Genomic DNA, 60,948 nt, shown 5'->3' on the forward strand with positions numbered 1-60,948 from the left:
TTTTTCAATTGAACACGATCACGTTCTTTAAAAATATGAATGGCGTTAATTTCGTTGTTCATTTAATTTATTTTATTATATTTTTACATATCGTTTAAACATGAATACAAAATCGTGGAAATCATAATATTATTGTTGTTTTATGTCCAGGCTGGCCTACTGGAATTTCATGTATTTTATTTTTATAATTTGTAATATATTATATATCATAAATCATAATAGTACTATCAATCAATATTTATTAAATAATTAATAAATTTGAACGTCTTAAAAATTGTTCAAATTCATTAAATATATGAATATCGTTCACATTCACATTCTATTTTTAAAAAAACGAGTGACGTTCACTAAATATGAACGTGAACGAGCGTTCATGAATAACGTTCTTTCCAAACACTGGATTGTGGATGTATAAAAATTGTATTATGTTATTACTGAAGTGGAAAATCAGTCATTATGGATCATTCTATATCCAAAACAATCATCCTGATGACCAGTCATTACTACAGAACCTAATTAAAGCAGTCAGAGTTGAAAATACCTATTTATTGACTACGCATTATTAAGATAAACTATAATTTAAATATTGTGAAAATTGTATTAAAAACCGAGGAAGTCACTCTGCATCAAAGCAGGTGTCGAGTTCTCAGAGTGTACCTTGTTATTGAGTAGGTCACAGTAATGGATGTATTAAATTTGAATTTGAAAATGATTCTGAGCAGAAATGGTCTGTCAACCTATATTTCTTATGATTTTATTATATATTTATTTTATTATTAGTAACACACTAATTCAGTAAGTTAAACCAATTTTTAGCAAAAACAAATTGCATATAATATTATATCACTTAAATAGTAAAGTAATTATTATATTGTAACTAGCTATTATTAACTTATAAGTCAATACCAACATACAACAAAATGGTATGAAAATTGAATCAGTTTATGGTATAAATAGCTTAAAACTAATCTAAATGTTTTTGATAATTTAATTGTGTATAGTAAATAATAATATAAAAATTATATCAGTCTGGTTTGTCAGTCTGGATATTTTATATTGTGAATATTTATTATAGCCTGTAAGTTGAATTAATATTATAATATTATTATTTTTTATTTGTTTCTAAAGTGATAAAAATTAGGTTAGAAATTAAAATCCCGGATAAAGAAAAAAATAAAATAAATTAACACCATTGTTTAAACCACCAATTTAAACTTGTATAAAAAAAATAATTGTTAATAATTATTTTTGATATTTTAACTTACGAAGAACTTTATATTAAAGTTTCATGCTCTTTTTTATGAACAAATAAAATTGTTAGCACTAAAGACCAGATTTATATGTTTTTACATATCATTACTGCGTCTATGTAGTTTTATGAGAGTAAAAAATGTGGACGATTTGTTCAATTCTGAGTTTGTAGAAAAAAGTTTTATTTGAATATTTGAGAATATTTCATAGGTTAGGGAATATTTAACCCATTTAGCATATTTTGGAATATTTTGTAAATTGTGAAAAATATTCATTTATTAATAATTTTAACATTATGGACCCGGAAATTTTTTTTTATTATTTTGATAAAAAGAAAACAAGCAGTTATAGTATTACAATCACCATGCAAATTAAAAAAAATCAGTAAATTTTAAAAACTTATTAACACAATGGATAGAACCATTCAACAAAAACGAAATTGTTTTAACAGTGGCTGAAAATAAAATTTAAAAAAATCCATATTGAAGCATATTATGTTTGTTGATTATCTTTGCATATTTTTGAATATTTTTGCATAGTTTTTAAATTTTTAAGAAAATATAATGAGAATATTTGAAGGTTTTTTAGAGAATATTAGCATCATATGTATAGTGTTTTAAGAGAATATAAATCCGGTCTTTAGTATTCAAACATAAATTTCAAAAAAACAATAAAAAATAACAATATTACAAAAAAGCCAAAAAAAAAAATGAAATTAATATCTAGGAAATACTTATATAAATATCTAATCAAAGCTTCAATTCAAGTTAGTTATTTTTGAATTACAAAAAAGAATTAAGAAATAAAATTGTTTTGTCAAAATCATGTTTAGCGTAAAAATTATCATTTAATTGGTAAATTCCAATAATTTGATTATTTTAAGTTCTGCTCATTTTTTTTATCCTCAAAATATTAATTAAATACAATTTTCCGCCATAAAACCACTCGAAAAGTTGAAGATTGGAGCAATTTTATTGCTTAAAAAGGTGGTGAAAGAACAAAAAAAAAACACATATCTAAATCTAAAAGTACTGGAACTAATGTTGTCAATCAAATTCTTGGATTACTAATAAGCATTTTTAAGTTTATTAAAACTATTTATGATAAGATTGGTGAACTATAATGAATAATTTACCTTAAAATGTTTTACAATGAAGTATATCCATGCTTCGGCACATGCCATAAACTTTTCGGAATCTTTAACTTTATTCACCATTTTCCATGCTTCTCTAAAAACATTTTGTGCATTTGGTACCAAATGACCCCTTAAACTCATACCAAGATTTTGTATGACTAAAGTTTGTGGAAACACTAAACACAACATTTATAAAAATAAAATATGGTATAGTTGGTATGCAAAAATAGGCAAAATTCATACTAAATTAGATAAGATACAATTAAAAAAATGAAACAAACCATCATATTCCCATTTGCTTATAACATTGATAAGATATTCTGCTTTCATTGAAAGGTAATTCCCGGGAAATGAAATTACTATAGTGTTGATTAGAAGGCCACTGAAAATAAAGATACACTATTCAAAACATTATGTTCTTGAAAACAATCACTAAAGTATATATATTACAGAGGCAGTCAAATAGTGGTGGGTGTGAAGGATAGATCCCCACATGACCATTTTTCAATATTCATAATAATATAAATTAAAAATTATAATTTTTAAGATGAACTAGTGAATGCTAAAAAGTTATTTAAAAAGATATATTATATAAATTTAAAAAAAACTTACTGTAGGTTTTGTAAAGTACACCATCTAACAATCTCATCGAGACTATGTGGATCTTTACCAGCACTCAATCCCTTTAATATCCACTCTAATGCCGGACACAAAAGTTGAAGAAATTTTTCCATGTTCATATTTTGAGTTTGAATCTCTTTGCACACAAATCTGTTATTTAACTTTGAAAAAAAAAACACATTCAATTAGTAATAGTAAAATTTAACAAATTGACCTAATAAAAATAATGATAATTTACCTGCTTATATGTCAGTAAGATATCTTTGAAACTTTCCTCAAAATAATTTACACTTAGATTTGTCGAAACACCAATTCTGCACAAATAACATCGTGCATACCATGCAACTAATGGATTACCAATACCTCTAACCATTTTTATAAGTCTTAATAGAGCAGCATTTTGTTCACTGTTAAAAATAAAATCATTACAACAAGTTTGTGATAAACAGCGTAACACTAACTAACGCTGGTTTAATGAAACGATAACTGCGTAAAATAGCTGCTTCGATATACAGTCTAGGTATAAGCTCACGGATGGATGCAATTTTATAAAACCAATTTTGACAAGTTTCTTTGGCAGCATCTGGCACCATATCGGGGGTGAATTTATCCGGAAGCCTTGTAACACAACCACTAAAATAACAAATTAAAATAAATAATTTGTTTTTTATACTATAGCTATGTAGGTATACATGACAACACTTATCACACTCATCACCCATTTTTTTCTTTAATAATGAATTTATTAAACTTCTGACTTTTGGAATTTTTAAGTATACTTAATGGCCATTTTTTTAATTGTTTAATTTTTTTTGTGTTGTTGGGGTAACCTTCTTTTTTCAAATAATAACCAACCTTTTTTATTGTAAAGTGTCATACAAATAGTTTTTTTTAAATTTCTGATAATATTTTTTTGAGTTAAACAGATTTACATTCTATATAGTATACTATGATCCTTAAAAATTGTTTTACAAAAATATAAGATAGATGGAATCTTGAATATAATATTTATTATACTTTGAGAATTTTTACAAATACAAAATATTAATGGATTAGGTAATGTTTAAATCAAGACCTCGTATTATCCTCTATACCCATTACTATTGTCTTGTTATCTTTAGCACACTAAGTTAAATAATTAAAAAAAAACTATCAGAACATTTTCAACAAAGTTATCAGATTAACAATTTATAGGAAAAAGGGTAAATTTCACCTGAAAAAAATAAGTTGGTATTGCCCCAAGAGATTTCTTAAAGTATATTGAAAATTTAAATATTTAAAAATATGATCCTTAAGTATACAAAAATTTTCAAAAATTAAAGGAAAAAATTATGGTGAGTATACTTGATGAATCACTCTGTATATCTTATATATTTGTATGTATCATACTCAATCATTTCTGATTTTGATTGAAGCCTCTTGAATACTAGATCTCCAAATAAGTCTAACAGATCTGTTACTAGAACAAATTTACTTGGATAAAATTGCAATGGTGAAGTGTAGCTCAAAATTTTTGTACACTGAAAAACATTTTCCCACGTGTAGACTAGTTAAAAATTTATTGAATACAACTAAAACTAATAATAAATACCTGTATGACAATTTTTAATGCTTTCACTCTTTGTTCATTATTCCATGCCTCTTTAATTTCTTTACCTAGGTTGTCCATGTGTGTCACAAATTCTTGTTGCGTTAGGTCGTATAGTTCTTTTTCTGAATACTCCATCTGGTCATCAAATTCTTCCAGTTCTTCTAGACGTGATCGTATTGTAGCACTCTGCAGACTTTTTGAAACTGAAATAATGATAATATTTATGATGATGATAAAATAGTAGTATTTTGATGTATCAACAAATTTAATTTATTTACTCACATGAATGAAATGAAAGCTTTTCAGAAGTCGTATAACTGTTTAATATACTCTGTTTAAAATGAGACCAAGGTTGAATGTCATCAATACAACCATTATCTGTATCATCAAAATCAGTGGGAATTAACTGGGCAGGTCGACTGAGTGGATCATCCCCATAAGTAATAGTGGATGATAAGGGATCATTAACAAGAACATTTTTACTGGTTACCTAAAAAATATCAAAATGTTTATAATAATTAATGGTTAAAAATGTAAAAAAATATATTTTTGCATCGTAAACATGAGTAGAAAAATAAAAATGAACAGTTGTTATATATTGAATAATGAGTAAGAATAATCATGAATTATAAAAGTTATCTATTTGAATCTAAAGATATTTCTTAATTAATATAATAAAATTAAGGATTACAAATTTGTTTTATTAATTTTTAATTTAATTTAATAATTCCTTAATTAGGTAGTCGAAATTCAAAACTTAAAGATAAGATAATATAAGATCCATTACTTTGTTGCATTTATTGATTCATAAATGTATTTATAAATAAAAAAAAAAAAACCACTAATGCTATTCCAATACATCTGTACATACATTTAATTGAAATAGACATAGAACTCTGATTTCAGCCAAAAATAAATAATACAATTATATTGTTTTTAAATCGTAAATGAGTACAAATATTAAATATGTAACGACATAGAATTACATACTTCAGTTAAACTTTTCAGTGGATGATTTACTCCACATTTTTCTAGAATGCATTTTTGCTTACGCTTGTAGTTAATAATTGGTTTACTGTACCTGTTGAGTTAACAAAATAAAGAAAATAACAAAATATGTATTGATTCATATTGGGTTTGATAACATCACAGCCTATGGTCAACCGACACTCACCAATTCCACTCATATGTACGGGCCGAAGACGACGACATATTAGCAATCTAAACTGTTCAACTATGACAGCATATTAGTTCAACAATCACAACATCCAGCAAACGACAGTATACTCATTGTGATCCGTAAAATAAGTAAAAATCTTAACCGTATTTAAAATATTATTTTGCAAAATACGTACTTAAATAAAAATTGTGTTTATACCAACTAAATTTTTTGAAAATTTAAGAAGTTTTGTTAGGAATCTGTTTAATGTTAATCTATCATTATATCACACGTCGTAGAGTCCTAAGTTATGTATAGCCACCGGCGTCCACCGATTAATATTATGAATTTATGAAAAGTTGTCTGCAGTCTGATAGGTGTCCATATCACATGTCCTTATCAGTATACCGGTTGTTACTAATTGTTATCATTTAAAAAATTGGGCAAGTCATATGCATGGATAATATATTATTATATTCTCTATGCAAGTAGGACGGTCATAAAGTAATATTATATTATTACTCTATGAGGATAGTAGGGCCGGTTTTTCAATCGTCTTTAAGTTGAACGTATATGTTTGACTGTTTCAGTTAAACTGCTTATCAAAGCTGTTTAATAAGTTTATACTAATTTTAACTTATTTTTAGCAAGCAATTTACAATCTAGGTCTTCCAGTTTTAAACTGTTCTACAATTCTACCTACTTATAGTTCTAATCAGCCAGAGTTAGAAAGTCCTTTATTGAATAAAAATTGTAATGACATTATTTATTTGGTCAATAATTGAGAGATGAGAGATAGTCGATAGACCAAGGATCCTGAAGTCATCCTGAAGTCTGAATTAACAGTATTTTAAATAAATATAATATAATGGTCAGAAAAATCATGCTAAAATAGTCAAATAATTTAATTTTCTTACCCAACATAAGTAATCTATTACCGACGGACATAGTATAAGGAATAATTTTTCTTATACTATGCCGACGGGTAATACTATAACCCAGGACGGGACGAGACCGATTCCATTCCAACTGTGATAACAAAAATCGTGTTGCCTGAACATGCCCAGCGAAAAAAATACTTTCTAATTACCACTAATATTATATTTAATCCTAAATGTATTTAGGAAAACAAAAAAATTTAGAAAAAATAACTAAAGAATGCAAATTACAATCTCAAGATTTCAAACAGAAAAAGCTATTCACAATAATTAGCTCATTAAATAATTATAATTCAGAGATTACCAGGTCATCAATGTTGAAAATATTTATACTAAAAAATCAATTGAGTTAAATTTATGAAAAAAAAAATTGAAAGGGGATCGGGGCACCTGCAGGGATTGAAGGCGGTGATTTAATAAGGGGTCGCGTATAGGCAATTCGATGTGTTATACTCGTTACGCAGTGTGGTTGTGTGCGAAGTAAATGATCATTTAAATTTTAAAGTGTGCGTAGATACGTTCGGAATCCGCCATGTGCCACTCTCGCACGCACACGCACATGTCAATAAATCGAGAAAAACGAAATATATTCTTCTATGCATCACCTATAAAAACTTCAAAAAGCGGTAGTAAATTAGACATACTTCCTGAAGTTTGATTGTAATTTCGAAAAAAGGGTTGAATTTGTTTAAAATTTATTTAACTCATTGATTTTTTTGTAAAGATATTTTAGACTGTGATAACCTGGTACCCTCTGTATTATTATTCTTTAATGAGCTACTTATTGTGAATAGTTTTTTCTGTATAAGAATCTGGAGATTGTAGTTTGCTTTTTTAAATGTGAGTTCCTACTGTATAATTGTTGTTGAAAGCTGACTATTTTTAAGGGGTCAGAATTAGGCAATATTATCTAACCCTCGTGAGTGAACATGACGTATGACTTGAGTACAGCGACTGATCATTAGTTGCGTGAGGTACGCTTTGTGTGATTAAAGATAAACTACGACTAAGATTCTTGGAAATCCAAAATGTACATACGCGCAGTCAAATGTCATAATTGCGATCAAAAAAGTTTCAACATGAAAGTCGAAAAAAGTGGAAAAAAAATTCACCCATTTTAATATTGAAAACATATTTGAATTCCTTATTCTTTTTTCTAGGTTATGCGTAGGAAATAGATTTTCTATTTTTTCTATGTTTTATTAGTATAGTACTAATTTTTTTCAAAATTCACCTATACTTAGTTAGTGTTACTAAAAAAAAAAAAAAAATCGAAAATACATTTCCCACATAAACTAGATGCAGAATAAAGAGTTCAAATATTTTTTTTTTTCAAAATTAAAATTTGACTTCTGGGGGTAAATATTTTTTCTCCGCTTATCGGTCTAAATGCACGAAAAAACGATCCGCTGTCAACTCCCCTAGAAAAACAACCACGTGGTTGGAATTCAAACCGCGCATCTCTAGACACGTACATAGAAATCATATCTTTCGGCTGTGACGCAGCCGATCCGGGTTCGATTCTCGGCCAGAAACGGCATTTTTCTTCGGGCAAGTCACGGTGTCCGGAGAATCAAGTGCCGCCGTCCCCCACCCGGGCATGGCAGATACCTACGGGTGCCCAATCAAAAATCTGCCAAACCCAACACACACGTGTTCCTCCCCCTACCGACAACACTAAAAGTACAAAAACCCAACCAGGCTAATAACCTCAGCTGTTGAAGCCTTACTCTTAATAAAAAAAAAAAATCATATCTTAGTAAAACAATAAAATATGATCACACAGCTAAACGACAACGCGGCGGTTTGTGTCGGCAATTTAACTACACCTCTGTTTGTTAATTTTTCAGTATTTCATGTCCCTTTCGTGACTTGTAGTTCTTATTTAGTTTATCAATTTGACTCCCTATGTCAGTGCTTTTATTTACAAAAGTCGAATGATAGTATTTATTTTTTCCAAATTTATGTTCACTTTATTTTTATAGACATCTTCGATTCAAATATTATTTCGATTACATCAGAAAAACAGCGAACGCTGATATACGTTTTGAATTTTCATACTACCGTCATTGAATCTGTAAGATTGTGTTTCGACCTCTTTTTTTAAAGAATATTTTATGAATTATTTATTTTACTTAATAATTAAGTACATTGGAAGATTAACACATATATTATATTATTAGTTACTGAATTAGGTACTATAATATTATTAATATTGACTATTGAGAGTAATCAGTAAATAGTATTTACTATGATATTAAACTGATGTAACAATAATTTATTTAGGAGGATTATTGTATACAATTGTCAAGATTTTTGACAAAAATAAATAAATATTAAAATAGTTCATGTACCTATCGGCTATCAACATAAATTATTGAAAAGAACCATTTACTCGGTAATTTTGACTCTGAATCTCATAAAAAATCAATAGTCTTTGTATAAAATATTAAACATTTTTTTACATGTGCAGCAATGTGGGTCTCAAATAGTCAAATGTACCTACGTGTTGTATCTAAATAAGGGCTAGCCATATGAACCTACGCAATGCAATGAATGCCATTTTTTGTTTTTTACTTTTGCCTTATTATTTTTAAGTTTATGATATTTCATGTTTTTTTATACACCGATACACCTATGACTGTCACTTGACAAGTTTTTTTCTTTCAAATAACTTCTTAATTTCAAAAATATCCCCTAAATAATAGTTATACAGATATGCCCACAGACAAGGGTTGAAAAAAAACCGTTTAAAACGCTTGTTTTAATTTTTAAACGTATTTTTGTGTTTTGTTGCTTTAATCTTTAAATGAAGCCCTATAAATTATAATAGACCATTATGTCATTGTGTTATCATTATTTTATAAATTATTAGGTCTTCCTTTTTTAAGACTTATTTTTTATTCATACTTACCTATGCACTTTTTGACTCTGAGAAGTGAGAACGTTGGTACAATCAAATCATGTGGGGGTCGTGCTTATTTTCAGTTATGGTGCTTCGTCAAAAACAATTGGCCCAATTTTTTTGGATGCCTTCGTTTTTAATTTTTAAACAAAAAAAATCATTAAAAATAGTATCTCGCAGAGTAGAAAAAATCCATATATTATTTTAATTTAAAATTTACTAAAAAATTGTTTTAAGCACACATTTTTTATTGATGTTTGAAACAGATTCAATATTTTGTTTTATTTATATTTTAAACGTGTGTTAAACACTTAAACATAACAACTCTGCCACTCATAAAATTATTTTATATCTGCTACAATATTCCATAGTTTAAGACAAATTTGCTGGCTACTGCGTCTACTGGGCAGATTGTATTAAGATAATCGATTGTGTCATTGTCAGTTACATATTAATTTATGAAATAGAGCGCTAAATTGTTTTTTTTAGTGTCCCTAAAAATTCTAAATTTTTCAAATCAACTTCCAAAGTTGCAAAATTAAATGTTCAATTTTGCTATGAATGCTCTAATATAATTCGTAAAAATTTAACACCCAACAGCAATGGCGTATCCATAATTTTTTTTATGGGGGGGATTAAATAAATAGTTGACAAATTTTATCTGAAAACGATTAATTAATGAAAATGTTGTTATTAAATATTATTTAAAAATTTTTCGGAATCCGGGAGAGTGTTACAAAGCCCTACCACCTGGCACCTACCCCCCCCCCCCCCCCACTAGATACGCCACTGCCCAACGGGAAAAAGGCTATTCCATATTCATGGTGGATTTATTCACAAAATAAATAGAGAACATGTTGAAAAGGTTATACATGGAGAATTGGAGACGCAAAGAAATTAAATATATCCAGGACGTGTAAGAATGTAAGATAAAGTTATTTTTATTTCTTAAAAATTTTTTTTTTTAATTTAAGTATTTCACATATATTTTGAGATTGGTATTTAGTTCTTTTTAAATTGCAACAAAAAAGTGATTGAGCATAGGGCATAAACGGATGTATATTTAAAGATTTTTCAGGTCTTTAGTCCCACGTTGGTGGGCCGATACATTTTATACATCGCGGTATTTCGATTTTCAAAATTATGATTTAATAAATTTAAATTTTTAACGATTTTTCTTTGTAAATAATGCTTTTCTGCATTTTGACTCCGTAATAACCTTTTTCCAAAGTTTAAATTTCCTAGTCTTGCAATGCGTAAGCGTAATGCGTCCGTTTATTAAACTGTGAAGTCCGCGATTATACGCAACCGATTATTATTAATTATTACATGTGTTGAGAATACATAATTATATTTGATTTTAGAGAAAACAGTCGCCGGCAATATTATTAAAAATTGGAATTTCGCTAATTATGTGTCGGTACGGAAACAGATGAACAAAAATACGTAAATGCGCTTGTAAAATGTAAATTTAAACTCATTTACATAATATCGTCAAGGCGACTGCGATTGCGGCGGTGGCAGGTCAATGCCGTGGTATGGTCGGGGGGCCAGGAGGGGTTGATATTATGGAAGTGTGTACGGCGCGCGAGTACGAGTTCAAATGTCGGTCGACCAACTGCCATTGACCCAATACAATAAACAACACGTCGCGACTCAGGTCTTAGACCCCAAGATGCGAATTTTGGTGGAGCGAACGACCGACCACGGACCTACAGAGACTGATAACGATAAATAATAATATAATATTGTAATCATAATTATTATCACGGTACAATTGAGTATTACCACAGAACAAAAGAAAATTTTCATATAATCTGTGGTATTACCGTATTGGATAATATGACGAATGACGACCATAGACAATTAAATAACGACGGTGTTGCGTGTGATAGCCGATAGGGATATGATTGAGAGACTGAAAATAATCATCAGGATATATAAAACAGAATGTATTTGTATTTTATGACCAGTGATATGTTCTGCGGTATGACCATATTATATTTACAAGAAACTCGGCGGCCCAAACAGGTGGGGAAAAAAGCGTACCGGGTTGTTACTTGTTAGTGCCACGAAATTATGGTTCAATACCCCAGTGCTTTATTTTTCATACTGACTTGGGCCAACGAATTTAAAGATGTCATACAACGACTGGCTACCTATAGCCTTCTTGTTGTTATCATTAAAGTTAACTTATAGCTGATATTAGCCCATACGTAGACTTGTATAATATTACACTATTATACATTATATATTAATTTATATTACACATCAAAGTACCTATATGGTATATAAATCTGTGCCACCATAGGGACATTTTCCAAGTAGGCAATGTTTACTCATAGATATATACATGGATAAATGTAAATATAGATTTATACAAAACGTAAACATTGTATGCTTTCAGTATGTATACGAGTATAATACGACGGCTAACTTCTATTGATATAGCCATTGTCCATTAATCCATTTGATCATTTATGTGTGATATAAAGACGACTATCTGTCTACCAATTGTTGTACATAACTATATAGATACATTGATACAGAATAAAATATTAATTCAAATATTTTATTTTATTATGTAGTATGACCTTATCGTAAACCACAGTGATACGCGTTATCAAAATTTGAACAATACTGTGATTTTATTATTATTATTATTATTATTATTATTATCATCATCATCATCATTGTGACATCGACTCATTTGCCACAGTGACACAGTCCAATATTGTTTATAAAAAAAAATATCTAAAGAGATAGGTAAGTACATCCCGGAAGGCATAATATTTTATACGTCCAACACGCACGCAAAAGAAGCACGAGGAAATCGTGCCGAACTTATAAGTTTTGAAATTCGGTCATTATCGTGTTCTCGTCTCCCTTCTCCCTTACCACGACGGCGGACGGCCCCCACTCATCGAATATTTTCATCTTTCTCCTTTGACGCGTCTGGTCTGGCAAGAGGGAACAACAGAATCTAAGCGGCTAACCAGACAGGACTTGCAATAAAGTGTACAACGTAACCCGCAGTGAGAAAAACGTGAACAGGTTGTGTGTGATAGACGGAAACGAAAACAAAAAAATCGAAACAAAACGGACGGATTTCATCTCGGGACGTAAGTACATAATTACGTAACAACGGTCAACGGTACCAACTACCTAAGTGTTACCGAACATTAGTGATCAGGCACGCACGGCGACCGACCTGCCGCCGCCGATCCACTGGCGTCCGAGTTTATAATAATAAAAAAACAACAGTTCAGCCGAATTAGCGACAGGAGCATCGCATGCAATTTAAAATTCAAATGCTAATTTCAGTGTCAAGTTGAAGGCGTCGACGAAATCCGTCATCGTTGCCTCATTATTTTCCTTGTGAGTATTTCGTAAAATTATGAGTTAACAAGTTGGGTTTAACCGACGTTCATTATTCTATTAGAAGGAGATAGGTTAATAAAAAACAAAACAAATAGCGTTCGACTTTGACGTTTGTAGATAGGTAAGCATTTTCCTTTATTTTCCACCAGTTTTGTAATCGTTCTGACGGTTTCAACTAATGTTTAATATCCCGCGATTATCAGAACGTCAGCACCCTAGGTCATTGTTCGGTAGATTGGTTCTACACATTTTGTTTATTCAATAACGTGGATAGTTCATCTACAACATCCAAGTTATGTATCGCTCTTTGATTGTTGATTTTTTTTTTAAGATAGGATTTTATTTTCCCACTGAATAAATTTTCTTGGGGTGATCAAATTATATTCAACTTTGTTTTATCATTTATATCTGTTTTGTGATAATAATTTTTTCTTTTCCTATTTACTACTAATTACTTTTGACAGTTTTAGTCATATAACTAGTTAATAGGTCTAGTTTTAGTCTAATCTTATTCGACATATTCTTATATGTTTATCTAATTATGTTGTAAAAATATTAAAGCATTTGAAACAGTTGACAGTTCTCTTTCACCAAGATTTTAACCTGATTTGTTTATTAATTTAAATTGATATAATTTTGTTATTCCATTACTATTTGACAGTAACTCTTTTAAATAATTGCATTTACATCACTCATTTAAATAAGTTAATTAAAGCTATAAAGTATGTCAGATTTGTTTTAGAATAATTTTATCTGGAACTACCAAACAAATGGAATGTTTGTATATTAGTGTCTAAAATGTATTTAACTGTTTAAGTTAAATATTTTATATTACAAAATATTGAAATCTTGTGTTTTTCTTATTTATTTTATTTTAGATATTGGAACAACTTTAATCACTATGCCTCCATACAATTCTGTAAAATGTTTACAATCTTTAGCATTAGAACAGGCGTGCAAATACATATTAAACATATCTAACAATATGAAAAAAGATGTGAATGGTTCACGTGAATATTTTATTAATAATGTACATGCTTGGGCTAGAACCAACATCTTGAACTATACCAAAGTTCTATTGTAAGTCAATATTTAAATTAATTATCAGATTTGTTTATTAATTAGTGATAAGGAAAAACAAGGAATTTTAATTTACAAATTCAAGACTTACAATGTCCGGATAAGACTTGTTTGAACGCTAATTGGCAGTATTTCTTTTATGTCATTGATTGAATTCTGCTGGTTAGTTTTAACCGATACTTAACCAGACATTGTAAGAACGATCCTTGGCCTTTTATATTTATAATAAATATAATATATAATACTAAATTGCGTTTTACATAATATTGTCATTTATTAATTACATATTTACATTTTATGTTGATTTAGGGATAATGGTGAAAAGGATAATGAAATTTGGAGCGAACTGAACTGTTTAATGATTGATACAAATCCATACATAAAAATATTGAGTGTTAAACTTAGCATGTGGTTAATAATATTAAACGCCCTGTTGGACATTGGAGTCGCTCGATTACCACCTTTATTTCTTCACGCAGGTATGGAAGCAGAATTCCAAGAGTTTGTTTCTATATTGAACCGTAACAATACTCATCTCAAAGAACTGTCTGTGACCTTTCTAGTAAGCGCCCATTGGTACCTTTGAATTTTGAACACTGATAATTGATTGCCTAATATTTGTTTGTAGATGTCAAGTAAAAATAATTACACACCAGCAGTGTACACTTCAATGTATAACCTTCAGAAAACATTTCATGAAGGTCTAGCATCAAAACTTGTTCATCTAAAGCTTGGTGCTATTTGTGATAATGCAATATTGAAAACTATTGGTGAACATGCCTTATGTTTAAAACATTTAGATGTATCTGGTTCATGGAATGTCGATGAAGCAGGCATTAAACATCTGTTGTTTAAAGTAAAAATTATATCTTTATAACCATACATTACAGAGTCTAATGTAGATAATGTGCCTTTAGAACGATGTGTATGTGGAGACAATCAACGTATCAAATGAAATACTATGTAAACATCTCAGCCATATGTATGACAATAAGTCTTTGTTAAATAACTGTTGTTTTACTCTGGAAGAATTCCGGATTCAGGATACAAATACGGAAGATGCGAGTTTACTGATGATACTTGCATGTGTCAAGAGCCTAAAAGCCTTAGGTGGTTTCCTTTACTTCAGGTAAGACAATGACAATCATTAATATTTTTGAATAAAAAAAGAAAGTAAAATACATTTGGTTATTAGGAACATTGGTGATGCTTTGGTAACTGTATGGGAAAACTCTCCCAAGCCACGCATATTCCAGTTGACTGAGTTGTATGATATGCAGTTGACAGGCAAAAAAATAGCCTCACTCAAGGAATGCCTACCATATCTAAAAAAGCTGTATACTCGACTGTCATGTGTCTGTACACCTGAAGATTTTGCAGATCCTGAACAGGGATCTATGTTTTGGGGCCGCGTACAAACACTAACTATTGATCTTGATTACATGATGAATTTTCATTTTATCAACTTTGTGTTTAACTATGGTCGTAACTTATCTGAACTCACTATTCTTGATCAGGTAAAATAATATATATAAAATAATATACACCAAAATATATTATATATCTATATTTATATGAATGCCATATTTTAGCATTAACATAAATTTTAGTTATCTAATATATATCAATTTAATGTCACAGTATGGAAAATGTGTGTTGCCAAACTCCTCCGAAACGGCTTGACCGATTTTCATGAAATTTTGTGTGTAGGTTATAGTAGGTCTGAGAAAGTAAAGTAAACTATTTTTCATTCCCCTAGGTCCAATCCGGGGAGGTGTTCAAACAAGAATTTTGAGATTTACGGTAGACATTTTTGTTTATAAATGGTTGCTATGGGTTTTAAGCTATAATAATAATAATTTTTGGTTGCCATTGGTTAATCGTTAGTTAAATTATTATTATTATTAATGACGTATTAGTATTTTATTTGTATATTGGTTAATCGAGCATACATCAAATCGGATTGTCGCATATTGCTTACCAATATGTTGCACTTATCGGCCGCTCATCGGCAATGTCCACAATCCATTGTAAATTTTCTGCGATCCGGCGTAGTCAGATTTCCTACCAGGGTGGCTAAATTGCACTTACTGTTGCAAGTTACATCCAAAAGGATTAACAATCACAATTTTTTAAAGAGTTGTCATCTTTTAAGGGCAACAAAGTGCACTGGATCAGCTAGTTATTATATAATATTTTACATTACATCATTTCTAGGAAGCTGATATAGATGTGGCCAAACTCCTGGCAAGTTGTCCAAATCTATTAGTTTTGAAAGGATTTTTACATATTTTTGAAATGCCAGTTGGAAAATTTACCAAACTGAAATCAATTGAATTACACATGCCTACCGTTGAAACAATTAATTGGTTTTTCGAAAACTGTCCTTGTTTAGAAGAAGCCAAGGTACGTCACTAGAATAAATTAAATTCAATATAAATATTTATAATTACAATAAAATTAATTTTCAGCTATATAGTGATTCAAGACACCTATATTGGAATACACAAGTGTTTGAGAGACCACCACTAATAATGTGCAATAATCTTAAAAGATTGGAGATTTCGTTCAACGATGAACACCCTATTGTAAGTTTTGACTAAGATATTCTTCAATACATTATAATGAATGATTTTATTAATTTATTTGTAGACTAACCACCAAACAGTTATAAAATTTATTGAAAAGTGTTCAAAACTTCAACATTTGGGACGACTAGACAAATGGAACCTCGATAATAAATTTGTAAAACAAGTAAAACTGTATGTAAAAAAGATGAACTACGAGCTTAACGTTTACTAGACAATAATATATAAATTTGTTGATAAGACTGATATACTAGATCTTAAATTATGTTTAGACTCCTTTTCTCTTGTTAACTCCCTCTATGACATTGTAAGGTATTTTTATACTAGCTGTATATTTAAAAACTTTAAGTGTGTACTTTTTAACCTCACTGTGATGTATTTTGAAATTAATGGTATAACAACTAATTATGTATATTTTCATAATAATAATAATAAACTTATATAATATTGTAAATTCTAGACAAATTTGTTATTGAAAAATAAAATAAACATTGTATGTAATAATATATACATAATAATATATTATTTACTATTTTAAATAATAGATTTGCCTGTGTTTTGGGTATAACTGTATAAGAAATTACACTGTCCTTTTTTTTTTTTAGAATTCTTAAATGTAAATTATCATATTTTGTTTCTTGTTAAATGGGAGTTACTTGTTTTGGTTAGTACGATAGCACGGATTGATTCTAACAAGGTGTGTACGGTGTCAATAAATACATTTATAGACTAACAAGTTTCAAAAAACTGTTTGCAAGTGCCATCATGATATAAAAGTCAAGTCTTCCTCTGGAAGAAAGACTAAATATTCAATGATTTTTTTTAAATTCATCTATTTTAAATTTAATTGTAACATTCAAATATTTATTAGTATTTTGCATACTTCAATAAATTAGAAAATATTATATTTGAATAGACCCAAATGTAAAGTAGAATTGAAATTGACTACCTAGGTACTTAAAATTCAAATAACAAGGTTTTGTAATTATGATTTAAGAGGATGTATATTCTATGTCTTCCCTCACTGACTCACGCGCAGCTGCAAATTTAATTCAGCATAACCATATTTGTGTTGTTGTTAGCTTTAGTATAATAGTGAATTGATCTATTATAATTTTTCAAACATAATTAAAAGAATATCAGTTTTCTTTCAATTTTAAAGCAAGATTTTTTCTTGACGCTTTCTTAAACTACTTAAAGTTTTCCATAGTACCAAATGTATTCACTTTTCTATCAGAAAAGATGCTGATCTCGAAAATCGGGTCACTTTTACTACCTATCCCAAAAAAAAAAAACATACATCATTGTAAATATATGTAAAGAATGTAACATAAAGATTCTTTTGCTCCGCTAAGAATCTAAAAGGTAGGCAGGTGGTTACCACTATGCTGTAAAGTATAGGGGTCTAAAGGGATCACTGTACTGTATGAACAAATTTGAACTTCAAACGCTCATAAAAAATTATCGTGAATTTACGTTCAATTTTAGATTCTGAGTGGAACGATGAATGTATTGATTTTACAATCATGTGTGTTTTTTTTTTTTGTTTTTTTTTTTGGTGTGTGTACACAATAAGTAGTCGAAATAATGATTGGATCTACAACTTCAGTATCTTGTTCGATTGGAAAGTGTATATCGTTGGTGCATAGGGGAGGTCAAAATTTAATATTTCCAATAGTTTTCAAAAACGCCGGGAAAAACAACATAACAATTAAGGAAAAACGGGAATTTTTACGCAAAATCGGTTTTCCACAAAATCCATTTTGGTTTTTGGTGTAACTCTATAACAAATGAACGTATAAACATTAAATTTTCATTGGTTATTTATATTAGCATTTTCTATACACGATAACATTTTCAAAATATTTTTATTTGTTTTGAACTAATTAGGAACATTTTCAGTTTCCAACTTTATTAGTTTTTTTTTCTAAGGATGTCAATAAAACTTTATTTGTTGGGTAAAAAAGTTTGAAAATTTTATACAAGGCTCCTACTATATTGTTACAATGACATTTGAAAAATATTAAAAATCCTTAGTCACAGTTTTTTTTTATAAGCATTTAAAGTTCAAAAATTGACAAAATGTATCAAATTTAAAATTTAATAATTATTTTGTAGTTAAAAATTTATAAAATGTTCAAATTTTATAGGTAAGGATTGAAAATTTAAAATAAGGCTCCACGTAAATAGGTTATATACAAATATTACTTTATTCACAATAATATCATCAAATATACTAGGTAATAACATAGGCTGACTGACCGTTTTCGCTCAGAATCGTTTTTCTCATACAATGATATTATATCATTGAATTCAAATTTAACAAACCCAGAAAGGATATGACAGACAGCACACTAAAAAAATACACATTTTGTAAAATCAATACACTCATCGTTCCGCTCAGAGTCTAAGATTGTACTAAGGTTTTTATTATATCTTAGGTTTTTATTCCGGCCTAATCGAATATTTTATTGCATAGTTGATTTGATTTTATATTTATAATTTATATACAGTGTAAGGAGTTTATAAGGTAGCCGGAGTGAAGGGGGGGGGGCTATAGCCCATTTAACCCTCCCATTCTACGCCTATGCACAGCTATAGTATACCTATTATACTAATAATAATTGTGTAATACTCAATACCACCATGATAGACCTATAAACTTAGTTATGCTCAATACTATATCTTTAATCGTGCTCCGAGTATATTAGTCTTCATCACGATTTTATCACAGAATAAATGAAATTTTATTAATTTATGCAATATATATAATATTATTATAATTTCATTTATTCTGTGATTCTATATTAGTAAGTAGCACCGTTCATAGTAACTGTATTCACTATAATTTCACCGCCATGAACGTTGCACATTGCTCGTAAAAATTTGAACTCATTTTGTGGTGGGCAAGTTGGCTTATATTATTTTTCTTCCAGGAACTTTCGAGAAAAGTACCCAAACCCGAGAATATATTACGACATTACCACAGAACATGTTCTGTGACATTACGACGTAATGATTAAGTGATAACTGATAATGAACAAAATTGAAAATATTATTGTAAAAAATTCGAAACTTCTTCAAATACTATTATACTATAAGGTTTAAGATATCTCCAGATCACTTGCTCCTGTTAAAAACTCAAAAATAATACTCATTATTTACATTATATTATAAAATGTCGACTAAAATTGCATATTAATGCGAACTAAACAATCCCAATGAAGATAAACGAGAAAAATTTATCTGCGTATTCGACATCGACGTCGCCAGTGGACAAGGAAGGATGGCTTTGCAAACGAGGAGAACTTAACAAAGGCTACCAGAAGAGATGGTTTGTCCTTAAAGGCAACTTGCTCTTCTATTTTGACAGGAAAAGTGATAAGGAACCGCTTGGCGTTGTCATATTGGAAGGATGTAGCATTGGTATATTGTGTCAATGCATTATTTTTATTTATGACTATTGGTATTAAATTAATTTTTTCTTTGCTTTATTCCTTAGAGTTGGCTGAAAATGATGATCAGTTCAGTTTTAAAATTATTTTTCATGGCCCCAATAATAGGAGTTATATATTGGGAGCCGATAGCCAGGAGTCAATGGAACAGTGGATGAAGTCGTTGGCTTGTGCCAGTTATGATTACATGAAATTTATGGTAGCTGATTTACAAAGACAACTCAAAGAACTGGAAGGTATATTAATATTAATTTTTACCATTACTAGGACTAACGCTAGTGATAGTGCTAATACTCTATACTATGTTCACCGAGAAATGTGATTGAGCACTAACCAAAACGTGTAGTGCCCGTACCGTTGACTGACCTCACCATTCCTTGGCTCCAGTCTTACGTGGAAAGTAAATAGTTACCACATTATCAAGGTGAACAGAGTATACAAATGAATTGAATACGCATACAGTTATGCACTCAAAAGCAAAAATATGCATTAAGATTTTTGATATCATGAATTTGATTTATAGCTTTCATATAGTAATAAATCTAATGAGGCTAAAATAGATGCATATGCAACAAAGTTTAAGCTTTAATCATTACCATTACATTATTATAGTAACAGAAATTATTCATCACAATTTAAGTAAAATTTTTATTTTATATTTTTGCATAGAATCACCGGTTCGAGTAACTCTTCAAGTACCAAACAACCAAGTAACTAAAAAAAACGAATCAAGTGGCCAATCATCACCCCAGCCACCTCCCAGAGGTCGTAATAATCCTTTCAATAAGCCAGTGAATAGTCATCAATCTCCTCAGCGTAAAGATATAGTTTCATTCCGTAAGACATTCAAAGAATTACACAACCAACTTGGCAGACCTATACTTAGAGATAGAAACGAATGGAGGTTCGGATTGATGAAACAAGAATTAAAAACTCAAGAACCACTCATTACATTATGATATGTTCTATATTTTTTGTTGTATAATGTTATATAATGTTTATACTATAATTTTATTTGTTTGGGATTTTTTGTGTTAAACTTTATGGCTCTATACGTAACAGAATCTTTATTTATTATAATATACAGTTTATTTTTTAACCATATATGCTGGTTTTGTATTATAAATTTATAACATAAGGTGCATACATCTATATAAGGCCATAACTTTTTTTTTTTATTCAAAATAAACAATCTCTACATTAGGCCCTATAATAGGCTTATATGGTTGACTATACATATAAATTAATTTTAATAATCATTTACAGTTTACACAATTAAAATAATTAAATATTAACAGGCTACACTTGATGTGAGAAGTCATCCACTAATGACACTCACTAAATAAAGGCCATCACAAAAAAAAAAGATTTGGAGAAGGGGGTTCAACATTTTTTTAATATAGACACTAGATACAAATAATTTTTACATTAAAATACAATAACTCTTTCTTGTTATTACTGCTTTAATAAAAATATAAAATGCTTACAATAGTCAATAAACAATATTCACATCTAAAATTTTTCTATTTTTAAAAAATTTCGAAGGTAGGGGAGGGTCCAGATTCCTAGACCTTCCAGTTATGGCTTTGCAACTATATCACATAAAGAATAGAAACATAAGCAGGCGCGGACTGGCTGGGATGCTGGGACCCTTGTCCTAAAATATATTTGCCTAACATTGTTTATTGTATATTTAAAGACACTAGACATTTAGTGAACAGCAGATCATTACCAACTTACGATTATTAGTTATCTATAATATTGTACAATTTTGATTGAATGTTTGTTGTAAATTGGTACTTATTTTCATTTTTAACATATATTCAATATTTTTTTAAGACAAAATTATTTTATTAACATTTTATAAATAATCTAAGTGTTTTAAATTTTCCGCGAAAATTTTTGTTATTTGCTCTTTAAATTGTGTAGCATCCCGTACCCTATTTTACCAGTCCGTGCCTGAACATAAGTATTAATAGATCACGGTAAACTTTATACCAAAACATTTTGCTGGGATGTTATTATTATTTTACCTATCTACTAGCAATATTACACTCCAGAGCCTTAGCTAGGAGGAGGAGGAGGAGGGGGTAATGATGTTACCTCAATTTTTTTTTATTTTTTTTTTGTAGGCTTTATTTTTGTAGTATATAGTGTAGTGTACAAAAAATCCTTTTAAAGTTATAAGTCCCTCTCTGGTCATATGGTATCTAAATCTGGGGCCAAGCCAAACCATCCAATATAAGACCCATACAAGCTTTCCAGTCTATATGTCTTAGACAAATAACTGGAGCCCCATGGTATATGACCAACGACGCATTACATAAAGATCTCCAAATCCCAACAGTCAACGAAATAGCAACTCGTCATTACAAAAAGTTTCACTCCAAACTGCACTCGAACCAAAAGCCTTTAATTTCCCGCATGTCCTCTATAACCATCCCCAACAATTCTCCGAGGAGGTTAAAAAGAAAATGGCCAAGAGACGCTCTTGCCTAACGGTCTCCATATTTTATGAACCCATCAAATTAAATAGGAGGTACTGTTGATGGACGGTTTTCCCCCCTCAAGAAATTCAAGTCATTTTAATATTACCTATGTTATCAAATTTACTTATTGTACAAATTGTATAGATTGTAAATATGTTTAAATAAATAAAAAAAAATTAATCTAAAAAAAAAAAAAAAGTTATAGGTAATACCATTAATTTGCTCCATTATAATCATAATCTCCATTGTTTCCCATTTGTATAAGGACAACTTATGGCTTGTTTTGTATTATATGATGTGTTTGATGAAAGCTGTAAGTTATGTTTATAATACAATAACACATATTAATATATTGGTTATATTAATTAATACATTAATACATGGTTGACAATAATGTTAGTACAATGTTATATTATAACTAGGGCTGTGAATTTATAGGAATGAGCATTTTTTTCGGTGATTGTGAAACGTAGCTTTGTAAGTACATAATTTGAATTATGTAACTACGAACCTATTTATGAAACTTGTATTTTACATTTTTTTGCATTTTAGGTTATATTTTCCTTTTTTAGTTTATTTTCCTGTTTTTTTTAATCGAATTCCGTCAATTGACATGTTTGAAAAACATTTTTTTGTTTTTTTTTTTTTTGTCCAATGCAATAATAAAGCAATAATAAAGATGAATAAGGTACTCACAAATAAATATATTTAATTTTGTTTTATTATTTTAACAAAATAAATACATAAAAAAATGTTTCAGGGTACCTAATATCATTTTATCATTTTACAAAATTCTAATTTAATCAATATATTTATTATTTTTTTTTATGAAGTAAAAAAAAATTGTTCATGCATGTAAAATTTAATATACTAATGTATAATATGTTATAATATCAATATAAATATAAAAATTAAATTAAAAACCATGTGTGAATGTTATACTATAATTGTTGGCATTTTATATTGCAATTTTTGCATTTTAAGTGCATATTTTATTGCATTTTTAGTGCATTAAATTCACAGTTCTGGTTATAAATTATAACACATATTTATTCAATATCCATAGTTGCTAACATAAATACAGCCATAAGCAGTGCTCGAAATGGAAAATTTTACGAACCGGAACGCTCATAAAATTAATATGTGGATTATAATATTATTTTAATTATTTTAATTCGTGTTTACTTTACAATACAATATAATTAGTTAAATAGATACAAATAATATGAGTAATTTTAAGCTTAAAAAAGGTGGGTAAGTAGATGTCGCTCTGCTGTACAGTAGGTTACATGTGGGTCACTGTAATGGATGGTGTTAAATTTGAGTTCAATGATATAACAACATTGTATAAGAAAAACGATTCTGAGCGAAAACGTTCAGGCAGCCTATGACATTACCAAGTATATTTGATGATATTATTGTGAATAAAGTAATTTATATAATATAACCTATTTACGTGGAGCCTTGTCTTAAATTTTCAATCGTTAGCTATAAAAGTTGAACATTTTATACATTTCCAACTACAAAATAATTATTAAATTTTAAATTTGATACATTTTGTCAAAATTCGAACTTTAAAAGCTTACAAATAAAATTGCACCAATGTATTTTTAATATTTTTCAACTGCTATTGTAACGATATATCAGGAACCTTGCATTAAATTTTCACGCTTTTTTACCCAGAAATATAATGTTATTGATATTTATAGAAAAACGGAAACTGAAAATGTCCGTAAACAGCTCAAAATAAGTCAAAATATTTGGAAAATGTTATGGTGTATAGAAAATGCTAATATAAACATTCAGTCAACATTGCATGTACCTATACGGTCATTTGTTTGAGGGTTGCACCAAAAAACAAAAAATTGAACTTCTCTCTATATTAAGTATATTATATACCTATTAATAATATTTTATTTTTTCGAAAGGAAATTTTATAATTTTAATCCTCTAGATTGTGATACCGTCGATTTTTACAAACCGAAACTCTTAAATTTTAATTTTCACCAACCGTTACGGACACAAATTTTCCATTTCGAGCACTGACTGGCCATAAGAAAATGTGTATGATGTGTACTGTGTAGTAAACACTTTATGAATAAAGGGATCATAAAGTAATATGTGATAAGTGATAACTTATAGTTATCACTAACAAGTATATTCTATTCTAATATAGCATTGTGAAATCTATAGAATGAATAATTATTGTTTTGGCTACATCACTGTTACAGTCTATTAATATAAGTTACCTATCTGTGTTACCATCTTAAACCGTGGCTGTGTACTCCACATTCCACAACAAGATCTTAGTTTTTTAATTATTTTTATGATTTACAGTGTCAGTGGCGTTGCGTGAATCTTTGTGGCCTTGGGCCCTTAGGGTCAATAGGAGGTGGTCTGGTGGTCTAAAAGCTAATAAAAAAAAAAATAATAATGTTTTATTATTTAGAAATGTATTGTTACCGGAAAATGAACTTTTCGAGACTTCTACATTTTTCTTTTTCATGTCATGAAGTTTTGTAGGTCAGTAGCTTCCAACTTGGATGTACCTTGGGGGTCCAGGTAGACCCGGCCTAAATACCCCACTATACACTTACAATATTATACGTTATTCATATTTTATGAGAGCTTCAATATATTTAAAAACTAGCCGAATTACTCGGATTTTCGTATACAATGATACTATATACCTACCATTGAATTCAAATTCAACACTATCCATTACAGTTAACCCAGTTGATAATCTGAGTGTAGTTTACGTATTTTTCCTTGTTGTTTTTATCGGCATCGGGCAATATTATAGTTTACTTTTTAAATTAATTTGACCTTTCATTATTCTGTTAATCTTTATCCATTATGTGGGATTTATATCATGCTAATTACTAGTCATCGGTTTCATTATTCTAGCTATCGGTTTATCATGTTGCACTTGCACTATCTGTAGCGCTTATTACGCTAAATTATTATATTGTAGATTATACATATGTAGGTAGTACACTATAATATAGTATGTACATTGTACAACACATATATACCATAATATGTCCATATGTGATATGTCCATATGCCCATATATATATATATATATCAATACATAAATAAGTTTAAGATAACATAATATTGTTTCACAATATTTGTAATCATATGATATCAACGACAAAAAAAACATTATGATTATCTAGCAAGTATAAGTGTGTACCTAACTATTAACTATTATTACGAGAATATTAAAACAGTGTTAATGTATATAATAATAATAATAATAAATAAATGGAAATCAACACAATATTGTGTAGACTGTAATATTATTATATACAGGTGTCAGGTATAATAAACATAACGAAGAAATAAAGTCACAATCGCTGGTGGGTATAATGAAAAGAATAAATACCAATGAGTGAAACTCACTTCTCAATTCTCATTAGGGTACAAAGTGTATTATATATATGTTTCAGTTAATTGTGTTTGTTAACGATTATTATGTTAGTCGTAAGAGTAGGTAGGTACGTAACAATATAATATAATATATAACGTAAATTGCCTCATGAAAATGACGTCACAATATTCCTAATATAATATATATTTTTTAAATTTGTGTCAACTTATACAATTAATGTTACAATTACAATAACAATATTAATAGGTATTATTTATTACACACTTTATACGTACTATTGTTATTGACAGTAAAAACAATGAAGTATTCAATAAAATATAAATTAATCATTAATATTATACATATATAGGTATATAATCAAGAACCCGCTTAACTCACGATAGTAGTAATTGTTATGTTATTAAAATTATATTATATTGTGACGGGGTAGTGACGTGGACATTGCAAAGTATTGGTACAAATATACAATGTCACTTATAATATGAATAATGTACACTATATAATTATTATCTGCTGAGTCCCGGCTCGCGGCTTCAGCAGCAGAACCATTTAGTTGGTTATCGATCGCATTTGTTGTACCTACCTATACAAGCATTTTTAATTTATTAAACTTCCACATAATATGCACTACAATAATCGTGTAATCATCGTTTGTGATTATGTCTGCCGAAAAAATTGCGATTGTCGTGTTTCTAGTGTCGTCTGCGATCATCTTGACGGGGCCAACGCGGAGTTCGGGCGACGACACGAACCAGTTATTTTACGCTATCGCCGACGACGACGATAATATTAGGATTCGACACACGGAAGACGGCAGACTCGTCGGTAAAGCTAGTTACACTCGGAGTATAAACGCTACGGGGTGAGTCTTCGATATAAGTACGGTGAAACCTCTCCCCCATAACTTGCCTATCTCTAAATAGCGATCACCTCAAAATATAAGGCGTTTTTTTTTCCGGGTACGTACTACAAACTTTCTACAAGCTGTGAACCCTCTGACATAATATAGCGGACAAATTGCAGTCAGTGACTGAGAGTGTCCGGTATTCAGAGATTTCATTGTAGGTATATACGGGAACTTGTCAGTTGCCAAAACTATTGTTTTGTTATTATTTACTAACTAATTATTAATATATTCAAATTTGAAATAACTGTCAAGATTCACGCATTTTATTAATGAAAGTTGTATAATCTAAGATAAATTAAAATTATTATGCATCATTGTATCAATATTTTATATCTTATCATGTAAATGTTTGTTGCATTTCAAAAAATGGTTTGTTCGAAACTATAGAGTATCAGACGGCAATCATATTGGCTACGGCATACTTACGTGAAACTAAAAACATACGATTTTGGCGGCGATCGTGTTTATTTTTGCAACAATTCCAAACATTATAATCGAAAGTAGGAAAAAATAATTTGAAGAAAAGTACAGATGATAAACAGAACTGTAGTATTTAAAACGTAGGAACTCAAAATACTTGTTGATTGATATTGTATTAACAAATAGTATTTAATAGTTAATACTTGAAAAAATATTTGAATATCAACACTAGTATATTTTACTCAAATTCTTCACAACACTGCAGGTTAACGGGCGCCATTTCGATTTGTTGCGACATTTAAGGTGGCTAAAATAATTATTGTTTGGTTTCACAATAACACAATATGTTTAAATAGCATAGATTTAAGATTGCTGAATATTTATTTAAAAACTTAACTGAATAAAATCCCTCCCCAAAATGCAATTCTTCATACCTATATACATGAATTATATATACATCGAGTAAAAATAATGGCTGATGTTATCTTCCGGAATATATTTAGGTACGCCTAAAGTAAAAATATTAAAAAGTTTGTTTTCCAGGTGGGATTATTTAGAAATATTTACATCCATCAAAGAAGACGACGTGATGCAAGCCTATGCCGCTGGTTTGTTGGAAGGATACGTCACTGCCGACTTGATAAACACGCATTGGTATAATGTTTTTCAAAATTTCTGTGACGGTCGAGCATACTTGTGTGAAAAATTGAACGAGTTCTTGTGGACTAATAAAAATTGGGTCTTGTCCCAAGTGACGGAGAAAAATGGATCGGACGCGTATTGGCATCAAGTTTGTTCCTTATAATTATTATAATATTATATCTATATTACAAAGACACGCGTTATCGATTTTTTACTAGCTTCTTATGCCTATATGTGTAAATGTGTAATGTGTATACAATGGGTCTTACGTTTAAAGGTTGGCCTCATGTATAAGCAACTCGACGGGTTATACGATGGATATAAGCTGAATACAAAAGAAGGAATGCAGTCTTTGACGTGGGAAAATTTTTTGTGAGCATAATATATTATTTTAATATCCGTTCATTGATCTTTATAATTTATTATTTACTATGACGTTTAATAATTGTGTTTAAAAAACGAAATTGTTATCGTTTTGAATAGTTGGATGAACATTCAAGGAGATTTATTTAATTTATGCGATGCCTTCAATTCATCGCACCCTCATAAAAAACCATTTGGGGCTGAATCGTGTTCAGTTCTTATAAAATTACTACCTGGATCCAAAGAGTTGTTTTTCTCCCACGTTACTGGGAATCGGTACCTAAATTTGATTATATTATATTATTATGCACTATGTGTTATTATCTTCCGAGAGCTTTGTGATTAAAATAATATAATAAATATTATCGTTGAACGTATATTTTATAGGTACGAAACAATGCTGCGAATACAAAAGCGATATCGTCTCAATTACAAGGAAAGTAAATCGTCGTACCAACTAGTGTTAGGACACGATATAACATTTAGTTCGTATCCTGGATTCCTATATTCAATGGACGATTTTTACTTGATTTCTTCGGGTTTAGCAGTCACCGAAACCACTATTTCTGTTTACAATCCACAGTTATGGGCCTATGTTCAGCCAGTTGGACAGGTTAGAGATAAATACGTGTAATGGTAAAGAACCGTAAACGTTGAGCCATAATAATATTATGTAGGTATAAATGTATATTGTATACAGCCATATCATATAGGTTCACCGTACACATTCATAATTTATATTATATAATGTGTGGGTTGTATACACTATACACTATACCGGGTTAACGATTTTCGTTATCTACAGGGAATCGAATTAATATAAGGTCTCAAAATTAATGTACCTACACTTTACATTCTTCCACTTCCCAAGTAACGCATAGTAAATAGTGAATTTTTAAGTATTTTGAATAGGTAGGTGAAATTCATACTAAAAACGTACAAACAATTCAAATAACAAACATTCGATTCGTAACAAATTATGGTTATATATAATTAATATTGACTGCACAATATTTAAATACATAATACAAATCAGCTCGAACTGCAGTAATTTACTAGATATATGGCCATATGGGTACATAATATCACGACTGCTGTAATACATACAAACGCTTTTGTGCACAGGCTAAGACACTGAACATACCTATCTATATATTATTTGTAACGCATGTGGAATTATGCATCAGTTTTAAATCAAAACTAATGAGAACATTTTTATCAGAATTTATATTCTCAATCTTATACAAGATAGATGGGTGTGTTTTCAAGTCACACCCGAACCACATCCCCCTATTGAAAAAAAACATAAAATATTTTAAATACTTCTTACATATTAAATTGGTTAAATATGCTTAAGTTTAATATGTCTTAAGTATGCAGTTGTAATGCATTTTTTTAAATCGTTAACTATTTTTAATGAATTCCGATAAGCATTTTTCTGAACATTTTGATTATTGAATTATTAATTTTGGATTTTATTTGAAATAAATTAATTTTTAATCTAATTTCATATTTTTATATAAATTTGAATATGAAATTAATATTTCAAATTTATTTATTTTGAAACACAAAAAACATTTGATTAATTTTTAAAATAAACACCACCTAGGTACACAAAAGTATTTATTTCAATATTGTTTTAGTTAAAATTATGAATCAATTTACAATAACATTTCTAATAGAAAGGTTGTTTGGTTAAAGTTACATGAATTAAAATTGATGATTTCACAATCAACATTTTCAGAAAAATAAGTACTACCAGAAACCACCAAAAAAATTGTTATTAAAAAAGATTTTGTTTTTAATACAAGCGTGTGCTTAAAAATTGTCATAAGACAAATTGCCTGTTAAAAATAAAAAAAACTAGTATTTTTAGTTTGTTTTTTAATTTCATTTTATCGATCCGTTTAAGAATATGATGTAAAATAAAACACGAGCCCAATACTACAAAAGATTCATGACGCTGTATTCTGTATACTAAAATATGTAGTAAGAAATTTTAAATTGTAATAAAATAACAGAAACGCCCCTATGCAGTGCCGCGGATGAATATCGAAAATTATGCGCTAATAAACAAAATTCTTATACTATTGTATACCGTTATAAACGATTATGAAGGTGATGGTTTTCGTTCGGGCGATGGTGGCTAATCGGCTGGCGTCCGATGGATTGGCCTGGACGAAGTTGTTCAAGAAATACAACAGTGGTACGTACAACAACCAGTGGCTGGTGATCAACTACTCGCTGTTTCGGCCAGGTCGCAAGCTGCCTAGAAGAGGGCTGCTCTTCATGCTCGAACAAATTCCCGGACTGGTCGAGACGCGTGACGTGACCGAATCGTTTCTGAACCAGACGTACTGGGCGAGCTACAACGTGCCATTCTTGCCGGCGATATCCGAGGCGAGCGGTCAAGACGATATGGTGAAGCGATACGGAAATTGGTAAGATAGATGGACATGATCTGGGGCGATCGCTGCAACGATGTATGTACATGTCAAACCTATATAATATATATAGGTGACTATGGCACGTTTTGGCAAACATATACCCGGGGGTGCGGAAATTCACCACATGTTTTATATAGTATACATACATATACATAATACATGTATGTGTACATTATATTGTAGCGTAGAGATTCAATGCAGGTCGGGACGGTTAGGTACCGGGCTTACATTACTCAACAACTTGCGTGATATTGAGTCGTTGAGATGTATTTTGGGGCCAATAGTTTTCACAATGTTCGTAAACAATTTTATAATTTTTTATATAACCGGATTTATAGCGTTTGTTTTTATAAACGAAATTGCATATTTATAATACATATAATAAATGTTATATGCTGCTGCATCACCCGCACGCATGCCTATAATAATATATTATATTATATTTGTATGCATTTTTCTTTATTTCTTGTGTCAAAATAGGTTTTCGTACAAAGACACTCCCCGGGCTCGTATATTGGCCAGGGACCACGTTGGTGTGACGGACGTGCCGAGCATGATGCACCTGATGCGTTCCAACGATTTCAGAAACGATCCAGAGTCCAGATGCGAGTCTTGTACTCCTCCGTATTCGGCTGCAAACGCCATTTCGTCCAGGTAAACAAGCACGGGTTTTGCTTTGGAGCTTAACAACGACTGCATGTTGTACGCCTATATAGGCTATAAGCTATATTATGTACATTGTGAAACGGTTATTTTTACCAAGTCTTATCATATCCCCCACACAATACGGAACGCCGTTGTAACGCGACTGACGAGTAACGACACGACCATCGCAGTCGTATTTAGTGACGCGTTCACCCATCGCCGCGCAGACAGGCCGCGGGCAGGCTGGTAGTCATATTCGTGTCGTCTGAAATATTTTGGATTGCTCTTCTTTTAAAGACACATTGGTCTAGTTGATCCCCGCCAAGAAAGTATTCCCTCGCCACTCAGGTTTGGTTGACGCCCGCCTTTACTAAAATTTATAAAAAAAGGTAGAGGATGTCAACGCCCTATTTGTTTTCTCTCTCTGACCCATACGCAACATAGAGAAAACGCATTGGCGCAGAATCATTTTTTCTATGGTTTAAATAATCTTAGAGTAAAATCACCCATTACAAAAAAGATAGAAAATAATATTTTTGAGGGAATGGCATGTCAATTTGCCTAAATATTGTATCAAAACAATTTAAACATCATTTAAATTTACAAATTTGTTTATTTTAAAAGTCGATTACAAAGTCAAATAACAATAAAATATAAAATCGATACGTCATTCCTTCTAAATTATTATTCGCTATCTTTTTTGCAATGGGTGATTTTACCTTAAAATTACTTAAAAACAACGAAAAAATGATTCTGCGTAAATGCGTTTTGTCTATGTTGCGCGCGGGCCAGAGAGAGAAAACAAATAATGCGTTGACATCCTCTTAAGCATTTATCATACTGTATTTATAGATTAAACATTTAAACTAAAAATTCAGGTGGTTAAAATAAAAATAGATAAATTAGGGGAATACTTTCTTGGTGGAGGTCAACTAGACCTGTAACGACACTCTTCCTTTAAACCAGTACAAAATCATAACCGTTGTTTATTATTTTTACATTTTTAATACTATCGGTATCTTATGCATAGTAAATATAAATTTCACATTACAACCTGACCCTCGTGGGGTCACATCGAATCGGCACATCATAATATAACTCAGTAGACTTTTAAGGACGTGATACACTTATACCACTATGGCGTCACCACTTACTAGAATACTATAGTAGAATACTATAGTGGTTTCCATCTTACAACTTACTAACGCATAACATAGAAAATTGTACATACGTAAAGAAAAATCCAGTTTACTCTTTTATTTCAATATTAGAGTGAATTGAGCAATTGACCTATTATCTAGGGCTACTCGAGAGGTATTCTTGATGTTTCAATTTTGAAGCAAGTTAAAAGCATTGTTAACAATTTTAAAATACTCATAACTTGGCTTAAAATCAAAATATAAAAAAACCTTTACGGTAATACTTATGTATTTAAATTTGATAATAGGTCAATTTACTCTAATATTAAAAATAATAGAGTTGAACGGAATCTTTTTCACGTAAAATGTCCACAAGTCAGGTATTATTTATTTAATTTTGATGTATATTGTATATATAATATAAATACAATATATAGTAGCATATGCTATAGTTATAGTGTGAAAAAACCATTAACTAATATCTATAAATAATAAATATATATTCTATATACACCTGTTGTAATTGAGATTGTCGTCGGGTTTTGCAGGGATGATTTGAATGATAAGGACGGCGTGTACCCATTCGAGGCGCTTGGCTATTCGAACAAGGGCGCCATAGATGCCAAAGTGACGAGCCATATGACTTTCAAGAAGCTGAGATTTTTGGCCGTCTCTGGACCAACCTGGGGTACCGGAGGACGTCTTGGAGAGTTCTGTTGGAGCAAATCACGCGTGGTCAACGTCAGCCACATCGGATTACCTGACTGTTGGAGTTTCAAACCCAAGTTGCATCGGTGGCAGTGGCCAAACTAGAGCTAAAATATTTCCCCACAGCAGCTTAGGTAGTTAAGGTTGTTGCTATCGACCACTAATTCACACCATCGATTGATGAAAAACAGTTTTAAATCTGCGAATGAATAATTATATTTTAGGGAAATGTGTGGTTTTTTAAGGAGAACCCAGTCACCCTAGTTTGCTTATAAACTATAAGCGTTTAAGGACATTGTGATTTAAGTATTTAACTGTGTAAAACGCGTACCTATAATTATGTAAAGGTGTGTCCAAAAAATATCCTGGAATTATGTAGGTAATTTGAAGCCAGAGAGCAGCTGCTGTTTGAATGTTATATGTTATGTTATTACATATTATAAGAATTGCGTACAATCGAAAAAAATTATATTTTAAGAATATCAAATGTAGGTAAAGAAAATGGTAATATTAATTACCTGTAATATACCTATAATAATTATGTCATTAAAAAATAAACAAGTATATGAAATTTAGTTTAATAATTCATGAATTTTTATTTTTCCATTTTTCTGAGCGAAGCGAATAATGTATTGATTTTATAATGATGTGTGTTTTTTTTTTAAATTTTTTTATTTTTGTGTCTGTCATCACCTTTTAGGACATTAAAAATGCTTGGATTTTCTTAAACAGTAACTTTTCTGATAGGAAAGTGAATCTAGTTGGTACTTTGGGGGGGTCAAAAGTAAAAATTTCCTCGTAGTTTTCAAAAGCGACGTGAAAAACAAAAGAAAAATTAAGGAAAAACGGGAATTTTTACGCAAAATCTGTTTACGAGAAAATCGATTTTGGTTTTTGGTGTAACTCTAAAACAAATGACCGTAGGTACATGCAATTTTGACTGAATGTTTAAATGTATTAGCATTTTTTATACACCATAACATTTTCCAAATATTTTGATTTATTTTGAGCTGTTTACGGACATTTTCAGTTTCCATTTTTTTAGTTTTTTTTTCTATAAATATCAATAAAATTTTATCTGTTGGGTAAAAAAGCTTGAAAATTTAATAGAAGGATCCTAGGTTATTGTTTCAAAGGCAGATGAAAGAAATTAAAAATCCTTAGTCACAGTTTTTATTTATAAGCATTTAAAGTTCAAATCTTGACAAAATACGGAAAAATCACAAAAATTAATTAATAAAAATTTTTCTTTTTAAATCTAAGCTTTGAAAATGTAATACAAGATTATCCATAAGTTTGTCTACCTTTATCAAAAAAAAAATGTCTACAAGAAACTTAAATTAAATTTTTATGAGCGTTTGAAATTCATATTTTCACAACATTTGATATTTACTCAATATCTCATGTAACGATTTTCTTATTTTGCTGTAATTAAAAAACGTATGACTGTAGTTACTTGACAATTTCACTGAATGTTCGTAATTTCGCATTTTCTATACACGATACAATTTTTAAAATAATTTGACTCTTTTTGAGCTATTTACGGACAGTTTTCAATTTTTTTAGTTTTTTTTTCAATAAATATCAATAAAATTTAATTTGTTGGGTAAAAAAGCGTGAAAATTTAATATAAGGCTCCTGATATATCGTTCTAATAGCAGTTGAAAAATATTAAAAATACATAGGCATTTTTTTTTTATAAGCATTTAAATTTCAAATTTTGACAAAATTTATCAAATTTATAATTTAATAATTATTTTGAAGTTAAAAATTTATAAAATGTTCAACTTTTATAGCTAAGGATTGAAAATTTAAAACAATGCTCCACGTAAATAGGTTATATATAAATTACTTTATTCACAATAATATCATCAAATATACTTGGTATTATCATAGGCTGACTGACCGTTTTTGCTCAAAATCGTTTTTCTTATACAATGATATTATATCATTGAATTCAAATTTAACACCAACCATTACAGTGACCCACTTGTAACATACTGTACAGCAGAGCGACATCCACTTACCCACCTTTTTTCATTTTCATTTGAAACAAATGAGCCTGATTAAAGGACTAATTTCGATATTGCAGTCAAAAATTAAAACAATTTATCGTAAGTATATGTACATGATATGGTTTCACAGCTATTGTGAAATTACACGATGCGGTGAGTTTGATATTGATATTCCAAACAACTGAGTCAAATGCATTTTATTTATTTTTTACATACTGGTCCTTCAGTCGCCGTTCTATTGTTTATCACATATAGTTTGCATGGAAATTATATTTTAAACAGCTTGTATACATAATCTATTAATTTCACTAATTTCAGCACTTGAAGTTTGAATATTGTATCATTTAGTTGTGGATGAATGCCTCCTTTTTGACAGTACTTTTTGCTCACTTTAAATTTTGTACAGCTGCAGTTCATTTTCATGCAGCTACCAGTCTGTACTTCATTTAAGTTCTGGGTCAATTGGTTTATATTAGGGTAACTATGATAAAACTCACCATTAAATTTAGAGTGTAAACTTTTACAATCATTCGTGATTCGTGAAATAAAAGGAGAAAATTTCTGGAGAAACATTGCAGAATCTGTGTTTATATAGTAATAAACACAAAATCTGTAAAATCATGTATATCAGTTGAATTGCCATGGGCATAGACATGGGGGGGGGGAGGATATGGAAGATGGATCACGCAAAACTAGTTTTCTAAAAAATCGATTTTGTTATTTGGTGTACCAGCTAACTCTAAAAAAAACGTACTGTAGATAAATGAAATTGTAATCGAATTTTTAAATTACCATTTTCTACACAGTGAAATTTTCAAAATATTTTAACACTTTATTATAAGCAGAAGAAAATTTCAATTATTTACAGTTTTCCGATTTTTTTAATTTTTTTTTCTATAAATGACAATAACATTTTATTTGTTGGGTCAAAAAGCATGAATATTTACTTAACAAATGCGTTGTGAATTAGAAATTAACGAGTCACGTAATAGCCAATGACTTTTGATCTATTTGATAATTAAATTAGTTTTATAAAGGTACATAATATACATAAATATGTATAATGTTATTACTTATTACTTATTAGATAAGATATTGGAAGCATATTATATAAGTCGTTTTTCTTTTGTTTTTCACGGTGCTTTTGAAAATTACTGGTAATTTTAAATTTTGACCTCCCTAATGCAACAACAATATTCACTTTCCCATCGAATAATATACTGAAGTTGAAAATCGAAGCATTATTTCGACTACTTATCGTGTACACAGACACAAAAATTAAAAATTAAAAAAACACACGTCATTGTAAAATCAATACATTCATCGTTCTACTCAGAATCTAAAATAAAATGATATTTTAAATTAAAGTTTAAAAATGCAGCTACCGTTGACGGGACTAGGATTTATGACAGGGAGCTAAAATTAATGTTGAGGGGGGGGGGTTTAGCTGCTTAGGTAAATTAATAAAGATTGTATGTACCTAATTCTATACAAAAAATTATATATTGGCTGTACAAAATGTATAAACACCTTCCATTAATTTTGAAATAGTCTTTGACCATCCAATAAAAATATATTCCAATCATTTAAAAAAATGAACAGTTTGTTTTTTTTACAACTTACTTAATACATTTTTTTAAAATTTGTTTCCCTTATTGTACATATAAAACATATTATTTATTCGCACATGATTTTACCATTAGAATTACATCAAATGAGGTAATAATTTAAAAAATAATATTTTCTCCTTTTTTGTTTTGTATTATTTGAGAAATGATTTATAGTTATTAGGTATTTACTTTACAATATTATAATTGAAATGACTTATATAATATGCTCTCAACATCTTATCTAATAACATTATACTTATTTATGTATATGTACCTTTATAAAACTAATTTAATTATCAAATGGATCAAAAGTCGTTGGCTATTACGCGACTCGTTAATTTCTAATTCACAACGCATTTGTTTAGTATCAGTAGAACAATGTTGTCAATAAGATGTATACTTCTCTCATTGTTGTCTGTTTGGGCGTTACAGTATTCGACCGCACAAAAAATCCAAACGCTGCTAGCGGTGAAAAAGGACAAAAATCGAATAACTATCCAGCCTAAACTCTACATTGTTAAACCCAAAGAGATAATTATCGGTAAAGCCAAATATACAGACAGAATCAACAGTACAGGGTACGTATACATTGCAGTAGACAACAAACAACTTTAATAAATGACGATTTTAGTAATTTTTCATAATCGTTTTAAATAAATATCGAATACAATTAATAGCTATACTTAAACATGGCTCTGATGAATGTAAAAATGTTTCTGGAACATTAGCTGAAAAGAATAGATTGCATGGCAAAACTACTTTGGAAAATATTTTCTTTTGATTTTATAGATTCTTATTGGATCCAAGATTGTATGCTTTTTTTTGAATCCTGATGAAAAATGTACTAATATATTTTTTTAATTTTATGAATGTTTTTCCTTTTACATTTAACATATCAGGATTTCTTGCTAAACAATGTAGTCAGCATTTTTATATATTTTAATAAGCTAAACGTTTTTAAATCATTTAAGTACCATTACATAATAATATAATGATCGGAGCTCGTAAGTCACGCCCTAAAAAATGCCTAAAAAAGTATCCACGTATGTACTAAAAACTGGCAAAATATTCATTGAAATATGTCTAAAAAAGTTCAGAAGTATGTATTTATATGCACTAAAAATATGTGGATTAAAAAAAAAAGTCATAAGCAATTTTTTAAATAGCAAGAAATATCTATTCATATATTTTTAATCATTTTACGTTGCATTCCCATACATTTTAAACAGTGAAAAAATATAAATGATTGCATTTTTCATGAAATGTTGGCTTTAACATAGTATTCCAATAAGAAAATGCACGTTAATATAATAATATCAATAGGAATATCTAATTTATAAATAATATACCCAATAAAATAGAAAAACGCATAAATATACCATGTAAAATGTATTTATAATTAATCAGTTATAATATTGTTGTATATAAACATGAAAATTCAATTACTCTATTAGATCACGAGCTTAACACCAGATATAAACAAAATATTAATATGCTTTTACCAAATCTTAATAAAGAATTTGGTCAAAAAGTATAAGTATTATATATACGGGTTTGAAATTATGTCGGTCACTAAATATCAATATTAACCATTTTAAAAACGTATTGTGGCTCGGCGCGGCGCAGTGGCTGAAATCAATCACGCGACGTGATTGAGAGTAAGCAACGGCCGCTGCCACTAGATCTCGGATGGGTGACCACTGACCATCCGGGTTCGTAGTGCACAAAAACCTTGCTTCACATACACGTGTTCCTAACCGACCGTACCGACCATCCTAACCTTACTGTACCAACCCTACCAACCTTACAGGCTAATGACCTCAGTCGTCGAAGCCTTAAACCTAATAAAAAAAAAAAGAAATGTAGGTATTTGTATTTAAGTTATATGTAAAACATTAATATTTATCCAATTAGTAATATTAGTCTCATGTACATATTTTATATTTCAGATTATTTATCTTTTTTTTTTTTTTTGTTAATAAATTAACATTTATTATAATTTTCTTCATTCTGTTTTGCTCATAGACAAATAAAATGTTGTATTATATAATATGTATTAGGTATGTATTATAGCCTATAGGTATATTATTTTATTTGTCTACGTTTTGTTAAATAATTAATATCAAACATATTTTTATTGTTAATATACTCTAATGATAAGAACATGCACTCAGCACAAGCTTAGCTTATAGCCTATATAGGGGGTGCTGCAACATTATTTTGTAAATAATGTACATACCTATCTATTGTTGCAATACAGATTAGAACCAGAATGGTTTTAGTAACATTTTGTGCAATGTTAGTTTAGTTCTGGTATTAATTTAACATTTTTATTTGGTAGAGGTCGAAGAAGTCTATAGGCGCTTGTTGAGTAATATTAATTTTACGTGTAAGCAAGGTTTGTTTAAGTCTCAATTGGAACGACACAAGTCATGAGAATAATGAATTCGTTTACAAAATTTAGAACAAAAAAATATTTTTGGTGGAATTGGATAAGTATTTCAGTCGTTCTCTCATTCAGTAGAAAAAGTAATGTTACACTTTTAAAGGAAAAGTAAATCACTCACATCATGTGCACCTATAGTTTGAGAGAATATATTATAAACACTGAGTTTCACACACATACCTAATATATGATTTATTTTAGGATTCGAGAGACTCGTTTTAATAATAATAAAAATGAGTAATTTATACTTAAATAAATCTGAGTATCTAACCTTAAAGTGTACATCGATTCACATTTTTGGTTAATATATTTGTGTGACTTAATTGAAACAAAATTTTAGATGGGCTTATTTGGAGATCAGGACTTCACAAAAAGCCAAAGACGAAGATCAAGCTTACGGTGCCGGGTATTTGGAAGGAACGTTAACCGCCGATCTCATATACAGCTATTGGTTCAATACGGCTAAAGGCTATTGCACCGACCAGCCGAACGTCTGTCAACAACTAAAAGATTACATGACGACTAATAAAAATTGGATCAAATCGAAATTAAATGAGTCGGACCCTTATTGGTACCAGGTATGTTATTAGTTTTTACAATCAGTTTTCGGTTTGCCTTACATTCTTAAACGATTATTTTGGTATACAATATTATATAGGTCGGACTGTATTACAAACAACTTGATGGGTTGTACGATGGATACATGCGAGGCAAGTCACCCGGTACGCCCGATTTGACTTGGGACGATTTATAGTGAGTTTATTGTAATTTGCATACGTTAAAATTTATAATAGGTATATTATTATGATAATTTAATCGGTAGAAGACATAAGCGCTAAAATGTGATAAGGAAAAAAAAAGTTGTATCGTACGAAAGCGCAAAAATCCTAGATACCTGTAGTTAGCCACGGTTAATAGATATCAAATAACAGATATTAAATTTAGAACTATATATTATATTTTAAAAATGTATTATTGACAATTTTTATAAGATCGACATTTTTAAATAACTACTTAGGTACCTATATAAAATATTAATGTTGGCGCTTATATCATATAGCCAATATAGTAAGGTTATGTGAAATTGTTCACATAGTTCACATAGTACACAATCATTTTAAAATTATTTCATTATATATGTGGCAAATTTCATATACATATTAATGTCGTATTTCACATTTGTATAGCTGGTTAAATGCCCTGGACGACTTGGGCGACTTATCCATAGCATTGGATCCGTCAGACATCAGTAACCTAGTCCTGGGAAGCGGATCATGTTCAGCTCTCATCAAGCTGATGCCGGACAACAAAGACATACTCGTGTCACACGTGACGTGGAGCGGGTAAACACGTCGGAAAATTATAACCCACTTTTGCAGTTTAATAAAACCTCATTGTTCAACCAACCGTTCTTCCTCCCTACAAACAAAAAAAACAGCTAATGCTTTGCTAATGCCCATGGGCATAGTTACCGGGCTTAACCTCAATAAAAAAAAAAACCTCATTGTATAATTGTATTATTTGGCGCATCTGGAGGATTAGACAATTTAAATGACCTCGTCGTTAAAATTAAATATTAAGAGGACGCCACACGGGCATTTGTATTGCAGTGGCGTAATTAGGAATTTGGTTTAGGGGGGGGGGGGGGATATACGTTTTTAGCAAACATTAATGGTCATTACCAATACTTTGATCAAAATGTTAGCAGTAAAAAAAAAGTTTTGGGGGATCTATCCCTCTAATCCCCCCTAATTACTCCCCTGATTGGTTGTATCCGTCTTACAATTGTACAACATGGCATTGTATGTATTAAACAACATGGCATTGTATGTATTAAACAACATGACATTGTATTATTGCAATAACACATTTTATTCCGTAATTTCTAAAATTAGAGTGAATTTAGGTACCTCTTATAAAATTTAAAGGGGGGACGGAGTGGTGGCCTAGCGGATTAAGTCGTCGGTTGCGGCGTGCACCGTCACCGGTTCGAACTCGGCCACGGGTGGCATTTTTCTTCGGGCAGTCACGGTGTCCGGAGAGAGAGGCCGCCATCCCCCACTTAAAATTTATGCTAAAACAAACACACACGTGTTCAAAACCTACAGTACCCTCTCCCACAGTTCCACAGACTAATGACCTCAGTTGTCGAAGTCTCAACCCCCCCAAAAAAAAATTTAAAGGTAAAATCATTATCAAGGGCATTTTGGAAGCTTTTATTGCTATTTTTTTTATTAAGAAGCAAGTTATGACCATTTAAAAAAAAAAATTTAATTATAAATAGATTATAAAATAATTGCCGTATTAAAATTCCGTACCAACAAGACATTTCGGTGGGTTTGAACCTTTAAACCCCCTCCCCTATATACGCCACTGGTAGACGTTATATGACACATTTTACTATATGATTGACCTCCTGCACTCTGCAGGTACGAAACGATGTTGAGAATTCAGAAGAGGTACAGTCTGCGGTTCAGAAAGAGCAAAACGTCCAACAAACTGATTCGCGGGTTCGATATGTCATTCAGTTCGTTCCCGGGTGGCATTCAATCCGGAGATGATTTCTACCTGATATCCTCTGGTTTGACCACTATGGAGACCACTATCCAAAATTATAACGATTCCTTGTGGTCTAACGTGAAACCGGTCGGTCAGGTATATAAATTATATAATATATGCATATACGAATAATATTTTAGGTCTTCGTTCCTTTATCGAGGCCGTTATTACAGTTGTGCGGAGAAGATAAATATTATATTGAACTCGGATCTATCGCTTTTATCGTTTGTTATAGTAGATCATTGACCAGTAGGTAGGTGCTGTAGGATGTTTGTGAGTCGTAAAATTGTAAATCGTATAAGTAGGTATAGTGTATACTATAATATATGAATACCTAGGAAGGTTAGGATTAATAGGAATTAAATAAATATATAATAAATATATTATATATATATTATATATATATATAATAATTAAATCATACATGATACATCGCATATGATTAGTATTGATTACTGTTCACATCTTTTGTACACCTATTTTGATAAAATTGATAAGTAAAAAATACCCAACAGTAAGCTGTAGGTACCAAAAAAATCCAATAATATAAATTATGGAAACAGTCCAATACGCGACCAATTAAATGACTTTTGGTCCAATAGATAACTTACAGATTAATGTATAGCTTAATACGTGAAATTGTTTGTGGTACACAACTAAATTAAAAATTAACTTATCTTTCAATTTTATCTCAAACATGTTCCACGAAATAGAATTGGTTGGTATAAAAGTTAATCTTTTATTCAGATAGGTAAGTCAATGGTCAAATTCGTTTTTTTTAGTTACTAAAATATCAAAATAATTAATATTTGTCTATAGCGAGTTATTTGTCATACATACTAATGATAACTTACTATGCACGAATGCGCTAGAAAATATGCCTATACTAAACTCCTTAAAAACGTCGCGCATCGAATCCCCTTAAATATCCATTAAAAGGACGCCACACCCGTATCTATCGTCTCAGTCTTATAAGTGTGTAGTGCATAATATAGCAGATACGTATCTGTATGACGGCGACCACAAATCTGTCCTCTCAACATTTTTATATGTTCAATATGGGATATGTTTGAAAATAGATATAAAAATAATACCCTATAACGACGCGACTATCGAAAAGTTATAATAATAGTGTAATGCTTAATAGGTATATGATAATATATACGTAGCTATAATGAAGATTAAAATACAATTTTATTTTTACATAGGTACCTCATGGCTAATGTTATACTAAAATAACAAAATCGTAAATCATATTAATGAAACGATTTTTTTGTTTATCATACCTACTCAGAACTATATTGATTTCCCTTTCATAATAAATAATTTATTTATATGCAAATACCTTGTATAACTGCTGATTTCATATTTTACAGTATAACACACCCACGTAGGTACTTACCTAAAATCGGAAAATACATTATCATAGTATAATAATAGTATGTATTATGTACAGTATAATAATGTCTATAATATAGGTATTGGAATTTGTGCGAGCGATGGTCGCTAACCGCCTGGCCGACAACCCTACCGACTGGGTGAACTTATTCAAGCTCTACAACAGCGGCACGTACAACAATCAGTGGATGATCCTCAACTATGCAGCCTTTCAGCCGGGGAGTCCGTTGCCGTCCAGAGACGTACTTCACGTCCTCGAACAGATACCCGGACACGTGATGCACGACGACTTCACCGGCCACTTGATCAACCGGACGTACTGGGCCAGCTACAACGTTCCCTATTTTCCGTTTATATTCAACGTAAGCGGAAACTATGACATGGAAAAAATTCACGGCTCGTGGTAAATATAAATTTAAGCTACAACAATATGTCAATGATATATAAATATAGGTATAGGTAATCTAGTAAATAGTAATAGATCCATATATACCATAATACATACCATATGATACGCCTACGTCATTATATACGCGCACTGTGCCTTGGACTTAAAGCCAAACAGAAAATCGGGGCTTATATATAGTACACTAAGGGGTTGATAGGTAGATCGTCCCCCTTGAATTTATTTTAGCGGTGATGTTTTTATAAGTAATTTATTATTTTTGAGTGCATTGATAATTGTTGTCATCGGCGTTTTAATAAAGTTGTGATAATAGCTGCAGGATAACACTTAATATTAGGCTGCGTTTTATGCAAACCAACTGGTTGGACTTGGGCTTTATTAAATACCTATAGGTAGGTACATAGAAATATTGATGCAGAAGCCCAAATAATCATAAATCGATTTGCAAATGAAAAAAAAAGATCTGTACCTAGGTATTATTACTTTAAATAGGTAATGTTTATTTCTTATATATAATTATTTAATTAGTTAATTATATGAAAAAAATCTGTCATTGAAAAAAAATTACTGTTGACTTATGTGTGTGTGTACAGGGGCGGGATTGGGTTGTGGCCCCTCGCGATATTTTTAGGTCTATTACAATTTTCAATTTTTAGAGGTCCTCCCCGTCCTCGATTGAGTTTTGGATAAGTACGCCGCTGGCCTATGATGAATAAAAAATAATAGTAGATAATCAATTTTATTATCAGTATCAAAGATGTTAAGTAGGTACCTAGGTACCAATAACCTATAAGCTATATTACAGGCTTACAATTATTTTGTAAAAATGTTCAGAGTACATTTAAATAAGTACCTAGTAATTATATATTACACCAATTATTATTTTATTTAAAACTATATAGTCATATTGCGAATACTATAATATTATATCGTACACTGTAACTGTACATATATACTATATTATGTATTATGTATAATACCCTGACCCTATATGGCTATACACTTTGTTAATTGCGCAACGGCTGCAGATGCAATTTTTAACGATTGATACTAATATTACGTGATTTACGGTTAAAGGTTCTCGTACTCCGAAACACCTCGGGCTCGCATATTTGCCAGAGATCACGTAAAAATTCACTGTGACAATTGTATGTTGCATCTGATGCGGTCCAATAACTTCACACGTGATCCGGAATCCCGGTGCGACTGTAGTCCACCATATTCGGCGGAAAATGCGATATCTGCCAGGTATTTGATACGAATAAGTTTATCACGTAGTGATTACGCAGCTCTTTGTATAATAACAACGGTTGTGTGAAAACATTTTTTGTTGTTGTCAGGAACGATTTGAATCCCGACAATGGTACGTACCCCATTAGCGCGTTGGGTCATCGGTCGCACGGGGCCACCGACGTTAAAGTCACTTCAAGCCAGCTATTCCAACAGTTGCAATTCAAAGCGATTGCTGGCCCGACCCAAGGTAGTAACAACAGTTTAGGACCATTTTGCTGGAGCAAATCAGATTTCAACAACAAAGTCAGTCATCTTGGCCAACCCGACTGCTTCAATTTTGAACCAGTATTACATCAATGGTCTTTATAAAATATGTAATTATGCGTTGAATCTACTGTTGTGTTTATTAATATACGAGCTTTAAATGCATTTTATAAAAAATCTTAAGATTATAAAGACAAATTCTAGAAAATCAAAGGGAAAAGAAGGGCCGTCAAGTAGGTAACCACTAACCGCACTCTACTGCGTACAGCAGTGGGTGTCGTGTGTACCTTCTCATCGAAAAGACGTGATCAATGTGTCTAATGAATAATGATGTGATCAATTTTAATTCAATGATAAATTGTTTCACACGATGAAAAACGATTCTAGTTATGATCTACCAATAAACCATGCACCGCGTATAGACTTTCAACAACAGTAGGTATACTTTATAAATAGGTGCAGTTTGGAGCAAAATTATATGCGATCGGTAATAGGTCTACTGTCTAGTAATATAAGTCAGTATAAACGGCAGTAAAATTAGTTTCTGATTTCTAACTTCTGAGTGCATAAGAGGACAAAGAAACATTCATTTTTATATAATTATCATAGTATATTGTGTGGAAAGGACGGAAAGTGAGCTATTTCAGTTGCGGGCGATGCGTTTGCCGCATTTCGCCTAAGACTGAAATTGCCTTCACGCACGAGCAATACATATTATTTTTTGTCACTCCTCTGCGTCCATTGATCACGGCAAAGGTAATGCAGGGATCTATGCAACAACCAGACGACTCTACGAAAACAATTTTATGAAAGAAATGATTTGGTTATATTTATTTTAAGCGTCGCATGCATGGAGGTTATAATATGAATATAAGATGTAACCAAAAGTTTATGTTTTGTAAGGTCCGTGGTATAGAGATTTCAGTGAATGGTTGTGCAGGGGATAAACGCGTGATATGCGCACCCGGCACTTTTTTGAATTTCCACTATACCGCCCGGCACTATGGGGATTCCCACTTTACTGCCTGCTGAACGGAAAAAGGTCGGTTTTCAACGCTCAACCGTCATCGAAAACTAAGCTTTCTGTGCATGCGTGACAAAAATATTATTTTACAGGAATAAATATATACGCGTGATTTTGACTCCCCGAATCAGTGTAATTTTTTTCAAATAATTTATTCTAAACAATTGCACACTAATATAGTACAAAATATAACCGTAAATGAAATTTCCAAATTAATTAAAAATATTGCATCAAATTGGGGAGAGGGGGAGAACTTCGCGTGTATATATTGTTCTATATCATAATTTTTTCCTAATATTGTGAAACCAAATTTCCCTTTTCGTGAGTTAAGCTGTTCTGTTACTGTGCAATCGATACATCTTGGTATACAGGTAATTGATGCTGTTCCATCTCCCATGAGTTCCATGTACTTACTAACGTGTCCGAATTCTTATTCTTCACAAGCATCGTCTAATATTACATAATATAGAGGGAGGAGATGACAATTACTATTTTTTTTTATACATGTTTTCTATATTATATTATAATTTATACGAACGAGGAAGATATTATGACGATGGCGGCAAGAACGGCGCGCGCGTCAATTGCATCCATGCGACTGACCAGTGACCGCTGACCTCGGTACTCGGTTCTGGCTGCCGCGGCCCTCCCGACGATGGCCAGCGGTCAGAAGCTTGCCGGCAACTCGAACGTCATTGGTCGGGCGAAGTCGCATCGACCCGCGACGACCGCGCCCTGCTGCAAGCCGCGGTGCACCAGACGCACGTGTGAAGTAACTAGTAAACAAGTGAACAACTATTTGTGAAATAATAATCTCATATTAATTATTAATAGAATAATATTATGTAATAAATAATAATATTGTGATGTACACCTGTTTACCTGTATGAAATGTGTTATTATTTTTCTCACGCGGAAACGATATCTGTTCGACTGCCAGGATTTATTTGAGTATCACACACGTCATATTATTATCGTAATCGGACAGTTATTCGACTTTATAGATTGTTTTTAGAATGGTGTTTTAGTTAAGTATAGGTACTATTTTTCCCTCAAAGATCACGAGTGTCGATAAACGACGATCACAACATTAATAATTATTTACTACCGTGAAGTCAAGCTCCTGTATGTTAGTACAAATTTAATGCGACTAATGAAAGTAATTTGCGATCGAGATTAAAAAAAAAATGTTCATATTTCCACTTCTTTGCTCCACTGAACGGCATTTTTGTAACAGAAATTAGTACTTACATTACTATAGGTATTATCGGTAACTATATATTTTTTAATTTTTTATAAATTTAAATATACGTAGGTACACGCATTTAGATGGGTTTGCTTTAATTAATGTTGACCAAATGGCCAAAATGATAACTACAATAATATATCACACGCTCCTGGCCCTGAACCGTGAACAGTACCAATATATCTGCATCTGTTCGAGTCAGTAGCGTATCTAGCGTATTTTCCAAAGGGGGGGGATATACAATTTTAATTAGACATTCAGTATACACATATTATATTCATATTATTATATATACACGTTGTATTGTGTACAACGTTTGGTCTCCGTGGGGAGGGGGTATGGGGTCATATCCCCCCGCCTCCCGTAGATACACCACTGGTTTGAGTAGTGGCGAATGCGTTACCTATACAGTAACAACAGCAAGAACAGCATCAGTATTATATCTGCACGCCAAAAGCAGCCGGCCCAGCACCTGTAGTATAGGTAACTGACACCTGTCGTCGTTCCGCACACGTAACGCATTTTATATAAGTAATATGAGCAGTCAGCTGGTTAGGCAGACATACCTTATCTCAGTTGTACATTGTACATCATTTTGGCAACACACCGGTGCGGAAAAATAGTTAGTACAATACTTTCCGGCTTCCATTTATAACAAAGAGCTTAGCCGGGGCTGTGAAAATGCATACGATTGCGGTTAAGCGCTTTCAACGCAGACCCAAATATGTTTAATCATGAGCGGCACTTGGTAGAAACTCATCTGGGTGCAAATGTTTGTGGTAATAAAATTCACAAATCCGTTAGGGAAGGTGCCCCCCCCCCCCATCCCTAATATATAACTATTGCTACAATAAAAGTAGTAAATCAAATTTCTTTATTAATAACTGTATCTCTGTATTTCAATTACATAGATAATATATATAAATATTATAACAAAAACTATTTTTAAACTATTTTTTTTTGACATAAATAATAATAAAAAGGTAGGCAAGTGAGTGTCGCTCTGCTGTACAGTAGGTTACATGTGGGTCACTGTAATGGATGGTGTTAAATTTGAATTCAATGATACATACCTATTATTCATTGTATAAGAAAAACGATTCTGAGCGAAGACGGTATATATTATATATTATTAATAAGTATATTTGATGATATTATTGTGAATAAAATAATTTATATATAACCTATTTACGTGAAACCTTATTTTAAATTTTCAATCCCTATCTATAAAAGTTGAATATTTCATAGATTTTTAACTATTTTTAACCTACAAAATAATTGTTAAATTTTAAATTTGATACATTTTGTCAAAATTTGAATTTTAAATGTTTATAAAAAAAACTGTGCCAATGTATTTTTAATATTTTTTAACTAATATTGTTACAATTTATCAGGAGCCTTGCATAAAATTATCACGCTTTTTTACACAACACATAACATTTTAATGATGTTTATAGAAGAAAAAACTAAAAAATTGGAAACTGACAATGTCCGTAAACGGCTCAAAAAAAGTCAAAATATTTTCAAAATTGTATGGTGTATATAAAATGAAAATATAAACATTCAGTGAAAATTGCATGTACTTACGATCATTTGTTTTAGAATCACACCAAAAGCTACAACTTATCGTGACTGTACACAGACACAAGCAATTTAATGTATAAAAAAAAATTTAAAAAAAAAACAGATCGGTGAAAAATCAATAAATTCATCGCTCCGCTCAGAATCAATACCTATAAACATTATTATTATTTATTATATTATTTGAAATCCAATAAAATATTGTCGTGGCTCACAGAGTGATTTATAAATAACTACTTAGTACTTACAGACTACAGTAGCCAGTAGGTAAGTACCTACCATAATATATTCACAACACTTTAAAATATAAATGCTAATGTAGGTAGTGTAGATAAATGTTGTCGCTCGGAATAGTTTCAGAAAAATGTAATACTGCACGTTTCGTAAATGTAGATATACATTTTAATGTACCTATAATACAAACGTTATACTCGTTCCACATACGCACCCCACGCCCGTGCACAGAATCCTTGTCGTCTGGCATACTCGGATCAGTGATTTTTATTGCCAATCTTTTTTTTCCGCCATAATAATATACTGCACAGTACAGTGTTCTCGGTAGTTCTGAAAATGATGAATACACGAATATTCAAAACTGCTGATGATCGTCAATATTATATAATGTGACATTGTTACTATAAGTATACATAGGTATATACTATATAATATTAAACATAATGGACACGTTTTAAAAGTTATGATCAAGGGTAGTCGTGCCTATATAGATAATAAATGAAAGCTTACAAAGTAACACATTAGTGTATACCTACGTATTATTTTGGCTTATAGACTTTAGCATGAACTTGATTATATATTTAAACCGAAGACGTATGCTTTGAAATTTAAAATTGACGATAAGCGAAACTGTGAAAATATAATCATGTGATTGGAAGTACATTAATTATTTGAAATGTTTTCCTAATGAACTTGATCTGAGTTCTAAATACCTACTAATAAAATTGTTGTATTAACCATATTTGTGCGATGCAATATAGCCATATATAAAGGACAATATAATACGATAGAATCATTAATTTAAATCTAGCGTACAATATTATATATACGTTTTAAAAACGTCATTACTCCATTTATATCATTAATAACTTACTTATTGCGAAGATACTATTTTTTTTTTTTTTTTTTATTAAATTAAAAATAATTTGCTTTAACTGCTAAATATAAATATTTGAAGTATTGTAGTTTTATTGTAGTTTGTAAAATATAGTGTTGTATAAGTGTATCTTGGTTTTATAGTTCACGGGCAAATCGGCAGCGGTATATCGCTTTGTGAATTAATTCTTGATCGAGATCACAGTTATTTAAACGGTGTAGATAACCATGACCGATATGGATAATTCACTTATATAGTTATAGCACTTGGTATATTTTCGAAAAAAATTCAAAGTACTTTCAAACTTTTCTGAAATCTCTAAGAACAATTTGCAAATTTTACCAAAATTAGTCGTATTTTATTATTGAATATAAAAGCTACAAATATAAATTCAACTCTTATATTTGTGATATAATTTCTTTATTCGAGGTCATAACGCAACGATTTGATTCATGCTGTTACCTTATCTCCATAAGTAACCAATGGCATCCATTTATACAAGGCATAACAAAAGAACGAAAAAAAAAAATTATGCTACTTGAACGTATGACAAAAATTGTTAAAATTAAATGATTAGTAATAAATTTAAGAAATATACTCGTGCCATCAAATTCCCCAAAAAAATATTTAAAAAAAAGTTATTTCGTTCCAAATTTATTTAATCAAAAAAATATTGATATTTTAAAAAATTCTAAATAATCAACTACTTGACTTTGATATTTTTACTATCAAAATTGTTCTTATAATCAAATTCACAAATTGGCTATTTTGAATATATCCAAACAAATTTAAATCTATTTTTTTATTTTTTTATTTTAGTGTTAAAAAATAAAAATAATTTTTTGTATAATTTATGTGTAGCGCAAAGTGACTATAAATAATATATTAAAAAAAAAATTTTAATATTTATTAGAATAAAAGTTATTCCAAAAGTCAGTTCTATATCTGTTACACCCAGTATAAAAAAAAATTACTAATTAGTAATTTCTACTACTACTACTATAATCTGACATATGTAACCAACAGCAATTTATAAACAAAATAAAATTCGATTTTCATCGAGAATCTCAAATTCCCTGTGTGAGCACCTCTTGAAAATGAGGATTTTGGAAAATCCTTTCTTAGTGCATGTGTGGTACAAAGGTACTGTCAACGTGTCAAGTCTCTTGCTATCATAGATTATAGACTATGCGTGGATCAGTCTGCAATCAGTTAGTCGGTCAGTCGAAATACGTTCGCTTATATATATGTATATTATCAATAATAATATCATCAGTGCTGGCGCTAGGGGAGGACAAATGGGCGAATGTCCAGGGCCCCGCGCTTGTTAAAGGGCCCCGCGATTTTTAATTATCATCTTAATACCGCGAAATACATTGATATTTTATATTAACAAATTATAAATCTATACATTTATTGACTTATTGTTATATACTACACATGTATAATATTAATATTATTTCTATCATTAGTTATTTGGAAAATTATATCTAAATTTAGCCATAGTACAAAGTAAATCGTTATTGATACGACGAAGGAGTAATATTTTGAGGATACTCGAGTATTGTAGGAGTATACTATAATTAATAATATAAATATTTATTATCTCTAGAGTTATTGTTTTTTCTGTTCTTTGTATGGAAAAGCTCTCCGAAAACTCTAAATTAAGTTTTTATTTAAGAAATTATTATTACAATTTAGTTTAGGTATAGTAGGTATAGCTGTATTAAATAAAATGTAGGTACCTACTGCGTGCGTATCTAGTGTATCAGGATTAGTTTTAATGTAGTTTATTGTCTACCGCCGCCGCGTACTTAGATATTAAACAATTTTTTATATCATTCAAACATTTTGATGATTTTATTTATTTTTTATTGATGTTTATATAAGTTGTAATTATTAAAATAAATATAAATGAATAAAATAATAGGCCCCCCACAAATTTATTAACTTATAATTTTCAACACATGCATATTATTTTATTATTTGTAAATAATTTTTTGTTAACATATTATAATTAAAAAAAGAATAACTTGATATTATTATTTTTAATGTTTGAAATTCAAATAAAAACCGCATTAATTTTAAAAAATCCTGATTTAAAAAAAGCTAGAATTTTGCCTTCCTATGGGTACCTATTACCTATGTCCAGGGCCCCGCAATACCTAGTGCCGGCACTGAATATCATTAAAAGATAATAATCAAAATTATGATATATGATTTATGGGAGATATAAACGTACCAATAATATATGTGGTACCTATATTATAAAGGAAGTGTTTTAAAACAATATAAATATTTAGTCATTATCTACAAAGATCTTTTATATATTATTTGTTTTGTCTTTGGGCGAATGTCAAATGCATTACCTTCCACATTTTTACCTTGAGTGTATTTTAATGATTGCGATTATGGCATCATGCTTATATTATACAAAGTATTCAATATATATATACCTGTATATACTGGTATACCTACATACGTCATAATACTTATACATACATATATTTTTTATTTTATGCATAGCTCATTAAAATAATTTCGTTATAACTTATCAAACAAATAACACGTAGGTAAAACACACGCATTATGGTGGTATTATGCATTTAAGCAATCCTACACATACACTCAGCTAGGGTTACTGCAATCCAATATATGAGATCAGCAGTGTTCGACGTACTTACTCAACAGGTATAATGGCCCTATATAACATTACAATACTATTTAGTGGAGCGGTTATTTTAGGAAATGGGTCTAGCCGTCTAAGATATTGATAGTTGGTACACCTAATACCTATAGGTACTAAATTATTATTAGTGATGTTTGTCCAGAATCTTTTGCAATTTTTAATAGATATACCTATGCTACAGTGGCGGCTCGTGGGTGCTGGTGGTTGGGGTGCGACTTTAAATATAATAGCGGTAGCTATAGGTATAACAAATTATTTAAATATACGAAAATATACCATCTTACCATGACAAAAAATATAAATATTTTGTCATGCATCTTACTTTTTATATAGTCGCAGGTCGCAATAGAAAATGGAAATTAAAATAATAATAATAAAAGCGATTAGCAATCGACAACGCTGTTAATTTTAAAAATAAATTACCTAATATATATATAAATATTTTAGGGTATGGACGACGCTGCCGGTCGTCCAAACACTACTCGTGTGTATATGCGTACGGCGTACCCATATGCTCCTGGCATCTGAGAGAAATAACCAGAGACCACAAATTAAATGTTCGCACACGACAATTAATGTAATAGTGTAAATGTAAAGTAGGTAGTTCCTATAGTAGGTAATTTATAACTATTTTATTATTTAAAAATTGGCAATATTTTTAAAAAATGTAAAATTAAGAATATTATATAAGTTCTTAATTTAATTAATTTTAGTAGGGGGTGCGATCGTCCCGTCGTCCAAACCACGAGCCGCCACTGTGTTTTAGGCAATATTGAATATTCTATACACGTAATAAATACATTACATCGTATACTATAATATGGAAAACAGCGACAATAATATGGGCACCCACTACAGCAAACATTTAATACGATTACTAATTGTACCATATATGACGATATAATAATAATAAAATATAGGTACACACATATGTATTATAATATTATAGACACACCCGTAAAAAACAGTGTTTGAATACTATTTTAATACATTGATACGAAAGTTTAAAGTATAAAAATCGCAATCAATTTAAAGAAACCACACTATATTATATTAATGATGCATTCAATAATCATTTTATTTAAATAGGTACGCATAATAATCTAAATATTTTATAGCTACATCATTAATATTATGTGGATTTTAGTCGTCGCTGTTTGTTTGATACGGCTGACACTTATGAGAAAATTAATTAATACGATCGTGTATACTGTATAGTTAGGTATATTTTATACTTAAATTCCCATCACTTAAATAATTATTGTTTTTTACACGTTACTAATCCAACCATTAATATGCAATATTACGCTGCTAAATCGTTTATTTTTTTTTTACGACGTGTAAATGTGTAGTTTAATAATCTATTTAATAATCCCACTTTAACAATAGCAGTTTATGTACACAATCACGTAAAATTCATTTAAATATATGCACGAGAATTGATAACTTAATTTAGTTATATTTCAGTTTCAGTTCTGATTCTGGTTCTTAAAAACATGAAATTATGGTTTAGATTATTTGACCTTTTTAAGGGCGTCTGAGCTATTTTAGTACAAAAACATATTTTACAGGAAAAACTCTCACGTTTCGTATAATAGTCCGATTTCGTTATTTTTTTTTTATTCAAAAGACAAATAGTATCAATAAAGTAGTAAAAATTTTTAATATGTGAATTAAAAGGGGAACGCAAAATTCACGTAATTAAAATACTATTTTACGCCAATATTTAATTTACATATTTAGGTATACATTTATTTTATTTTGGTTGTAAAAATAAAATGCACGATATATGTCTGCATTTTTTACTGTAAACTATCTAGATGGAAAGTGTGTAAATTGTCATTGAACATTAATTTCATAAATAGAAGCAACTAAAGAAAAATATTTTTATAAAGCGGGTTCTCTAAAACTAATCAGATCTTATGAGAACCTATTGAACCTTTAATTATGTAGTACAATTATTGTGATTAGCTATTACTTTATAAAGCTATTACCGTGTTGTATTGTTTATGTGTAAAGTGTAAATCTCGCTCAAATTAGAACTTACAATTTGCTAACGGTTTCCAATATTGGCTAAAATTCAGATTTTTGTGACGTTTCTGCTCTTGGGTAGTTTTCAATTAACATGTCAGAATAATCTAATAATAGATAACCTAACATAACACAATAGTAGTTATTCTAATAAGCAAGTAATGACCTATACAGATCTGTATTACCAGATCCTTATTTAAAAAAAAATTTCCGTTCAAGATCTTTATTTTTAAGTTGTTAGCAAAAACTAATAAGTGACACCGCTTTGTTGGTTATTTTAAAATGTGCTCGAATTTTAATAACATGCAATACTTTTTTGTTTCTTCTTTGTAGCATACGTTTTGTAACTAAAAATAGAATGGTTATGTTTAGTAAAAATAAAAATGAAATGAAACTGGAAAAGACATTTCTAATATAGGTAAGCAGGTACAACCTTTCAGCTGTTATGGCTTCGCAGCTACAAGCAAAAAACGATAATCATATGTATGTGTAATATAATATACGGATGGATATTGGATACGTGTAAACTATTACTTCTTAATTCTTATCCCATCATTTAATTAATTATTAATCATTAGCAGCATGATTTATTTTACAATTTCGTACAAATTTATAAATTACTTTTCCCACGTGTTTAAAAAAAGTGTAAAAAAAATATATGATTAATTTAAAAATATAACTTATTTTGTTCCGAAAGTAAGATATATCTTTTCCTATAAGTTATAGCAATAATGAAATAGTTTCATACATGTATATTGTATATCATAAAAATCCTTATTTGTATAATATATATTAAATTTAATAAAAGTTTCATCTAGTTTTAGCTAAAACTATTCTTAACAATTATTAGGTCATAGCTCATAACATTGATTATAAATACTAGTATTTTATAATCAATAGTAGTAGTGTACCTACCTAATTGGTTTAAACCATACATTTTTTGTTTCTTAGCCTTACCTTACCAGTTAAAATGCTCAATTAAGTTATATATTACAATTAAAATTTTGAATTTAGTAATAAAAACTGTAGTGTTATTTTATGTGGTAAATAGTAACTAACTTGGTAGGTTTGGTAAGTGTATGATGGATGATTTTTTGAATCTACAGTATTCATATGGTTATTATAGGTACCTATCTCGTTTCTATTACTTATTAGTAATATGGTAATACGTAAACATATAATAAAAACGACCCTATTAATATATTATGTAAAGTAATAATTTATAGTATTGGGAACTAAGTAAATAATGAAATGTTGTTTTACCATATGATTATAAGATTATGAGAGCTAATAGCTAACTCTGTTATCTACTAAACCATGTATAGAAATTATTAAATTATGTGTAATAGCAATATTAGCATTAAACCACAGATACAGGATAATATTTAATTTACTGACTTATGAAGGAAGAGGAAAAAGAGTTTGCCAGATTTTATTTTGTAGCTTTTATCTGTAAATTTGATTTTAATTTTAGGTATGTACCTAACATACTATAATTGAAATCACGGACTAAGGTAGAATAGACTGGGAACAAAAGCCTAATAACCTAATTACAAAATTGTTAACATACATTTTTATACTCGTATGAACACGAATGTATCTCTGTTAAATTTGATCATTTTTCGTGTCGCACTAACAATAATACAATCTTTAATATATTAATGACTATCCATATTATGTTTATATACATGTTATACGTTTCTACATCTATTAAATACTTTAGGAAATAAACTACTAATATAGTATAATATAATATAATATACTAATATAATATAGAAATATATAAAATATTAGACACGAAAAAGTTATAGTAATTATATAAGAATTATCTTCTGGAAAGAGTTTATGTCCACGCCTCCACGGTGATGTACACTGATGAATATTGCCAAAAATAATTGGTAAAATTATCCACGGGGAATTATTTAATATGAATACAATATATAGCTCTTAAACAAATTTTAACTGCTAAATTATACAGTTTAGCATATAGCCGTTATCCGTAATAATCACATACACAAGATATTAATAATATCGTGTCTATATAGAGTCTCTAGAGTCTAGACCGCAATAGTCACGTACATTTCTCTGGCTCCCCACATGCAAAACATTAAATTTTTTAATGCAATAAATAATATTAGCTTGCAATTACTATGTATTTACACGACCATTTTCGTAATTTGCAAGCTGTTAGATTATGCGTAAAATCATTGATTTGTCGAAATGTTTCTCCAGCTACACTACCAAACAATATATGGTTGTATTCCTATCATAATATCTTTCTGTGTCAATATATATCACGTAATTAGCACGAATTTGCACAACCAGACCCAAAATGTGCATGTCATTTCACCGTCCTATCAATAATTAGTTATCGGTAATCACAAATTTCCACAACCCCACACCAAAGTTAAATAATAGACACTTATATTGTATCTACTAGCTGATCCCGTGCACTTCGATGCCCATTAAAAATGCCAACTCTATATGAATAATATGTTGTACACACACGGACATACAGAATTATAATGTAATAAAATTACCTATATATTTATATTCCGACAACAATAGCAACCATTTTAGAACCAATTGCAACCAATAATTATTATTATTATAACATTAAAACTCATGGCAACCATTTATTAACAAAATTTCAAAATCTCAAAATCCCTGTTGAGCACCTCCCGGGGTTGGTCCTCTCCCTTTTTAAATTAGCCTATCTTCTGCCCAGATGTCTAATCTATTTCTGTACCAAATTTCATCATCGTCGGTCCAGCGGTTTAGGAATGTATAAAGGACACACAGCCAGATAGACAGACATTCGTTTATATATATATAGGTTATTACCACTACCAGAGTTGAGGTAGTGATTGTTACACTTATTTTAAATCATTATCACATATCTATTAGTTTTGCAAGGATTTTTCGAATTGTTTGTGCAATAAAAACCTTGACCCACCCAAAATTGCGGAAACCGTTTGTCTAATTGACAGTTCTTTTGTTCCGTTAACGTATTCAGGTGTTAAAAAGTCTACTTTTTCAAACAATCACCACCATATTGGTAATAATTGAAAACAATTAACTTAAAATTAATTCTATATTGAGTTAATGGTTAATAAATGATTAATTAGTATTTAATTACATTTTTAGAGAAAAATATTACTTTAACTCGGATAAAAAAAATGTTATTTGAATATTGTGAAACACATGGTTAACCCATGCTAATTGTTCGAAAAAATACTTTTTTTTTTTAAGATACCTACTAATAAATTAGTGAATTTGTGTAGAAATTTGTGAAGTTGAAGCCTTTAAAATAAACTATACAATTATAATTGTATACAATTTAGTATTAATAACAATTTTTTTTAACTTACTATTTATACATAATAATACATACTATGTATATGGAAACCTAAATAAATTAAATAATTTACATTTGATAGGTAATTTTTAAAATTATCAAAGAATCTACTCAGAATATTTGCATAAAAATTGAAATATTGCAAAAAAGTTAACGTATACAAATACAGATTAGGTAATAATGTTAACTTTACGTTTATTAATATGTCAGATCATTCTTTCATTAAAGTATATAGTTATGAGTGTTCAGTATTTAAGTTTAATGATGCAAATCATTGGAGAGCGCAAATCGTTTGCAAAAATCTGCTAAATATTATAACGTATAAGTAGATTATAAGTATATCAGTTGATTACGAGCGTTCTGCGCATGAGTATCGTGCTGTCTTATATGTAAATTTATTATGTTGTAATAATACATTAATTAATCACATTTATTAATTTTTTTCTTTATATATTCCAAACCATGAGTAATAGTGAATTTAAATTCCTACTAATGAAAAACTTGATAAAATAATGAAATCGATTAATGACATGAAAATTACCCAGAATAAGCTAATAACTTCTATCAATTCAATCCGCGAAAATCAAGACAAAAAATGTATAAATATCGAGGGTAAGTTGGATAGTATATCCAAGCAATTTGATCAATTTTTAAATGAAAATATAAGTTACTAAAAAATAAAATTTGATCAATTTGAATCAAAAATATCTATCTTAGAAGCTAAACCTTCTAATTTTATTAGGCCTACTCCAGAGGATATCTTTTCTGAAATACTTGACCAACAAACAAGAAGTTGAAATTTAATTTTTTTTTTTTTAATGTACCCGAGTTGCCTTCCTAAACTAATTCTGATGATATGAAATCCATTCTTGAAGTATTTCGTCACATTGATAGTGCTGTTATTCCTATAAACGTACTGCGCTTGGGCAAGGTCTGAAATCAATGTCGATCAAACCAATTCAGATGATTACGGTACCAAACCAACATGATGTTTTCAATTTGCTGAAAAATAAAAGAAAATTATGTCATTCTGATATCTTTAAACATGTTAGTTTTTCTACTGATCATACGACGTACACTACTTCAACGTAAACATCTAAGATCAATACTGGACGAGCTAAATCCTATAAAAGCTGTCGGTGAAATCGATTTATATACTATGGATGTGAATAATGTACCGACTGTCTCAAAAAACTGCGTGTATCATGTGAAAAATCAAAAAAAATCTGACATTTTACTACTAAAGTATTCGCGTTATTAATACCAAACTGGATGTTTTTACACGTAATGTTACTTTGGTTGATTACGGTGTAATAAAGCAGTGTTGGGAAGGAACGCGTTCCTTGAGGAACGCGTTCCTGGAACGCGTTCCTTTAATAGGAACGAAGCTCGGAACGCGTTCCATTTAAAATATAGGAACGAGGAACGGGAACGAGTTCCTATTTTGAAGGAACTTGAACGAAAATTTCCGTTCCTCAAATAATGAAAAAATTTTAACACGTTGAGTGCCACAGTATATTTTATGAAGCGCATATAGTGTGTTTCCGCGCCAAAACTGAGCCGCGACGCCGTCGGTCGACTACGTGTCGTGTTCCGGGTCGTTTCCGGTTCCTCGCGCCAAATTAGTTCTTCTCAAACAAAACAAAATGTCAGTATAAAAATATTTTTTCAAATAAATTGAATTAAAAAAAAAAACAGATTGTTGTATCATACTATGTCCTATACTCCTATGGGCTATAAGCCTATAACTTATAGCATATCTCTATGTGTGGTGTATCGTGTATAGTACACACTATACACTGTATACTATACTACTATAGTAATATACATGTATAATATTATGCAATTATGCAATATGAATGTATATATATAAAGTTTCAAGTCTACGCTATACAACTTTTGAATTATAACAAAAAAAATCTAAGACAAATCATTTTTGTTAAAAATCGGTGCTCCTAGAAAGGAGTGAGTTAACCGATTTCAGTGGTGGTCAATGGTGTTTTTTGCGAAAAATTTTTAAGTCAGAAATAATCGGTTAACTCTCTCGGTTCGATTATTTCTGACTTAAAAATTGTTCGCAAAATACACCATTGACCACCACTCAAATTGCAAAAAAAGGAACATGAAGGAACGGGAACGCGTTCCTTTTTAAAAAGGAACGGGAACGCGTTCTTTTTTCGGGTCAGGAAAGAGGAACGGGAACGAGTTCCTTTCTTACAGTAGGAACGAGGAACGGGAACGAGTTCCTTTTTAAAAGGAACTTTCCCAACACTGTAATAAAGTAATTGTTCTATCTGAAACTTGGTTACAAAATAGTGTTAGTGATAACTGAAAATAAACACGGTCTAATTCCTACTCATTCGTTTTTCCGCTGTGATGGAGGCAGTTTCATCGGCACTAACACAAACATCAGAGGTGGTGGTGTTTTAATAATTGCGGTCAAAAGTCACCTACATTGTTATCGTTATTACTACAAAATAATGATGTTGACCAATTATTTGTTTAACTATCGATAGGCTCATTAATTTTATTAATTGGTGCTGTTTACGTCCCACCTAATTTCAATATTAATACTTATTATTCTCATACTTATACTATAAATAATTTATTAACCGAATATTGTAATTCTGAGATAATTATATTAGGTAATTATAATCTTCCTGGTTTACATTGGTCAGTTGTCAATAATATAACTGTCCCAGATTCACTTAATTTT

At 30.2% G+C, this 60,948-nt stretch overlaps 5 protein-coding genes across 7 annotated transcripts in view; 4 read left to right on the forward strand and 1 right to left on the reverse strand.

The window, feature by feature from the left end:
- LOC132949361 (VPS35 endosomal protein-sorting factor-like) overlaps nt 1–6,112 on the reverse strand; it is a 10,478-nt gene extending 4,366 nt beyond the window's left edge. The window contains exons 1-10 of the mRNA XM_061020221.1: nt 5,773–6,112; nt 5,589–5,679; nt 4,881–5,088; nt 4,599–4,801; nt 4,397–4,527; nt 3,473–3,640; nt 3,246–3,414; nt 2,999–3,168; nt 2,668–2,768; nt 2,387–2,562 (exon numbers count right to left, since the gene is read on the reverse strand). Of these exons, the coding sequence (XP_060876204.1) occupies nt 2,387–2,562; nt 2,668–2,768; nt 2,999–3,168; nt 3,246–3,414; nt 3,473–3,640; nt 4,397–4,527; nt 4,599–4,801; nt 4,881–5,088; nt 5,589–5,679; nt 5,773–5,810 (1,455 nt within the window). The 5' untranslated portion in view covers nt 5,811–6,112. The remainder of the gene's footprint in view (nt 1–2,386; nt 2,563–2,667; nt 2,769–2,998; nt 3,169–3,245; nt 3,415–3,472; nt 3,641–4,396; nt 4,528–4,598; nt 4,802–4,880; nt 5,089–5,588; nt 5,680–5,772) is intronic.
- Nucleotides 6,113–12,285: 6,173 nt separating this feature from the next.
- On the forward strand, nt 12,286–17,160 carry LOC132949340 (uncharacterized). 3 transcript variants are annotated; one of them, XM_061020189.1, is made up of 10 exons: nt 12,286–12,722; nt 12,787–12,978; nt 13,860–14,061; nt 14,371–14,623; nt 14,690–14,917; nt 14,979–15,190; nt 15,257–15,578; nt 16,279–16,467; nt 16,533–16,649; nt 16,714–17,159. In XM_061020189.1, exons 3-10 carry the CDS (start codon nt 13,883–13,885, stop codon nt 16,861–16,863), a joined length of 1,650 nt encoding a protein of 549 aa, XP_060876172.1. In that variant the 5' UTR covers nt 12,286–12,722; nt 12,787–12,978; nt 13,860–13,882; the 3' UTR covers nt 16,864–17,159. The 3 variants fall into 3 exon arrangements, with proteins under 3 accessions (XP_060876172.1, XP_060876173.1, XP_060876171.1); XM_061020190.1 differs by lacking the exon at nt 12,787–12,978 and having other exon boundaries at nt 16,714–17,160; XM_061020188.1 differs by having other exon boundaries at nt 12,286–12,978.
- A 2,508-nt stretch (nt 17,161–19,668) lies between these two features.
- On the forward strand, nt 19,669–21,208 carry LOC132948674 (sesquipedalian-1-like). Its single transcript, XM_061019257.1, has 3 exons — nt 19,669–20,075; nt 20,152–20,340; nt 20,774–21,208. Exons 1-3 carry the CDS (start codon nt 19,871–19,873, stop codon nt 21,061–21,063), a joined length of 684 nt encoding a protein of 227 aa, XP_060875240.1. The 5' UTR covers nt 19,669–19,870; the 3' UTR covers nt 21,064–21,208.
- A 5,214-nt stretch (nt 21,209–26,422) lies between these two features.
- On the forward strand, nt 26,423–33,847 carry LOC132948871 (putative phospholipase B-like 2). Its single transcript, XM_061019547.1, has 8 exons — nt 26,423–26,852; nt 27,861–28,107; nt 28,237–28,331; nt 28,443–28,598; nt 28,710–28,935; nt 30,441–30,763; nt 31,250–31,423; nt 33,102–33,847. Exons 1-8 carry the CDS (start codon nt 26,650–26,652, stop codon nt 33,364–33,366), a joined length of 1,689 nt encoding a protein of 562 aa, XP_060875530.1. The 5' UTR covers nt 26,423–26,649; the 3' UTR covers nt 33,367–33,847.
- A 3,383-nt stretch (nt 33,848–37,230) lies between these two features.
- LOC132948221 (putative phospholipase B-like 2) lies at nt 37,231–45,357 on the forward strand. The gene is made up of 8 exons (XM_061018603.1): nt 37,231–37,464; nt 39,673–39,910; nt 39,991–40,085; nt 40,520–40,675; nt 41,762–41,987; nt 43,370–43,692; nt 44,773–44,943; nt 45,036–45,357. The coding sequence occupies exons 1-8, from the start codon at nt 37,265–37,267 to the stop codon at nt 45,295–45,297; spliced, it is 1,671 nt and encodes a 556-aa protein (XP_060874586.1). The 5' UTR covers nt 37,231–37,264; the 3' UTR covers nt 45,298–45,357.
- Nucleotides 45,358–60,948: the final 15,591 nt, after the last annotated feature.

Source organism: Metopolophium dirhodum, chromosome 7, assembly GCF_019925205.1.
Source record: "Metopolophium dirhodum isolate CAU chromosome 7, ASM1992520v1, whole genome shotgun sequence".
Taxonomy (NCBI): Eukaryota; Metazoa; Arthropoda; class Insecta; order Hemiptera; family Aphididae; genus Metopolophium; species Metopolophium dirhodum.

Bases quoted from the DNA above. Each gene is read 5' to 3' on its own strand.
- LOC132949340 (XM_061020190.1), top strand. From the start codon at position 13,883: ATGCCTCCATACAATTCTGTAAAATGTTTACAATCTTTAGCATTAGAA. The intron at 14,062-14,370 runs GTAAGTCAATAT...ATGTTGATTTAG, and splicing joins AACTATACCAAAGTTCTATT to GGATAATGGTGAAAAGGATA. The intron at 16,468-16,532 runs GTACGTCACTAG...ATTAATTTTCAG, and splicing joins CTTGTTTAGAAGAAGCCAAG to CTATATAGTGATTCAAGACA.
- LOC132948674 (XM_061019257.1), top strand. From the start codon at position 19,871: ATGAAGATAAACGAGAAAAATTTATCTGCGTATTCGACATCGACGTCG. The intron at 20,076-20,151 runs GTATATTGTGTC...TTTATTCCTTAG, and splicing joins ATTGGAAGGATGTAGCATTG to AGTTGGCTGAAAATGATGAT. The intron at 20,341-20,773 runs GTATATTAATAT...ATTTTTGCATAG, and splicing joins ACAACTCAAAGAACTGGAAG to AATCACCGGTTCGAGTAACT.
- LOC132948871 (XM_061019547.1), top strand. From the start codon at position 26,650: ATGTCTGCCGAAAAAATTGCGATTGTCGTGTTTCTAGTGTCGTCTGCG. The intron at 28,108-28,236 runs GTTTGTTCCTTA...TTACGTTTAAAG, and splicing joins CGGACGCGTATTGGCATCAA to GTTGGCCTCATGTATAAGCA. The intron at 31,424-33,101 runs GTAAACAAGCAC...CGGGTTTTGCAG, and splicing joins GCAAACGCCATTTCGTCCAG to GGATGATTTGAATGATAAGG.
- LOC132948221 (XM_061018603.1), top strand. From the start codon at position 37,265: ATGTTGTCAATAAGATGTATACTTCTCTCATTGTTGTCTGTTTGGGCG. The intron at 37,465-39,672 runs GTACGTATACAT...ACAAAATTTTAG, and splicing joins GACAGAATCAACAGTACAGG to ATGGGCTTATTTGGAGATCA. The intron at 41,988-43,369 runs GTATATAAATTA...TCTATAATATAG, and splicing joins ACGTGAAACCGGTCGGTCAG to GTATTGGAATTTGTGCGAGC.